The sequence below is a fragment of the Lactuca saligna genome, chromosome 9 (genome assembly GCF_052625555.1).
Source record: "Lactuca saligna cultivar CGN05327 chromosome 9, ASM5262555v1, whole genome shotgun sequence".
Classification (NCBI taxonomy): domain Eukaryota; kingdom Viridiplantae; phylum Streptophyta; class Magnoliopsida; order Asterales; family Asteraceae; genus Lactuca; species Lactuca saligna.
In genome coordinates, this window is record NC_136425.1 from 118,631,971 (window position 1) to 118,704,059 (window position 72,089).

The window sequence follows — 72,089 nt, forward strand, 5'->3', positions numbered from 1 at the left end:
TAACACACATAGTCCATTTATTTGGAAAAAGTTAGTTTTATTATTACGACCACTAAATCGGGTGCGATCAAAAGCCCCGTATAACGGCAGTATCGGGTAGAATTCTACTGAGCTCCAACTCCCACCCATATATAAATGGGAGTAAACTCCATTTGGATACATTTTACCCTCTCTCTCTCTATACTCTCTCTAGACTCGTTTTCGACCCAAATCCACAACCAAACGCTTCCAAATCGTAAGTCCACTTACCCTAGCTTACTCTTAACATTATGATTCGTGTTTATAGCTTAGAATTGGACCATTTAAGCTGTTGAAAAGGAGTTTACGGCCTAAGCTCCTCCTTAGGCCGTAAACACCTAAAATGAGGCCAAAATGACCCCAAAATGTCCTTAAAGGCTTGGAAATAAATTAAGGGATTTGCCTAGGAGTGTTTAAACATTAAATCACATGATTTTAGGGGGGTAAAAGAGAGTTTACAGCCCAGGCATATGCCAAGGCCGTAAACACCTCTTAAACATGTCAAAAAGCCCCAAAAACACTCCCAAACCACCCTTGGACTTAATACATAAATTAGGGGCTTATCATTTCGGGTTTAAACCATTTAAACACATAAAAAAATGGAAGGACAAAAGGAGTTTATGGCCCAGGCATGTACCAGGGCCGTAAACCCCCTAAACATACCCAAATGATGGCTTTATTCCCCCCAAATGGCCTCACACTTCATTCTAAATTGCTAGCAAGGTATTAGGGGCTTGAAACTTCAATAAACTCAAGGAATGAGAGTTTACAGCTGTAAACTCCCTTAGGAGTTTTCCTTGGGCCGTAAACTCCATTAAGATGCCCTTAAAGACCTTAAACCCACTCATACTATATAGTTTTCGACCTAGAATAATTCCATGAACAAGTAAGAAGCCTTAAAACACACTAGATCCCCTCACCATGAGTTACGGCCGTAATCTCATGGTGGGTAGTCCCTGGGCCGTAAACTAAGTGATAAGAGTTTACTCTCGAAGAATAAAATCCATTCCTAAGCCATACACACCTTTAGACGCTACCCGGGACACCCCAAACACTTAACCATAGTGTTTTCCGCTCCTTTGAGTGCGTCTACTTGTTTAATTAGTATTAAATATACTAATTGTATGTGAACATATGTTATCATATGTTAAATAGGTCTCTAAGTGTGTCCAAGTCCTTACGTGACACCGAACACCCAACCGGCACCTCCGTCGGACCTACTTACACCAGGTGAGTTCATACCCCTGAATGAACCTTTTAAATGTTTTTACATGTTTTATAGGGGGGAATACAAGTTAAACATGCCAGTTATCATATCAATCACATGTGATTGATAACCCGCATGCACGACATTTTACCACACTGTACACTGTTTACCGAGTACGATACTATAATGGTTTTCAGAAAGGTTTTCAATTTTTTCAAAACTCTTACTTATACTTTTTTATCTAAAATTCATTTTAAATGGGTTTATAAAGGTTCCAAGGATTTATAAAGTTTTTCAAACTTAATTTACCAAAGAATACCAAATGTGATTTTCCCTGAGTATGAAGGTTTTTCCAAGGTTTTCATCGAAGCTCCCTTTAACGACGTATACTTGTACTTGTTTATTACTGCTGCTCTGCTTTGCTTATTTAAAACTCCTACTTGATAACACTTTCACTTCTTGATACGCTTATACTTGTTATTGCCTCTATTTCGCTTATACTTGTAGTCACTTATACTTGTTAGACGTTCTACTTCATCAGTTGTCGATTTCACTTCGTGATACACTTATACTTGGTGCACTTATACTTCATGAATCGATTATTCCACGCTATTCGCTCACACTGTATGATTCAATTATTCCACACTATTCGCTCACACTTTACGATTCAGTTATTCCACACTATTCGCTCACACTGTATGATTCCGTATTTCCACACTATTCGCTCACATTGTACGTTATACATCACGATTCGGTTATTCCACACTCAATCGTAGTTAGATGTATGTCTGTACTTGTATAGGTGCATATAAATAATGATTGAAGGACTTAGGAAGGTTTGTCCGCCCTATTTCCTTTTCTTCGTTGAGATGTGGTCTGGTGGGATCGGATGGCCGTCTGAAGTTCGTTTGATTCATTAGTTGTATGTTATGTATACGAGCATAGACATATAGGTTTACTCTAGTCAGTTCTGTTAAGAGTCTCTACCTCTAGTTTAGCAGTTACATTAGAAACACACTACCCACTATTTGGAAGTCTCTACCCACTATTTGGGATGCATCTTCAGGACACCGCCTTCTCCGTCGTCTAGTTGGTAACCATAGTCTCCTGCAGGGAGAGCGGACATTGTGTGTATAGATCTATACGGGATTGACACCCCCGCACCCTGAATGCTAGCTACACTCCATGGCCCACCAAGCCAAGGGGTGACAAATGTCATATTTTATAGACGCTTGTAGGGCGTCAGGTACTCTAGTGTCAGTTAGTATGGTTACGAGTATCCCAGGTTGCCTTATAATTCATGGCCTTAAGGTAACGGTATTTCACCAGCAGTTTACACTGTATGCTGGTAACTCATTCTCAGAGTCACACTGTTTTGACCGTACAAGATGTGTCTTTCATTTGATACTATCTGCGGTCTGTACTCTCTGTTTTGACCTTGCAAGATGTATCTTTCATTTGATACTGTCTGCGTTCTGTATTCACTGTTTTCGACCTTACCAGTTGTACCTTTCATTTGGTACCTTCTGGGGTTTGTGTCTCCATTTCTTAGACTGAACTAGGCGTGTCGTTCGTTCGATACTCTCCTGGATTCTATGATTCCTTTGCCTTAGTCAGCAGTCCTCATTGTTGAGGCATATGTTATTTCCCTGACTTCTCTTGCTTCCTTTAATAATCAAATTCAGTATTTTGAGAATGATAGCGATTAAGGGAAAACTACTTGTTACCACATAACCTCTATCCAGTCCTGGTAGAAGGCTGCTTTTATTGAAGAAAATATAGGATTTTCTGGAAAAGAACTCTAATACACTGTATACTTTTTAACTACTACATTATAAAGTTATTTGAATAAAATGTCACTAATTACTTATGAACTCACCAGCATTTGTAAAAAATGCTGATACACGCTTTTCAAATAACTTGTATTCTCAAGTACGCATTAGACAGGTACATCCCCGGAGCAGTTGATGAAGATAGCTTAGTACCATGTTGTGTTTATTACATTTGCTTGTATTACTCTGATATATTGTGATGTAAACAATGTAAAACTATTACTATTAATGCAATGTTTTGTTGTACTTTGGTTACTATAATGCATGTGTTGTGATACTTGACATGACGTTTCTGCCGTTCCGGTTTTGGGGTGTGACATATCCGGTGATAGGTGCTTGAGCTGAAGAACCGATAACATAAACAGTGGCAGGAGTAGTGGCAGCGTGGACTGCCACTATTTCTTGTTTCTTCGAGAACTCGTGTGAAGGCTGACATTTCTCCCCTGGCTCCCAAAACTTTCTTTTCTCACCACTTCTTTCTGTCAGTTCAGGAGTGGTGGCTGCTTCCTCTACATCCTCACTATGGTCGATCAAGATTTGCGTTAGGCATTTGGTGTTGTCGTATGTATCCGGCTTCGTAGCTAAAACATTCCCTTTGGTTGGCTGGGTCAGCCCCCAGATGAACCTCTCTACCTTTTTGCTTACCGGGGTAACCATTCCTGGACAAAGAAGTTGCCAAGTCATCAAACCTTGAAGTGTAAGTGGCGATATCGGAACCTTTCATCTTCAGGTTCCAGAGTTCATGCTCCAGCTTCTGAATTTCACTCCGAGGGCAATACTCTGCATGCAGAAGTTCCTTCATAACTTCCCAACCCATAACATTGGCTACAGGTAGAGTTAGGGATTTGACTCGGCCGTTCCACCAAGTCAGAGCTTTATTAGTGATAGTGCAGGCGGCAAAATTTCACCTTGTTGGATTCTGAACAAGCACAAATTTCGAAAATAGATTCGATCTTCTCTAACCACTGAGTTAGAGCAATGACACCTCCTGTGCCATTGAAGAATGTGGGTTTTGCGTTCATAAAGTCTTTATAGGAACACTCGTTTCGGTGTCCCTGGCTACCTTCCTGGTTTTGAGGCTGGGGACCACCTCCTGAACTACCAGGGTTCATTTGCGACATGGCTGCTATCAATGCGACAGTAAAAACTGCTTGAAGTGTTGCCAGATCGATTTGAGGAGAAAGTGGTGGTGGAGGGTTGATGTTGTTATTCTTTGAAGTGGGTCTCCTTCTTGGAGGCATCTTGATCTATAAAGATTAGGAAAGATAGGATGGTAAGTCCTCTGGATTGAATCAAGAGATATGAAACAAGGGATATCTCTTTACGACAAACATAGAATTCTATTTAAGCGATAAAGCAGGAAAGAGTTATCAAAGTAGATAAATTATCGCTAAAGCAATGGTTGAAGAGCAACACTGGGATAAGGATCTTTATAACGGATTCGGCTCGAGAAATACTCCCATAGTATTTCTTGTCTCGCTGCAACGACGACTCATTGTTTGGGTATTGGGTAAGTTTTAGGCATGCCGCACACCACAGTCACTCTCAAGCACATGTTGGCCGTGTCTTGAATGAATATAGTTGGCCAGGCTATATTGATCCTAGACACGACTACATAACTGCCTAGGTTTAACCGCAATGTACAACACCCATTTACTTATGTTCTGTTCTACTTGTAGTTACGGATTTCGACGCTTGGGTATACATTGTATGCTTTTGAAAATACTTGTATTTTGAGGTATACTTTTAGTTCAGAGCACTTACGCCCCTTAGTGTTTATAGTCTTATACCATGTAAGGCTTGGTATACTAGTTCACTATAAACAAGGGCTCTGATACCAATCTGTCACACCCCAAAAACCTAAGGCGGAAACATTTCCGGGGCAGACTCCACGTTGAGTATCAAATCCAATGTACATAGTAAGCAAAGTAAACAACCATTACATTACATATTCGAATTTACATTTGTTCAAAAGTAAAGTGTTACAAGTGTTATACATATATCATATGAACAAAAGTAAAGACGAGTCATCTGTACGCTCCGTCTTCTCCAAAAGGATCGTTGGGTACCTGTCTAATATGGACCTGAGAATACAAGCAGTTTGAAAATCAGCATAAAGCTAGTGAGTTCATAAGATGTTACTTTTCTAAAAATGTACAAGATCACTTTGGTTTTCCGAAAAAGTTTGTTATCCAAGAAAATCCCATATTTTCTTATTTGTAGAGTTTGATTAACTGTTTTATTACACGAATCTGGTTATGTACAATTGCTATCCCAGGAAAATCCTATATTTTCCTAAAAGTAAGTTTAGTTATTGAATCCCAATGTAATGTTCGATTATCTATCGTACTTGTCATATTAGCTAGGTATTCTGATATCCTAATTGTGTTACGCTTGAATGTAACTAGATGCGTGCCTTCGTATTCGTATTCTTATTCTTAATCATATTCATACTCGTATTTTATATTTGTATTCGTATTCATATTTGTGTTCCTATTCGTATTCGTATTCGTATTCGTATTTGCATTTATATTCCTAGTCCTATTCCTATTCCTAATCCTAATCATATTCGTATTCATATTCGCATTCGTATTACTAGTCCTATTCCTAATCCTATTCGTATTCGTATTCGTATTTGTATTCGCATTCGTATTCGCATACGTATTCGTATTCGTATTCGTACTCCTACTCCTAATCCTAATACTATTCGTATTCGTATTCCTATTTGCATTTGTATTTGCATTTGTATTCGTATTAGTTCTAATTGATGATTGGTATGAATTAGTCGTAGATTATGAAATATAATTTAGATTGTAACACTTATTAAGAAATCTATGATTATTTTGGAAGCTAACTTCGTAATTCGAACTATTTGGTTAACACAGTTTTTGATATTAATAACATACAGAATATAGCCATTCGAACGGAAAACAATAAGTTTGAGTACAAGGTTTCCTTGTACTTTTGCTTGTATTCCCCCCTGAAAACATTTGAAAAACATTTGAAAAAGGGTAGGGGTATGAACTCACTAGTCGAGAAGCGTGTCGGATTGGATGCTAAGTATCGGTTCGGGGCTTGATAACGCGTGAGGTTACTATGTAATATGAAATGATATACAAATGTATCTAATTAGACTTTAAATCACTAATTAGATATGATTATACACTCCAAGACGCGAAAACACTTCAAATCAAGTGTTTGGAGTGACCCGGGTGACATCTAGGGACGTATAAGGCTCGGATATGGAGTTTACTCCTCAAGAGTAAACCCATAAGAGGGTTTACGGTTCTAATGACTCATTCCCCATGAGTTTACGGCCGTAAACTCATGGGTGGTGTGTTCTTGGATGCCACAAAGTCTTACAATGCACACGGGAAAGTTCTAGGGTTGATTCCATGGCTTAGGAAGTGATCGGGACTTGAAATGGCCTTGGGATTGGAGTTTACCATCTATGAAGGTGTTCTTGGGAATTTTACTACCATAAACACATGAGTTTACAACCGTAAACTCATGTTTGTCCAAGATCCATGGGTGTTGGTGTTTGTAGGTTAATCACATGTGATTCTAATCCAGCTTACAAGTCATTCTAGGTGATAAGGGAACTTAAACACCCATTTGAAGAGTTTATGGTCTAAGAAGATGAGTTTACAGTCTAAGAATGTTCTTGGACCATAAATTCTAGATTGTCCCATTTATGAATGTTTTGGTGCATTTCTAGAAGGGTTATAAGGTTATAAGCACTCACGGAAGTTCATTGAAGGTGTTTAGGGGCAAACTAACATCCTAAAATGTGTTTAAGGTCTAAGAATGAGGGTTTACGTTCCAAGCATGTTCTTGGACCATAAACTCATGTTTGGTCCCTTCTTGTATGATTTGGTGCTTCAAATGATGGAGTAGAGGGTCCTAGACACGTTTGGAAGCTTGTGGTGGTGTTTAAGGGAAATTTTTAACACCTTAAATGGAGTTTATGGTTCATGCATAGGGGTTTACGGTCCAAGAAGGTTCTTGGGCCGTAAACTCATGTTCATACATCAATTGTCAAGATTTTGGGGTCCTTGGTTCATGCATGCAAGTTTCTAAGTCGAATCTAAGCCCTAGAAGTGTCTTGGAAGGGTTTTATGGCACAAAAACCCCATTTTCATGAGTTCACGGCCTAGGGATGTTCTAGGACCATAAACTCATGCTAATGGTCCTAATCCTCATAAAAATCTCAAATTTGTAGGCCAAAGATGCTAATTCATGAGTTAGGGAAGTTACCTTAGTGATTTGGAGCTTGTTTTGGATGATTTTGGCAAAGTTTCGAATTTTAGAGAGAGAGAGTAGTGAGAGAATGTTTTTAGAGAGAGAGTAAAAGCCTCAAAATGATGTCACTCAATCCCTTATATAGGGGTTGAGTTTGTGGCCCGGAGGAATTCTAGCCGATACTGCCGTTAGACGGTACTTTTGGTCGAACCCGATAAATTTGCCGTAATCACGATTTAGATGAAAATAATAATTTTCCAAACAAATATGGAAAATATTTTAATGATTATAACACATCCCAACATTTACGAAATCAAAATAAAAGTCGTGATAAAATTAATTTAACGTAAAGGTTAACGGAACGAATTTAATACGACGGATTTTTAATGACATATCGGGTTACGACGACGGAATGAACTTCGGGTTGTCACACCTTAGTTGTACCAGAGTTTGCCACTCACCTTCATCCGAAAAAGAAAGAGACCGCATGAAAGCAGTTTTTCCTAAATGGTGATACCACCAGGTTTGAAACTTCAATCTTTTAGCAGCTTGTGGGGCAAGGCCTGAAGGTGATATTAATACCACTCCGGGTCCTGCAGCCCCCAAAGTGCTAGATCCATCAAAGTAGAGAGTCCACCTTTGCAAAGGCGAGGACTTTTGCATCGAGCTCCATTGGTTCAAAAACATTCATGGCATGATCTACCAAGAAGTCTGCAAATGGAGGTCCTTTGACCGCCTTCATAGGAAAGTACTGAAAAGTGAACTCGGATAGCCCTAGGATCCACTTCCCAATTCTTCCCTTCAACACGGGTCTGGTCAGCATATACTTAATCAGGTCCGTTCGAGCAATTACCAACACTGTTGTGGAAAGGAAGTAGTGTCAGAGCTTTGTTGCTGCAAAGTAGAGCGATAAGCACATCTTCTCGATCGGCGAATAATTCTTCTTAGGGTCTTGCTAAGATAATACACGACCTGCTCCTACCCTGAATCAGATCGAATTAGGGCATAAGGGATGATTGTAGATACACCATCATCATAATCAATTCTTATAAACCAAGAACCATCAAGCAATTTCATGCTTGTGTTCCTAATTGGGTAAACCGACTCATTCGCCTTTACCACTCCTCTCTATTTGTAGGAAGGTACTTCCGACCCTCCTCAAGAATACCTGCAATGATTGGGTCAAGATTTTTAGGTTGTGATGTAGGAATAACCATTTTCTCTATAGCCCCACCTGTGTATAAGGGTCAGCAAGGTCTGAATCTCATTTGTTCCTTTCTTCGGTCAAGGAGCAATTTCAAACATTTCCATTTTGATATTGGATTTCCGTTTTCAATACGTCTTAGAGCAAGCAAAGTCTAACCTTATCTACTTATAAATGGAGAGGGAAAGTGTCACACCCCGAAACCCGAAGGCGGAAACATTTCCGGGGTTGACTCCATGTTGAGTATCAAATCCAATGCACATAGTAAGTAAAGTAAACAACCATTACATTACATATATAATGGTTTACATTTGTTTGAAAGTAAAGTTGTATAGGAGTGATACATAGTATATATGAACAAAAGTAAGACGAATCTTCAACGCACTCCGTCTTTGCCAAAAGGAATCATCGGGCACCTGTCTAATGTGGACCTGAGAATACAAGCAGTTTGAAAATCAGCATAACGCTGGTGAATTCATAAGCGGTTTTGTTTTCTGAAAATGTACAAGTTCCTTTTTTGTTTCTGAAAAAGTTACACACCAAGAAAATCCTATATTTTCTTAAAAGTTGGTTATGAAATCCAAAGTGTAATGTAAAATATGTATACTGAAAACATGTTTACCCTTGTGAATTGTAAAGTTTAGTTATCTGAATTTGTTACACGAATCTAGTTGTGTACAAATAATATCCCAGGAAAATCCAATATTTTCCTGAATGTTGGCTACCAAATGTGAAAGATGTATACCGAAAACCTGGTTGTCCTTATGAAATGTATTAGTTTTAAAATGTATATAAAACTAACATATATACAAAGTAAACATAGTTACTTTATTCATTACTACTATTTAGTAAATCTCTGTTATCCAAATTGCAAGTTCCATAACCATACGATAGACTAGATATGGCAATAAGTAGTCCACACCACCTTATGACTTTCGTCACCCTTGAACCTTTCGGTTTGGCTGTAGCTAGCAGCCAGGTGTGGGGTAGTCAGCCCCGTAAAGATCTATACACTCAAGTCACGTTCTCCCTCCAGGAGATTCTGATTACGGGGGCGATTCTCCACTCACGTATCTCTATGGAGTGTTACCGAGGACTTGTCTCCAATTTATAGGAATAGCAAATTTACTAGTAATAATATAGAAAGGTACTGATGCAAACGATGATCCTCCACCCGCGTATCTCTGTGGAGTGTTACCGAGGACAAAACATTGTACTATGTTTCATGCTTCAAGTTCAAAGGTTATGCTTTTAACTGATATAATGTGGAAAACCATTTGTGAAAATACCAATACAACGTTTTATAATGTTTTCACAAATAATACGATAGTGTGTTCTGTGAGTTCAAAATGTAATCTGTTATGATTATCAGTGTTAAAAGCATATAAATTATGAAACGCAACACATGTAAAAAAACAAGTTTAGAGTACAAGTATTCCATATGATGAATTTGAAGTGTATGTTCTTCATACTTGGGAGTTTTGAATGTATGCTGCCCCCATATGAAGGTGTGCGGCCATAAACCTTCAAGGGATGATGAATATGATGAACATAATGAGTTTTATGCTTGGGATTCAAGTGTTTACCAGTAGATCACGATTATGAAGCCTTCCAAGTGTTCTTGGTTGATGATTTAGAGAGAGAAAGTAGAGAGAGGAAAGAGAAACATCTAAATGAATGAATGAAGAGGTATCCATCCATATATGGAATTGGGTGTGAGGTTGAGAGTGTTTGCGGTTGGGTGTGTGGCCGTACACACAGGTGTGTGGCCGCGCACACCTTATTTGGTGAGTTTGGCCCGATTTTGTGATACTAAACACTCTCCAACCCATCGTAAGACTCATATCTAGATTAAACTAAGTCTAGAGCACCCATATGGAACCATAAGAGTTAATAAAAGACAATGAACTGAGTTTTAGTGCTGAAACACAAATTAGTTACATGGGTTAGAAGTTTCGGGTTGTCACATTATCCCCCCGTTAGAGGGAATTTCGTCCCAAAATTCAGAATTAAGATACAAATCATGGATTTGGAAAGAGATGCGGATACTTCTGTCTCATTGGGTCTTCACGCTCCCAAGTGGATTTCGGTCCTCGCTTGGCATTCCGCAAACTTTCACTATCGGGATGCGACTTTGTTTCGTGCGTTTGATCTCTCGATCCATGATTTCGATTGGTTATTCTACAAAGTTCAGGTTCTCATTGATCTCGATTTCATCAAGAGGGATCACAAAGGTATCGTCGGATAAACACTTCTTAAGATTAGAGATGTAAAAGACGGGATGAATGTTGCTGAGTTCATGGGGTAATCAGAGTTTATAGGCTACCAGACCGATCCTGGCGAGGATCTCGAAGGGTCCAATGTACCTCGGATTAAGTTTCCCACGTTTCCCAAAGTGTATCATGCCTTTCCAGGGCGAGACCTTCAACAAGACACGGTCTCTAACCTGGAACTCCAGAGATTTCCATCGGTTATCAGCGTAACTCTTCTGTCGGTCTCGTGAAGTTTTCAGTCGTTCTCGGATCTGGATGATTTTCTCGGTGGTTTCACGGATGATTTCAGGACCAGTGAGAGCACTGTCGGGAAATCGACTCTTGGCCAACTGCGTGTCCCCTACCTCGGCCAAACACATAGGGGATCTGCACTTCCGACCGTAGAGGGTCTCGAACATAGTAGCCTTGATGCTGGTGTGGTAACTGTTGTTGTACGAGAACTCGATCAAAGGTAAATGTGTGTCCCGTAACCTTCCGAAATCAATGACACATGCCCTAAGCATGTCTTCCAAGGTTTGGATAGTCCTCTCACTCTGTCCGTCGGTCTGAGGGTGATACGCCGTACTCATGTCTAGTTTGGTTCCAAGAGACTTTTGAAGAGACTGCCAAAATCTGGAGGTAAACCTGCTATCTCGATCAGAGATAACGGACGCGGGTACACCGTGCAGTCGAACTACCTCTTGGATGTAGATCCACGCAAGTCTTTCAATCTTGAACGATTCTTTAATCGGGTTGAAGTGAGTGGACTTGGTCAAACGATCGACAATTACCCAAATGGTATCATACCCACTTGGACATTTGGGTAAATTGGTGATGAAATCCATGGTAATCATCTCCCATTTCCACTCGGGAATCTCGGGTTGCTGGAGCAGACCCGAGGGTTTCTGGAGCAGACCCGAGGGTTTCTGGTACTCGACTTTCACTTTGGTGTAAGTCAAGCACTTGCCCACAAATGTATCGATCGCGGATTTCATGTTTGGCCACCAGTATTGTTTCTTGAGATCTAGGTACATCTTGTCCGAGCCTAGGTGAACAGAGTATCTGGTCTTGTGTGCTTCCTCCATGACAATCTCCCTGAATCCTACGAACTTTGGAATCCAGATTCGGTCCATGAAACAGTAGACTCCGTCACCTCTGATCTCAAATTTCTTATCCATTCCCCTTAAGGCTTCGCTTGATTTGTTCTCGGGTTTAAGGGCTTCTATATGGGCATCTCAGATTTGCATGGATAAATGGGAATGGATAGTCATCGTGAGTGTCTTCACTTTACGGCTTGGACTTTCCTTTCGGCTAAGGGCATCTGCTACCACATTGGCCTTGCCGGGATGGTAGTGAATCTCGCACTCATAATCGCTGAGTAACTCTACCCATCGTCGTTGCCTCATGTTTAGGTCTTTCTGATTGAGGATGTGCTGTAGGTTCTTATGGTCAGTGAAGATCGTACACTTGGTTCCATAGAGATAATGTCTCCAAATCTTCAATGCAAAGACTACGGCTCCTAACTCCAAGTCATGTGTGGTGTAGTTGACCTCGTGTGCCTTCACCTGTCTTGAGGCGTAAGCAATTAGTTTTCCTCTTTGCATAAGTACACAGCCTAAGCCCTGATTAGACGAATCACAATAAACAACGAAGTCCTCCGTTCCTTCGGGTAGGGACAGGACCGGTGCGCTACACAAGGCTCGCTTTAACGTTTGGAATGTGTTTTCTTGCTTTTCACTCCAACAAAAGGGTACACCTTTCCGTGTCATAGTGGTTAGAGGTTTGGCAATTCTGGAAAAATTCTGGATAAATCTCCGATAATAGCTGGCGAGACCCAATAATTAACGGATTTATGTGGGTGTCTTCGGTGCTGACCAATTCTCTATCGCTTTAATCTTGGAGGGATCCACATGAATACCCTCCTCGCTTACCACGTGACCGAGGAAAGTTACCTTCCAAATCCAGAATTCACACTTGGAAAATTTTGCGTACAGCTTCTCGGATCTAAGGGTTTCCAACACTAACCTTATTGCTTGTGGTCTTCTTCACTTCTGGAGTAGATAAGTACGTTATCAATGAACACAATGACGAACTTATCTAGAAAAGGGCGACGCACCCGGTTCATCAGGTCCATGAATACTGTCGATGCATTGGTTAGACCAAAGGGCATCACTACGAACTCGTAGTGTCTATATCGAGTCCTGAAAGCTATTTTAGAAACATCATTCTCATGAACTCGTAGTGATGGTACGCTGACCTAAGGTATATCTTTGAGAAATAGCTGGCTCCTTGAAGTTGGTCGAAGAGGTCGTCTATTCGCGAAAAGGGATATCGGTTTTTGACGGTCAACTTTTCCAACTCATGGTAGTCGATACACATTCGGAAGGATCCATCTTTCTTCTTCACAAAGAAAACCGGAGCGCCCCAGGGTGAGGAACTCGGTCTGATGAACCCTTTGCTAAGTAACTCGTTGAGTTGGCTAGATAACTCCTGCATTTCTGCTGGAGCTAAACGATATGGAGACTTGGCTATGGGGGTAGCTCCAAGAATTAGGTCAATGCGAAATTCGACTTGACGTTCGGGAGGAATTCCTGGGAGCTCTTCTGGAAAGACATCAGGAAAGTTGCAGACTTTGGGAATGCTCGTGAGGTCTATAACTTCCTGTTTCTTGTTAATGACATGGACTAGGAATGCTTGGCACTCCTTTCGCAAGAGTTTCTGAGCTTTGATGCAGGAAATGATACGAAGGTTGGAGTTGAGTTTATCACCATAGATCATGAGAGTTTGGCCCGTAGGAAGATCGAGACGGATTGCTTTTTCATTGCAAAGGATATCAACATGATTGGGACTCAACCAATCCATGCCAATGATAACATCAAAGCTATTTATGGAGACTGGCATAAGATCAATGGGAAAGGAATGATCGTTCAGGGTAAGAGTACAACCTATGAATATATTGCGAGTGCTTTCTTTCTTACCGTTAGCCATCTCGACGGTAAACGTTTCGGTTAATGGTTGGGGATTAGGTTTTAGATTATGCTTGAACGAATGACTAACAAAGCTTTTTTCGGCACCTGAATCGAAAAGAATACTAGCATAAGCGTTGTCGAGAAGGAACGTACCCGAAACAATAGTAGGATCGGCGACTGCCTCCTCCCGTCCCATGGCTAGGACTCTCATGGTATTATCAGTTGTCGCCTTTTTGGGGCAGTTTCTTTTGAAATGTCCAACTTCTCCACAATTGTAGCAGGCTTGACCAACACCTGCTCCAGAAGATTGATTTGTTGATTGGGCTGGTGCCTTGCAGGATCGGATCGTGTGCCCCTTTCTACTATAGTTGGTGCATATAAGTTCATAGCAGGGGCTGGGGTTATGGTGGTATTTACACTTTTCACATTGGGGAAGGCTACCAACATACCTATTAGTAGGTGATTGAGCTGTGGATCCCACGACAAAAGCAACATCAACAGGGGTAGTAGCAGCATGGACTGCTACTGTCTGCTGTTTCTTTGAGGACCTTGAGAAGATTGGCCCTTCTTATTCTTCCAAAACTTCCTTTTCTCACCACTACTCTTGGTCAGTTCAGGGGTTGCGATTGTCTCCTCAATATCATCAATGTGGTCGATCAAGGTCTGGGCTAAACTCTTGGCGCTGTCATACGTATCTGACCGTGCAGCTAAGACATTTCCTTTTATTGGTTGGGTTAGCCCCCAAATAAACCTCTCTGTTTTCTTACTCTTCGGGGTAACCATTCCCGAACAGATCAGTGCCAGGTCATCAAACCTCGAGGTGTATGCTGCAATATCAGAACCTTTCATCTTTAGGTTCCAGAGCTCGTGTTCCAACTTCTGAATTTCACCCCGAGGGCAGTATTCTGCTAGAAGTAGTTCTTTCATGGCTTCCCAACCCATAGCATTGGCTACAGGTAGGGTCAGGGATTTGACTCGGCCGTTCCACCAAGTCAGGGCTTTATCAATATGGGTACAGGCTGTGAACTTTACTTTATCAGACTCCGAACAAGCACATATTTCAAAGATGGAGTCGATTTTCTCGAACCATCGAGTGAGGGAAATGACACCTCCAGTGCCATCAAAGGAAGTGGGTTTTGCGCTCATGAAATCTTTATAAGAACCCCCTTTTCGGTGTCCTTGACTATTTTCTAGGTTTTGGGGCAGGAAACCACCTCCTGAACTACCAGGGTTCATTTGTAACACGACGGCTATCACTGCAGCGGTAATGGTTGTTTGAAGCGTTAAGAGGTCAATTTGAGGAGAAGGTGGTGGCGGAGGGTTGTTGGTCTTTGAGCTGGGTCTCTTTCTTGGAGGCATCTTGATCTAATAAGATCAGGAAAAAGAGGATGGTAAGTCCTCTAAATTGAATCAAGAGATATGACAGATATATATTCCGAATAAACAATAAAGCAGGAAAGAGTTATCATAGCAGACAATTCATCGCTAGAGGAATATTCAAGGAACAACGTGTGAATGAGGATTTCTACAAAGGATTGGCTCGAAGTTTGTGGTATTAGGGTAAGTTTTAGGCATGTCGCATACCGTAGTCACTCCCAAGCACATGTTGACCGTGTCTCGAATGAATATAGTTGGCCAGGCTATATTGATCCTAGACACGACTACATAACTGCCCAGGTTTAACCGCAGCGTAAAACACCCATTTAATTATGTTTTGTTCTACTTTTGAAAATACTTATACTTTGAAGTATACTTTTAGTTCAGAGCACTTAGGCCCCTTAGTGTTTATAGTTCTATACCATGTAAGGTTTGGTATACTTTATTCACTATAAACAAGGGCTCTGATACCAATCTGTCACACCCCGAAAACCGAAGGCGGAAACATTTCCGGGGTTGACTCCACGTTGAGTATCAAATCCAATGCACATAGTAAGTAAAGTAAACAACCATTACATTACATATATAATGGTTTACATTTGTTTAAAAGTAAAGTTGTACAGGAGTGATACATAGTATATATGAACAAAAGTAAGACGAATCTTCAACGCACTCCATCTTTGCCAAAAGGAATCATCGGGTACCTATCTAATGTGGACCTAAGAATACAAGCAGTTTGAAAATCAGCATAACGCTGGTGAGTTCATAAGCGGTTTTGTTTTCTGAAAATGTACAAGTTCCTTTTTCTTTCTGAAAAAGTTACACACCAAGAAAATCCCAAATTTTTCTTAAAAGTTGGTAATCAAATCCAAAGTGTAATGTAAAATATGTATACTAAAAAACATGTTTACCCTTGTGAATTGTAAAGTTTAGTTATCTGAATTTGTTACATGAATCTAGTTGTGTACAAATAATATCCCATGAAAATCCCATATTTTCCTAAATGTTGGTTACCAAATGTGAAAGATGTATACCGAAAACTTGGTTGTCCTTATGAAATGTATTAGTTTTAACACGTATATAAAACTAATATATATATACAAAGTAAACACAGTTACTTTATTCATTATTATTACTTAGTAAATTTCTGTTATCCAAATTGCGAGTTCCATAACCATACGATAGACTAGATATGGCAATAAGTAGTGCACACCACCTTATGACTTTCGTCACCCTTGAACCTTTTGGTTTGGCTGTAGCTAGCAGCTAGGTGTGGGGTAGTCAGCCCCGTATAGATCTATACACTCAAGTCACGTTCTCCCTCCAGGAGATTCTAATTACGGGGGCGGTCCTCCACTCGCGTATCTCTGTGGAGTGTTACCGAGGACTTGTCTACAATTTATAGGAATAACAAATTTACTAGTAATAATATAGAAAGGTACTGATGCAAACGATGATCCTTCACTCGCATATCTCTGTGGAGTGTTACCGAGGACAAAACATTGTACTATGTTTCATGTTTCAAGTTCAAAGGTTATGCTTTTAACTGATATAATGTGGAAAACCATTTGTGAAAATACCAATACAACATTTTATAATGTTTTTCACAAATAATACGATAGTGTGTTCTGCGAGTTCAAACTGTTATCTGTTATGATTATCAGTGTTAAAAGCATATGAATTATGAAACGCAACACATGTAAAAAAACAAGTTTAGAGTACAAGTATTCCTTGTACTTTGCTTGTATCCCCCCTGAAAACAGTGAAAAACATTGAAAAGAGTAAGGGTATGAACTCACCGCTTAATCTAGGGTTCGAGTGTCAACGGATGCCTTGAATGCCTATGGCCCCTATTATTCATGTGATAACACATAAATGAGTTAGAACTAAGGTGTTTCATGACTAAACATGATGGGAAAAACATCCTTAGGACTTGGAATTACTAAGAATAAGTGTTCTATGATCCAAACTTAATGATTTATGTAAATTTAGGGCCAAATATGGGCATTAGAATGAGTGTATGGTCTTGAAAATGAGTGTGCAGTTGGGGAGTGCGGCTAGGAGTGCGTGTGAGGCAGCACACAAGAGTATGCAGCCGTACAGAGGGTGTGTGCGGCCGTACACAGGAGTGTGCGGCCATACACTCCTCATTTGAGTCGATACGATGATTTTGAAGTGTATGCTCTTCATACTTGGGAGTTTTGAACGTATGTTGCCCCCATATGAAGGTGTGCGGCCGTACACCTTTAAGGGATGATGAATATGATGAACATAATGAGTTTTAAGCTTGGGATTCAAGTGCTTACCACTATACTTAGCTTGAAGATGGAGTAGATCACGATTATGAAGCCTTCCAAGTGTTCTTGGTTGATGATTTAGAGAGAGAAAGTAGAGAGAGGAAAGAGAAACATCTAAATGAATGAATGAAGAGGTATCCATCCATATATTGAATTAGGTGTGAGGTTGAGAGTGTTTGCAGTTGGGTGTGTGGCCGTACACACAGGTGTGTGGCTGCACACACCTTATTTGGTGAGTTTGGCCCGATTTTGTGATACTAAACACTCTCCAACCCATCGTAAGACTCATATCTAGATTAAACTAAGTCTAGAGCACCCATATGGAACCACAAGATTTAATAAAAGACAATGAACTCAACTTTTAGTGTTGAAACACATATCAGTTACATGGGTTAGAAGTTTCGGGTTGTCACAAAAAGTAGCAACTTGATTTGGACCATAGGGGGCTTCGTTGCGAACTATGGATAGGCTAGCTTTGCATTTCATCCCCTGAGAATACCATGCTCTTTTTCTTCTCTCACCCGATATAGAGAACTATCGTCTCGCTTTCTCTATTTATTGCAAAAAAAAAAGACAATGGGGGCATAAAGGCCTGACCCCTGAACATCAAAACAAGCTAGGGAGCTCTAAAAAAGAACATGCCTTAGCTATGAACATGCTTTTTAGAATCCAAAGGAAGAGACCCTAAGCTATTAAATAAAATGGAGTCTGAATGAGTATGACCATAAGCAACCAAACTATCTGCAACTTTGTTGTCCCCCTAAAGACATGAGACAATTTTGATAAAGAAAAATGTCCTTTCCCAGCAATACAACTGACTATCATGATCCTAAGAAAGCCACACTGTGATTTTGTTTTCGCACCATTAAACCACGAAGCCAAAAGATGGTGAAGAGAGGAGCTTTATAAATGAAATCCACATTGAGACTAGGAGAGAAGTGAGACCCTATTATCCTAGGAATATCACTGTGAGAGTGATGATCCACTCTATCTATGCAAGGAAAGGAACATCAAACACATTTGGAGGCAAAATTCATTCCAAACTTGGGAAAACTGCTATCAACAGCAATGAAATTCTTAATTAGTCTTAGTTTCCACTAAAAAACACCCATTTTCAAGGGCAACCATTTGTTCCAAAGATTTTGATAAAGAGATCTCTAGCTAGTCTCTTCTTTTGAGAGGACAACTCAATCAACTCGGCGGATCCCCTCTTGTCAAAATACTGAAAGCGAGAGTGAAGCATGTATTTTGTTAACATTCTAACTATATTACCATAGTTAAGAGAGTCAAGATGATCTTCCTTTTTTTTTGCCCTAAGCCCGTGTCATCCGTGGAGCCTTTTCATATCATAGCTAGGCCTCCTCTTTTTTAACGACTTAGGAGGGAAATTCTCTTCTCACAATAAGGAGTCAGTGGATGACATCCCAATCTATGAGTAAGATTGGAGTAATAAGAGAGTCAAATAAGTCCAGGGAAGCTTTTCAAGTAGGATTCGAACCTACACCAGACTAGTCAGTTACCAACCGGCCACTCTACCACTGAGCTTGAAATAAAAGAGGGGTTTTCCGGTGATTAAGGTAAGGTCTTGGGTCGAAAAGTAGGTATAAAGATTTGCATATTTGAACAAAAAATGTAACTAAGCTCTTATAAAAAACAACTATTCCAAAGAACCGATTTCAATAATCTGAATAAAGCCATTATCGTCCACATATATGAAGGCCCCAATACAAGTAACTGGGTCACCCCCTTGGACTAAACACAACCTTTCCAACAAGACCTATTCCATTCAAGAACTCCTCCCATTTGGGTACATGAAATTCCTTCCATTTTACAATCCCAAGCGGAATACTAATTTCATAATCATAACGAGCATGTGGCATTTTTATAAATTGTTCTTTGAAAGCTTGGTAAAATTCATCTAGAAAACTGAATAAGACAGGAGCTCTATAATCAATAGTTGGTATTCCTTCCTTAGACGAACAATCTTTCCAAGTATTTTCTATAATGGGCGAGTGAAGAAAGGATGATACCTGAAAATCTTTTGATCTTTCACCATAGATTCCAGTTTAGACAAAAGCCGCGAACGAGAAAGGATACGCGTTTGCAATCAAAGTGGATAATTGTTCTTGATGGTTAGGTTACCTTGTTGAGCGCCCGATAATCAATGCCCAAGCCTCCCTTTCTGGAATAAAACAAGGGCTCCCCAACCTTTCCCCCAACAAGATAGGGAAAAGGAGCCTTGGAGGCTGGAATATAAATAGGAAAAATGACTTCCTTCAATTCTTTCCTGATTTCAACCAAGCCCCTTAACAAATAGATGCTAGTTGGGGGGGGGGGGGGGCGGGGGGCATCTGCTAAACCCAACCCCACTCTAAGTAAGTTAAGGGGTTTGGCTCCATGCTCCAACTTGATCTTGTGGTAGATTGGCCCTCCTAAGGGGCACTTGGCAACTCACTCGTGGGGCATGAAATCCCCAAATTCCTAAAGTACTTGTTGCACTTTTTGGTAAATAAGTCGTCTTGGTATTGTATCCGCTCTTCTCTTAGCTTGAACATGAATTATGTTCTATTTGTCTTCTTTATTTATCCCCCACCCGAACCATTCTAAGACCACCAAGCCCTCCCGAATGAGTTCTACTATAGAAGCTTTCAATGTAGACCCGGGGACAAATCTTTCACTCACCGAGATGTGAAACCATGTGAGTAGATCGTCCTGAAGACGGATGCAACGGGAAGAAGCGGCATTTGGAAGTGTTGTTGACTTAACATTTAGGTTTCGGCATAACAAAGCTTGTACTGTCTTTTCGCACTTAGGTGCACTAGATGCCATTGGTAATGATTCTACTACGATGCCACAAATTCGCAAGTTGATCCTAAGTAATCATTGTTGTTCATTGGACTCCGGAGGAACTACTTTGTTAGGATTGAGGAATTGTTGTGATTCTTCCTGAATAGCATCTTCTCCAAAAATTGCTGTTGTACCTGTCTATCTTTGACCTGAAGATACAAGTTATTTTGAAAAGAATATCAGCATAAAGCTGGTGAGTTCATAAGAGTTTTAGTGTGAGTACTTGTATAAAAAGCATTAGAGTCATTATTATGAAAACTGAAGTTTGAAATCATAAATAGTAGTGAAACCTAGAAAATCCCATATTCTCCAGAACATTAAGTAATGTAATATAGTGAGTTATTCTTAGAGTATGTAATAGTGGTGCAGCATCCTTTAGTATTAGATACTTATTTACTTCGGGATATTACTTCATCTTTCTTTTAGTATTTTAGTGCGGTTATAGTGTCTTTCTAGTATATTCCCAATAGTGTGAGTAATAGCGAACTCCCATGACCCTCCCAGTCATGCATAGTGTAGTAGAGTAAAAGCATCCCTGGGCCTGAGCGGCTCGGACTGAAGTTATCAGTCGGGATGTAATAGCGTCTGCCCCGTATAGATCTATACATATAGTGTCGTCTTCCTGTCGGAAAACTTCGGGCATAGTGAATAGCGTATAGAGTATCCCGTAGTGGATTAGTGAGTTATCTCATGATTAGTGCATTCTCTTGTATTATAGTGTAGTAATCTTTCGTATAACTTGTATTGTATTCTCTTATTAGTGTATTGCTTCATAATATAGAGAATTATAGTAGTGTAGAGTAATAGTGGAAACTAGGGATAGAGTCCTTAACTATACCCATTATAGTTAATTTAGTGTATGTGGTTCTAGTCAAGTAGTGATTCAGGTAATTAATGAATTAAGAAGTACTCATAATCTGTACTAATATATGAGATATATAATTAAGAAATCAATGACAGTCGGATGGATAACTACTACCCTAAGTCCACAATCAAACAAGAAACAGGAAATAAGGCGAGCTATCGGTCCTAAGTCTTTCAAGTCTTACTTATATAAATATATTAGTATGATTACATTCTCATAAAGAGTTTTATTTAACAAAAGTATTGTACGAAAGGAACATTTAAAACTTGTTTGTTAATCCAAGATAGTTTTGAAAACAATTGACTTATTTATAAAGCATAGTGATAAATCACATGTGATTTGAACTACAGATTGGGAATCACATGTGATTAACTCTGAAATCCGAAAAATAGTTTTGTATAACTTTTCATAAACATGTATATTCAACTTGTATCTCCCCCCTAAAACATATAAAACATTTGAAAGGTTCATTAAGGGGTATGAACTCACCTGAAATCACGGAAATCGGGTGAATCGGGTAAATCGGGTAAAAGTGTCGATTGAGCGTTTGGTACCCAATAACCTCTTGAGCACCTCCTAGGACCCTAATGTCCTATGAAATATGTATTTTACAAGAAGTTAATCATCTTATGCCTTTCATTATAGTATTTGGACATTCTAGCATCGTTTTCGGGGTTTTAAGGCCTAGAAGGGGTTCCCGGGAGTGGTACAAAGTCATGAATGATTTACGGGAGGGTTCACGAGCTCACTCTTTTGGAGTTTATGGCCCAAAAGCCATCCTTTGGGAGTTTACGGCCGTAAACCCCCTAGGTTTGGCCGTAAACTCTTGTGGCACTCCAAAGTGTATGCTTAAGGTCTTATTTCACTTCCTTGATTTAGTGGTGTGTGTCTTGGACCATTTTAAGGGATTAAACATCATAATTTGTGACATTTTTGGGGAGTTTACGGCCAAGACTTGTTCTTGGGCTGTAAACTCTTGTAAACCCTTCAAGATGTATGTTTTATTGGTACAACAAAGTCTCATACACCTTAGATAAATTCTAGAAGGCCATATAGTGAGTTTGGGACAATTTGGCATATATTTTTGGGGAGTTTACGGCCCAAGAACATCCTTGGCCGTAAACTCTTCATTTTGTGCTCAAATGTGAAGTTTAATGGTACAACACACTTCCAAAGGCCTTAGCTAAAATCCTTACATGCATTTGAGGGGTTTTGGGACTTGTTTGACACAAAAATATGGGTGTTTACGGCCCAAGCTTAGCCTTGGCCATAAACTCCTCTTTTTGCCATCAAATGATGTTGTTTGATGCATTTAAGCCTTCCTTGTTGTCAAGTCTAAATTGCCAAACACCCTAGATAAGTTTTTGGGACATTAAACAAGTGTTTTGGGGGTGTTTGAGGTGTTTACGGCCTAAGCACATGCTTGGGCCGTAAACTCCTTTTTGCATGTCTAATCCATGTGTTTTAGTGTCCAAACCCTTCTAGATACATGCCTTAATTAGTATACTAGCTTAACATGAGGAAAAACTTGACCTTTGGCATGATTTTGGGGGTTTACGGCCTAAGGAGCTTCTTAGGCCGTAAACTCCTTTATGGTCCTTGATTCTCATGATTTTGGACTCTAAAAGCAGTAAAGTATGATTAGATTAAGTTAGGGGATGAATCCTTACGTTTGGAAGTCGGAAATTCGCGGATTTGGAGTCGATTTCGGGTCTAGAGAGAGAAAGTAGTGAGAGAGAGGTGTAATTGTGGTAAAAGAGTCCAATTGAAGTGTTCAAGTGTTTTTATATGTCTCGGGTATTGTACCCGATACACGGCTACTCGATGCTAAAGTTTAACGGGGTTAAAACTTTTTACCCGGGTGAAGTGGTTGAAATGGTAATACAACTCTATTAGGTTAAACTAGATTAACACGTATGAGTTATATTACTTATAATGATATTAGGACATGCATAAAATTAGATATTCGGATATTAACGATTCCAAATATTACATAAAATAACGTACGTTAACGTATTCCGTTAGTGAAAATGGGATTTGTAACGGGAATAGATTTAGGGTTGTCACATCAGGAGCATCAAAATGAAGGTGATAAGAGTAAAAAGCGGAAGGGTCAGAGTTCCCAAGGACCCTCCAAGAGGCGCGAAACTGTGGCAGTTCAAGCTGTCACTACTCCTATCGTTGTGTCTACAGTTCAAGCTGCTACTACTCCTGTTACTGTGCCTATAGCTCAAGCACCTACCACTAGGTATGCGGGTAATCTCCCTTGGTGCAACAAGTGCAAATATCACCATTATACCTCTAGCCCATGCTTCGATAGGATCTGCAAAAGATGTGGCAAAAAGGGCCACTCCGCTCAAAACTGCAAAACACCAGTTCATCTAATCAATCAAGCTTCCGGATCGAGTACCGGACAAGCTTGCTATGGTTGTGGAGAAATCGGGCATTTCAAGCGAAACTGCCCAAAGGCAGCAACCACCAACAATATTAACAACGCCAAGATGGTTTTAGCTATGAAGCAAGAGGAAGCAGCCGCTGATCCTACCGCCGTGGGTATATTTCTTCTCGACAATTCTTATGTTCGCATTCTTTTCGAATCTAGTGTCAAGAAAGTTTTATTAGTCATTCATTCAAATATCTTCGTATAGTCCTCGTCTAATAACCGAAACATTTTCCGTCAATATGGTTACCAGTGAGAATGAGTGCACTAGCAACTTATCCTCAAGCTACATCCTTACATTGAGTAATCATTCTTTCCTCATTGCCCTGATGTCAGTTTCAATAAAGAGCTTTGATGTTATCTTTGGCATGTATCAGTTGAGTCCTGATCATATTGATATACTTTGTTATGAAAAAGTTATTCGTCTCAACTTTTCCCTCTGACCGGACCCTCATGAGATATGGTATCAAGCTTGGCCCAAATCTTCGCAGCATTTTCTGTATCAAAGCTCGAAAACTCCTGCAAAAAGGAGTGTTAGGTATTCCTAGTCCATGCAATCAGCGAGAAACAAAAAGTTAAAGATCTCTAGAGCATCCCCGAAAACTGTAGTATTCCTGATATCTTCCCGAAGAGCTCCCGATAATCTCTTCCGAATGCCAAGTCAAGTCTCATGTTAATCTAATCCCTGGAACTACCCTCATAGCCAAACTTCCCTATCGCTTTACTCCAGCAGAAATGCAAGAGTTCTCCAATCAGCTTAATGAGTTAACCGTCAAAACCGATATCCTCTTTCCCGAATAGATGACTTCTTGGATAACTTCAGGGAGCCAGCTACTCCTCGAAGATATACCTTAGGTCAAGACACCATCATCTACAAGTTCAGGAGAGTGATGCTTCAAGGCAGCATTCAAGATTCGATATGATCACTAGGAGTTCGTATTGATACCGTTCGGTCAAACCATTCTCCCTTGGTCATGTAGTTAGCAATGAAGACATACACGTGGATCCTCATAAGGTTGAAGCAATAGATAATTGGTCGGCACCGAAGACACCCATAGAAAACCGGTCAATTCTTGGGTTTTGCCAACTGTTATTACAGACCTATTCAGAAAATTCTTCCGGAATCACTAAACTCATAACCACACCGACACGGAAAGGTGTACCCTTTTGTTGGAGTTTTAGTGCAGATTCCTTTGTGTTAAGCCAAGGTAGGAGACGCGCAACTAACCTAGAGTCGATTCCCCGGTAGTACCCATACTGGTTCTAAAATAATTTGCGAACCCGTTGAGAAGATCATCTAGACCCGAGAACAATTTAAAACTTCACTAGATTGATAGAAGAGTTATACCAATGTCCAATGAAAACCTTGAGAAATTCCAAGTTGGAGATCGTGTCCTACTAATGGTCTCGCCCTGGAAACACATGGCACACTATGGAGAGCAAAGAAAGTTTAACTCGTGGTACAATAGACCCTTCGAGATCCTCATTAGGATCCACCCTGTAGCCTTCGAACTCCGAGTACCTTCAGAACTTAGAAACGTCAATCCTGTCTCCAACGTTCCGAATCTCTAGAAGTACATGCCCGATGAAACCCTAGTGATTTCTGTGACAACCTGAAATTTCCATTCTAATCAAACCATTTCAATCCAATAGAAGTAGAGCAGTTACAGTGAAAATTCAGACTTAGAATATAAGTTTGGCAGTTTCAGGGTTTTACACCTAAAGAGATATTAGGAGAGTGGTTGCACTAGGATTTTGTGCAACACTGTAATTCCATTATCCTAGATCATTAGAATCCATTCCGAGAATAGAAATATTTTCTGCCAAAAATCTCAGGACTATAAATAGAATTCTGAACCAAATTGGTTCATTAGTTGAATTCCATTTAGAGAAAAGCCAATTTCTCTCTCACGGATCTTCGGGTTTTCATCCCAAATTGTGAGTCTACTTCCCTAGATGTGTTTTAATACTTGTTATATGCTTAATAACATTATTTACATGTCCAAAACACAAGATCCGGGAGCTTACGGTCCAAGAACATTCTTGGGGTGTAATCTCCAAAACAAGGCCTAAAGGCCATCTAGTCCCAATTCCTTGTTAGGCAACTAGTTAAGGACTTTATGAATGAACATTAGAGGCTAGAAATCAATCAAAACCATATAGTTTTAGGAGTTTACGGCCAAGGATATGCTCTTCGGCCGTAAACCCCATTTTCAAGGGCTAAAAGTGCCCTAATCATGTAACAGCCCGGAATCTCAGGTATTGTTAAAATTATGTTTTTGGGATGTTCTAAGAGGGGACTCGGCGAGTTGGAGCCAGACTCGCCGAGTATGATCGCAGACCTGGTCGCGGGTTTGCGACTGGACTCGACGAGTCCAGATATGGACTCGGCGAGTCTGCGCTGTTTAGCGAAAACCCTAGCCGTTCAGATTTGGGACGTATAAAAGGGACTTATTGGTCGTCATTGTTCATTTTAGCCTTCTGAGAGGAACCCGAAATCGATTGTGTGCATCTAGAGCAAGGTTAAAGGCCATTGGTGATTTTGAAGGAGTTGTTGTGCAAGGAAGAGAAGGGCTTGGCTAAAGGAACAGCAAGGGAGTCACGTTCTGAGGATTGGGGACACAGAGAGTACATCATCCAGGTAAGAATTCGAGTATGCTCTGCTATGGTGATGTGTTTAGAGGATTAGGGTTTATGGAACCCTTTTTGTGGATAGATTGAACGTTACCCTAGTCCCCCAAACGATTGTAACCCCGTGTTGGGACCTTTGGAGGTCCAGAATGTCCCATGCCTGTGCATTTCGGGAAGTGATGAAGGTTTTGGATTGAAATCCTTATGCCTTAGGTCAATATGTAAATTATAAGTCTTGGGGTGTAGCATGAGCACCGAAATGAGGACCTTACGTGATGGACCAGTCTAGGAAGGCCAGACCTATGAATGGTCGGAGTAGTTCTGACCTTAGGAAGCAGTTTGAGCGGCTGCATGGCATGGACTCGCCGAGTCCGATGAACAGACTCGGCGAGTAGCTTGAAGAATAACTGGGACTCGTCGAGCTGTTCTTCAGACTCGGCGAGTGGAGTCGGGGTGGCCCCGTGATTCATCTAGGAGTAACTCGTCAGGTCAAGGAGGATACTCGATGAGTAGAAAGGGAATCTTAGAGGATTGGAGGACGACTAGACTCGCCGAGTCGCCAGGGTACTCGCCGAGTCTGGTCGAGTTGACCGTGGACTGTTGACCAGAGTTGACCTATGTGTGATTTCTTAGGGTCAGTTAACTTGGAATATAAAAGTGTTAATAAGAGATATATGATGTTATAGGGAGTTTGTAGCTCGGCGGATCGAGTACGAGTGGTTTCAGGAGTTGCTAGCTTTCAGTATCCACGAGGTGAGTCTTCTCACTATACTGTACCCGGAAGGGTTTGACTGTGTGACCGGAAGGTCGGATATGATATGTGATATACGTGCTATATGTGGTAAGTTAATTGTTATGCGTGCTATGTATGTTATATGGGCCAGAAGGCAATATGTTATGGGCCGGAAGGCAATATGTTATTGGCCGGAAGGCGATTATGTTATGGGCCGGAAGGCGTTATGTTGTGGACCGGAAGGTCAGGGCCTGGAAAGGCGTATATTCGTAAGTTGTATATTGGGGAACTCACTAAGCATTTATGCTTACAGTTGTTATGTATGTGTTTCAGGTACTAGCGAGGACCGTGGGAAGGCGCCGGCGTGATGTGTACACACTGATTGGTGTTTTGAGATCTTGGGAATTCTATGAATTTTATTTTGACATAACACTTGGAATAATTATGCTTGGTTTGAATGAAAATACTTTATTTTTGAAATGAAAAAAAAAAAAATTGGTTTGAACATTTGCGTTGTTACAATTGGTATCAGAGCCTTGGTTTGAGGGATTCGGGTGCACCTTCGGGCGTAACTGAACTCAAACCGAGGATTTGAGAAAAACTTTTAAAAATAAAGGCATAAACTTTTATAAATGATTTTGTGGTAAATAAGAAAGAAGCCGTGTGTACGATCAGTCAACGCCCGAACGGTAAAGATCCCCAAAATACCTTACAATGTTATGTTATGTTATGAGATGAGTTATGATATGAATTGTTATGCATGCTAGAAGACTAGGTACTCATGATAGGACTAGAGTGGCCTGATTTGTGATGCCTTAGTCTAGGGAGTTTGTCGATATGAGATGTTTGATAGCGTGCAGGTAGATAGTGCATATCAAAAGTAGAGTACTCACTAACCGGGGTTTGGGGAGGAAGATTTGGGACAAATGCTGATACGGTGTGGTCGGTAGTATTGGGCCCGTACTACCAAGGACACCGGGTCAGTGGGAGACCCAAGTAAGAATCCCTGAATATCGGAGACTGAGTAGGGTTGCGTTATCGAGTGCGATTGTACTTGATGGAGTCTATGATAGTTTTATGTTGTATTTCAGAGACATCATGGTTAGACCAAGCCACGGGGCGAGTTCGAGCGGTGTGAGTGACGAGGAGATTCGTCAGATGATTCAGGAGGAAGTAGCTGCGGCGATCCGGGCTGAGATCCCGGAGATGTTTGGGTCCATTAAGACCACCCTGATGGAGACGTTTGAGGAGCGGTACGCCGCACTGACTGAAGCTGCAACCGCTGCCGCTACCGTAGCTATGGCCGCTGCCAGGCCACAGGGGGGTGACTCGTTGCTATTCCGGGAATTCAGCAACACGAAACCACCTGAGTTCGATGGGACGCAAGATCCGATTGCTGCGATGAGGTGGATCGCTGATATTGAGGGGTGCTTCTACACTTGTTCATGCCCGGAGCACCTGAGGGTACGGTTCGCTTTGAACCAGCTCCGTCTGGGAGCGAAGGATTGGTGGAAGTTCGTGACGGCGAACTTCACTTTGGCAGAGATTGCAACAGTGACATGGGAGAGGTTTACCGCTATGTTCAGGGACGAGTACGTTCCCCCAGTGGAGAGGGAACGATTGGTTCAGGAGTTCTTAACCCTCAAGCAGGGTACTGATTCGGTTGCGGTGATCACGCGGAAGTTTCATGAGAGGCCGATGTTCTGCCCCGAGCTGGTGTCCACAGAGCAGTCTCGGATGAGCCGGTACTTTGGTGTTTTGAAGAGGGATATCCGGGAGTTTGTGTCGAACTCCACCTATCATACTTTTGCTGAGCTTCAGGCGAATGCCAGGAAGCGCGAGATCGAGTTGGAGACCCAGGCCAGGGAGGAGGCCGAGTCTCAGCAGGTGGACCGGCGACCGGCTCAGTCTCAGCTGGCAGCCAAGCGGACCAAGTCCGCCGATTCGAGGACGGGAGGTCCGAAGGGCCGCACTTGCGGAAAGTGCGGCAAGGGTCACGATGGGGCGTGTCGAGCTGGTGTTTGCTACAAGTGTGGCAAGGAGGGACACATCACTCGGGATTGCCCCAAGGGGTTTATGGTTTGCTTTCATTGCAACCAGACAGGCCATCGGAAGGCCGAGTGCCCTCAGCTTCGTCAGGGATCTGCACCTACTGCCAGGACTACTGAGACTCGACCAGCAAAGGTTGAGGCCCCGAGGGCTTGCGGGAGAGCCTTTCAGCTGACTGCGGAGGAGGTCCGCGTTGCGCTCGATGTTGTGGCAGGTATGCTGTAATTCACGTATTTGTTTTAAAGTCGAGGTGTTATGCTTATGTAATAATATGTGTAGGTACTTTCCTTGTGAACTCTGTGACTGCTCTAGTGTTATTTGACTCGGGTGCGAGTAGGTCCTTTGTATCCTTAGCTTTTAGTCAGCATATCAGCGTTAGTCGTGAGTCGTTGAGTCGGCCTCTGAGAGTTTCTATAGCGGCCGAGAGAGTGATTTGTGCCATGGAGGTTCTCCGGGGATGCGTGCTAGAGATTTTCAGGGTTGAGTTCCCAATTGACATGATTCCTATTGCGATGGGTGATGTCTGTGTCATCGTGGGCATGGACTGGTTGAGCCGATTCGGCGCTGTCATCGACTGTGAGCGTCAGCTGGTGACTATACGAGACCCTAGTGGGGGAGTTCTTTCGGTGTACGGCGAGGGTACCTGTTCGGGATCAGCTTTTTGTTCGGCCGCTAGGGCGAGGCAGTGTCTACAGCAGGGCTGTAAGGGTTTTGTGGCGTATGTGATGGATACGTGGGAGGCTTCCGAGAGACCGAGGTCAGTGGAGGAGGTCCCAGTGGTGCGTGAGTTTCCAGATGTTTTCCCCGAGGAGCTACCGGGAGTACCTCCTGTGAGGCAAGTAGAGTTTGGTATCGATCTGGTTCCGGGGGCCGCGCCTATTGCTAAGGTGCCTTATCGTCTTGCACCTCCAGAGATGCAAGAGTTGTCCTCGCAGCTCCAGGAGTTGCTGGGGAAGGGATTCATTCGGCCGAGCAGCTCGCCGTGGGGAGCACCTATTCTGTTCGTCAAGAAGAAGGATGGTTCGCACCAGATGTGCATTGATTACCGGGAGTTGAACAAGTTGACGGTCAAGAACCGTTACCTGTTACCGAGGATCGATGATTTATTCGATCAGTTGCAAGGAGCATCTTGGTTTTCCAAGATCGATCTGAGGTCAGGGTACCATCAGGTGAGAGTGCAGGATGAGGACGCCCAGAAGACAACGTTTAGGATGCGATATGGGCATTATGAGTTTGTGGTGATGCCTTTCGGGCTCACCAATGCCTCGGTTGTGTTCATGGATCTCATGAACAGGGTATGCAGGCCGATGTTGGATCGGTCAGTGATTGTATTTATCGACGACATCCTAGTGTTTTCGAGATCTAGAGAGCAGCATGAGGAGCATTTGAGGGAGGTCCTGGAGGTATTGAGGTCAGAGAAGCTTTATGAAAAGTTCTCCAAATGTGACTTCTGGTTACGGGAGGTCCAATTTCTAGGACATATTGTTAATCAGGAAGGGATATTGGTCGATCCGGCCAAGGTTGAGGCTGTGATGAGTTGGGAGGTGCCGAAGTCACCCTTTGAGATCAGGAGTTTCCTTGGGTTGGCAGGGTACTATCGGAGATTTATCAAGGATTTCTTCAAGATCGCAGTGCCGCTCACCAGATTGACCCAGAAGGGTGTTGCATTCTCATGGGGACCCGAGCAGCAGACTTCCTTTGAGACACTTCGCCAGAGACTGTGCGAAGCCCCGGTATTAGCTCTCCCGGAAGGGATGGAAGATTTTGTTGTATATTGCGACGCATCGATTTCGGGACTGGGTGCAGTGTTGATGCAGAGAGGTCATGTGATAGCTTATGCGTCGAGGCAGCTGAAGCCTCATGAGGCGAGATATCCCACGCATGATTTAGAGTTGGGGGCAGTAGTGTTCGCTCTCAAGATTTGGCGTCACTACCTGTATGGGGTTCGATGTACGATATACACGGACCATAAGAGCTTGAAGTATTTGATGGGTCAGCCCAACCTAAATATGCGTCAGAGGAGGTGGTTGGATGTGGTCAAGGATTATGATTGTGAGATCCTGTACCACCCGGGCAAGGCTAATGTGGTAGCCGATGCATTGAGCCGCAGGGCGGAGAGCACCCCATTGCGAGATGTATGTTTGAGACTGACTGTGATGACTCCAGTATTGGATGCTATTCGTGGGGCACAGGCCGAGGCTGTGAGACCAGAGATGCAGAAGAAAGAGCGGGTCGTTGGGTTAATTTCAGAGTTCGTTAAGGATGGACGGGGACTTCTGACGTTTCAGGGTCGGATTTGGGTACCGTTTGTGGGCGGTACGCGTATTACTTTGATGGAAGAGGCTCATAGATCGAAATTCTCAATCCATCCCGGTGCTACGAAGATGTATTTGGATTTGAGGAAGGAGTATTGGTGGCCCTGTATGAAGAGGGACGTCGCATGGTTCGTTGAGAGGTGCTTGACCTGCCGTAGGGTTAAGGCCGAGCACCAGAGACCGCATGGAAAGTTACAGCCATTGGAGATTCCTGAGTGGAAGTGGGAACAGATCACTATGGATTTCATCACCAAATTGCCGAGAACTGCCAGGGGAGTTGATGCAATTTGGGTGATTGTGGATAGGTTGACGAAGAGTGCACACTTCCTTGCCATCAGCGAGAGTTCATCAGCGGAGAAGTTGGCGGAGATATATGTGAGAGAAGTAGTATCTCGGCATGGAGTGCCGAACTCGATTGTTTCAGACCATGATGTGCGCTTCACTTCCAAGTTCTGGAAGAAATTCCATGAGGAGCTGGGTACTAAATTGCATTTTAGTACCGCATACCATCCCCAGACAGACGGTCAGAGCGAGCGGACGAGTCAGACGCTAGAGGACATGCTTCGAGCATGTGTGTTAGATTTCGGGGGTAGCTGGGATGCGTATTTACCCTTGGCAGAGTTTTCCTACAACAATAGCCATCATTCGAGCATTGGTATGCCACCTTTTTGAGCTGTTGTATGGTAGGAGGTGTCGGACCCCCATTTGCTGGGGAGAGGTGGGACAGAGAGTAATGGGCAGTACAGAGATCGTGCTTCAGACGACAGAGCAGATTCAGCAGGTTAGGCAGAGGTTATCGACCGCCCAGAGCCGACAGAAGAGTTATGCGGACAGACGCCGATCCGAACTTGAATTTCAAGCCGGCGACTTCGTTCTCCTGAAGGTCTCTCCTTGGAAAGGAGTGATTCGGTTCAGGAAGAGGGGCAAGTTGGGACCCTGGTATATTGGGCCATTTCGTGTAATTGCAAGGATAGGCCGGGTAGCCTATCGTTTGGAGTTGCCAGCAGAGTTGGGGCAAATCCACGACACTTTTCATGTGTCACAATTGAGGAAGTGCATAGCCGATGAGTCGGCAGTGGTTCCATTAGAGGATATTCAGGTGGATGCGAGCCTGAATTATGCTGAGAGACCAGTGGCCATCAGGGATCGGAAGACCAAGGTTCTGAGGAACAAGGAAGTACCTCTGGTGTTGGTTCAGTGGCAACACCGGAAGGGATCGGAAATGACTTGGGAGACAGAACGTGAGATGCGGGAGCAGCATCCGGAACTATTTTCAGAGTGAGACTTCGAGGGCGAAGTCTAATCCTAGTGGGGGAGAATTGTAACAGCCCGGAATCTCAGGTATTGTTAAAATTATGTTTTTGGGGTGTTCTAAGAGGGGACTCGGCGAGTTGGAGCCAGACTCGCCGAGTAGGATCGCAGACCTGGTCGCGGGTTCGCGACTGGACACGACGAGTCCAGATATGGACTCGGCGAGTCTGCGCTGTTTAGCGAAAACCCTAGCCGTTCAGATTTGGGACGTATAAAAGGGACTTATTGGCCGTCATTGTTCGTTTTAGCCTTCTGAGAGGAACCCGAAATCGATTGTGTGCATCTAGAGCAAGGTTAAAGGCCATTGGTGATTTTGAAGGAGTTGTTGTGCAAGGAAGAGAAGGGCTTGGCTAAAGGAACAGCAAGGGAGTCACGTTCTGAGGATTGGGGACACAGAGAGTACATCATCCAGGTAAGAATTCGAGTATGCTCTGCTATGGTGATGTGTTTAGAGGATTAGGGTTTATGGAACCCTTTTTGTGGATAGATTGAATGTTACCCTAGTCCCCCAAACGATTGTAACCTCGTGTTGGGACCTTTGGAGGTCTAGAATGTCCCATGCCTATGCATTTCGGGAAGTGATGAAGGTTTTGGATTGAAATCCTTATGCCTTAGGTCAATATGTAAATTATAAGTCTTGGGGTGTAGCATGAGCACCGAAATGAGGACCTGACGTGATGGACCAGTCTAGGAAGGCCAGACCTATGAATGGTCGGAGCAGTTCTGACCTTAGGAAGCAGTTTGAGCAGCTGCATGGCATGGACTCGCCGAGTCCGATGAACAGACTCGGCGAGTAGCTTGAAGAATAACTGGGACTCGTCGAGCTGTTCTTCAGACTCGGCGAGTGGAGTCGGGGTGGCCCCGCGATTCTTCCAGGAGTAACTCGTCGAGTCAAGGAGGATACTCGACAAGTAGAAAGGGAATCTTAAAGGATTGGAGGACGACTAGACTCGCCGAGTCGCCAGGGTACTCGCCGAGTCCGGTCGAGTTGACCGTGGACCGTTGACCAGAGTTGACCTATGTGTGATTTCTTAGGGTCAGTTAACTTGGAATATAAAAGTGTTAATAAGAGATATATGATGTTATAGGGAGTTTGTAGCTCGGCGGATCGAGTACGAGTGGTTTCAGGAGTTGCTAGCTTTCAGTATCCACGAGGTGAGTCTTCTCACTATACTGTACCCGGAAGGGTTTGACTGTGTGACCGGAAGGTCGGATATGATATGTGATATACGTGCTATATGTGGTAAGTTAATTGTTATGCGTGCTATGTATGTTATATGGGCCGGAAGGCAATATGTTATGGGCCGGAAGGCAATATGTTATGGGCCGGAAGGCGATTATGTTATGGGCTGGAAGGCGTTATGTTGTGGACCGGAAGGTCAGGGCCTGAAAAGGCGTATATTCGTAAGTTGTATATTGGGGAACTCACTAAGCATTTATGCTTACAGTTGTTATCTATGTGTTTCAGGTACTAGCGAGGACCGTGGGAAGGCGCCGGCGTGATGTGTACACACTGATTGATGTTTTGAGATCTTGGGAATTCTATGAATTTTATTTTGACATAACACTTGGAATAATTATGCTTGGATTGAATGAAAATACTTTATTTTTGAAATGAAAAAAAAATTGGTTTGAACATTTGCGTTGTTACAAATCACCCCCAAAGGCTTGGACTCTATTTTTGGCAAATACCTTAATGTGTTTAAGACCTAGGAAACATAAGAAAAGCACAAGTATTGAGGAGTTTACGGCCAAGAGTGGTTCTTGGGCCGTAAACTCCCATAAAGGGGTCAAAGGATACCCTAAACACTTCTTTAGGCCATGAGACAATTTGGGCATGTACCTAGATGAGTTATGGACTAACTAAAACATTTAGAACCCCATGTGTGAGGGATTTTACGGCCCAAAAGGTTCCATGGCCGTAAACTCCAAGAAATGGTACCAAATGGTGCCATAAACTCTTCCAAAGCCAAGTGCAAAAGCCTAGAATTGTTCCTAGTTATTATAGAGACTTGAAAGCACCATAATCACCCTCCCAAGGGAGTTTACGGCCGTAAAATCCAAGGGAAAAGGGTCTTTGGGCCGTAAAATCCCCAAAGGAGTCAATATGGTGCCCAAACACTTGTATAAGCCTTGGATAAATTCCCACTAGAGTTGTAGTAATTGTAAGCATCATTTCAAGACTTGGTTGAGAGTTTACGGCCAGGAGCTTACTCCCCTGGGCCGTAAACTCCAATGAAAATGGTCATTAGACCTTAAACTCACATTAGGGGCATTGCACTCCTTTGTTGCAACCCTTTAGCCTCCTAGCACTTGACCAAAAGTGTTTTCCTCGAGCTTAAATGTTATTACTTGTATAATTAGTGTAATAATCACTAATTATTTATATACATATGTTTTCATATGTAATTAGGGTCATTGTGTGTGTTTAAGTCTCCACTTGACACCAAGCACTTGTCCGATCCTTCCTTCCGATAACTGTCTGTTCAATTCCAGTCACTTACTGCAGGTGAGTTCATACCCCTTAACTGTCACACCCCCGAACCAGACGGCGGAAACGTCCGAGGGCTATCGTGACTCAATTGAATACCATCACATTGCATATACATGAAACATAACATTATACATCACCAACATTTGGAATGATACAACTGGTAGCGTTTACATCCATTACATTGTTCCCAAAACATGACATTCTCAAAAATAACTGTTTGCTACTAAATTAAACCACAGCAAAACGTCATAGAGTACAATTCATCCTCCACTTTATCTGTTACCTGAGAATACAAGTATTTTGAAAAACGTCAACATATGAAATGTTGGTGAGTTCATAAGTAATGTTTGAAATCCAATGTTTATAATGTTTTGAGAAACACCAGAAAATCCGATATTTTCTGAAAATAGTGAAGTCAAAAATGTGTGAAGATCCATAGGTATGCTTGTTTGTTTCTATACTTGTAAACTTTGTTCATCTAAAATTTGTGTGTATTCCGAATCCGTATGTATTGAAATACCCTAGGAAAACCCGATGTTTTCCTAATTCGTACATTGAAACAATTGCAACGTGTGAAGTTGTCGGTACCAGGCGACGTTGGATTATTGTTGAGCATGATTATTTGCTACAAACACACGTTACACAAACGACTAGTCTATAGCGATACTAACGATCCCGAAGGCGTCGTCCGTACTAATCACGTTCTCCAACCGCCCTGACTACGTGTAGTCCCACACCCGAAGAGAACGAGGACACGAAGGCCTCAATAACTCCATTAGCCGGTTGGGGATAAAAGGTACGAGGGGTCCCAGACCCGCCTCGCATGAAAAGGTAGACTTTACTAGCAATACCAAAGGACCCTTGGGGACCAGTAGTATACAAGCCATTGAAAGTCCTTTTACGTTATGTCGGATCGGTGAAACCCAACACTTCGTAAGAGAGAGGTCTTCGGGCCTTAAGATCAGGTCATTGGGCTAGCTAGGCTCAACGAACAAGATTTTACACTTTTGGGGCCCAAAGGTGGTGCGTAGACGTCTGTGCACACTCGCATGTATAGTGACTTCCCAATCGTTATCGTAATGTCGTAATGTCATAGTGTTGTCGTGTTAGTAATTTCGGATTTTTATTGGTTCGAGACCGAACCAATTCATTTGACAACGACTTTTGGTATTGTAATGTATTGTATTTCGTCGATAATTGTGGTATCATCATTGGATCAATTTGCATGTATTGAACTAGTCTTGAGAATTTTCTGTTTTCAGCCCTCATTATTTGTAAAAATTTACTTTTTCAACCTTTTATTTAAAAACTTTCCGGTTTGGTCCTTAAATCAATTTTCTTGACATTTTAATACTAAAAAAAATTATTGAAATAAGTATTTTCCAGCATATTTTTTATAGAAAACAGCTTAAGTCCCCGAATTTCAGTTTTTCTCGGCTATAACCCTTCTTTTTCGAAAGTTTGACAATTTTGGCCCAATTTGAAATTTTTTTTGCAACTTTAGTCCTTTTTAAATTTAAAAAGCATTTTAAACCTTTGAAAAGGACTTGGAACACTTATAGTCCACTGTTTTACAGGAAAATGCAGTTTTGACCCTCCAAAACAGAAAATCTCGCATAATGGGCCTCATTGGGCCTAAAATGTCATTTTTAGCCCATTAAGCTTGAGGTTTATGTTTTTAATCCTCTAAATAAGTATATTTCCAGAAATTTCTTGATTGAAACTGTTTTGACATAGTTCAACCATCAAAGTTCGTGATTTGTCAATTTAGGCCCTTAAAGTTTGTATTTTTCGCATTTTAGGTCCAAAAATGGTGTTTTTAGCTCAAAGAAATTGTTACTAAACCATATAACCACTTTTCTAGAAATACTTTGTATGTAGAAGCATAATTGATGCTAGAGTCTTTTAACTAGAGGTATATCTCGGTTTTGAGGGGTTTTATGACTATATCCAACATTATAACACACAAAAATCACACATATAAGCATGGAATCATACCAAGCATACAAAATACATATAGATCTACACTTTCACTTGTATTCCCCCCCAAAAACTCATGAAAACCGAAAATAGGGGGTATGAAGCTCACCTTGTTTGAAGCTTTCGGTTTTTGAAGAGAATATGGAAGAAAGTTTGGTGATTTTCGGCCTTAGCACCCCTTGATGAAGATCTCGACCTTGAGGTGTTTCTAAGGTACAAGATCATGATTTCTCATGAGTTAAGAAGAGATATTTGATAGCTCAAGGAAACTAGATCATAGAATTAAGTATAACCTTACCTTGGATGGTGATTTTTGTGAAAAAAATCCCTTGGAATACACTTGAATCTTGAAAATTTTTAGAGAGGGAGGAAGGAGTGTTCTTGAGAGAGTTGAGAGATTTTTGGTGAATGTGTGTGTGTTGCTCGGCCGAGAGTGAGAGAGAGGAAGAAGAAATAGACCTTGAGGTGATGTATACATGGAAGTATGAGATGTTGCATGGAGAACCAAGAGGTAATAATGAGGTGGCATGATGAAGTCAACTCTTCATCTTGGGCTTGGGCTTTTGGGCCGAGATTTTTGGAAGGAAAAGGAAGAAAATTGGGCCTTTGCCCCTAAAACCACTATTAGGGTTAATCTTAAGTATTTATTGGCCTTATAAAATAAAATTGTGATTTTTATGTTTTAATAAGCTAGATTAGGTTAATCATGGATCAAAGCTTTCAATTTATTTCATTCTAGGCCCAATATGGCCCATAATATTGAAATAAATGAATGTGGGTCCAATTAGAGCCCAATTAGGGTTCTAAGCCCATGATAGTCCTATTGGAAGCTTATTGGTCCATTTGGATCCAATAAGGGAGTTCTAGTCCAAAGTGGACCTAAATAAGAACTTCTAGGGTTTCCAGTTGTTTGTTGACCATTTGAATGATTGTATGGTGTATTTGATTGAAATTTTGTTGTTACAATCATGGGTGTTACACATGTTCTTAAGCTTTTGATTCACTTTAGCTTGAGTGTATAGTTTACAAGACACAAAATTTCCAGTTGTGACATCATCCCCCCGTTAGAGGGAATTTCATCCCGAAATTCTGTTGGAAAGCTAGATTTGAGAATGCTAGAATAGGTGAGGGTACTTTTGCTTCATTTGATCTTCGCGTTCCCAAGTGAATTCTGGCCCACGCTTTGCGTTCCACCGTACCTTCACGATTGGGATGCGGCTCTGTTTAGTACGCTTCACCTCCCTGTCCATGATTTCGATTGGTTCTTCGACGAACAGGAGATTCTCATTGATTTCGATTTCGTCAACAGGAATGACAAGGGTTTCGTCTGATAGGCACTTCTTTGGGTTAGAAACATGAAACACGGGGTGTACACCGTTTAGCTCTGCGGGTAGTTGCAGTCTGTATGCTACTGGACCAATTCGGGCGACGATTTCGAAAGGTCCAATGTATCGCGGATTTAGTTTTCCCCGCTTCCCAAAACGAATGACTCCTTTCCAGGGCGAGACTTTTAACAGTACTTGATCACCGAACTGAAATTCCAAGGGCTTTCGGCGTTTATCAGCGTAGCTCTTTTGTCGGTCACGCGATGCTTGCAACCGACCTTTGATTTGAGCTATCTTTTCCGTGGTTTCATGGATGATCTTCGGTCCCGTTAGTGCTGCGTCCGTTGTGTGTGTTTTTGCTAGCTGGGTGTCACCTACTTTAACCCAACATAACGGTGATCTACATTTACGTCCGTAAAGTGCTTCGAAAGGAGCCACCTTGATGCTCGAATGGTAACTATTATTGTATGAGAATTCGATTAAGGGTAGGTGGGTATCCCAAGACTTTCCAAAGTCTATCACGCATGTGCGGAGCATATCTTCGAGCGTTTGGATGGTTCGCTTGCTTTGACCATCCGTTTGTGGATGATAAGCGGTGCTCATATCGAGGTTTGTTCCCATCGCCTTATGGAGTGATTGCCAAAATCGGGACGTGAACCTACTGTCCCTAGCCGAGATGATAGATGTTGGTATTCCGTAAAGTCTCACGATCTCTCGAATGTATAAACGCGTCAATCTCTCCATCTTGTACGATTCCTTAATTGGCAGGAAATGGGCAGATTTCGTCAGTCGGTCAATTATTACCCATATGGTATCTAATCCATCCGACGTTTTGGGTAGCTTGGTCACGAAATCCATAGAAATCCCTTCCCATTTCCACTCAGGAATTGCCGGTTGCTGTAACAATCCTGAGGGTTTTTGGTATTTCACCTTTACTTTGGCGCACGTAAGGCACTTAGTGACATAAGTCGCGATTTCCGCCTTCATGTTAGGCCACCAATAGTGTTGTTTAATGTCCAAATACATCTTATCGGAACCGGGATGAATGGAGTATCGCGTCTTGTGGGCTTCCTTCATGACAACATCCCTGAACCCTCCAAGTTTAGGGACCCAAATACGGTTCATGAAATAGTATGCTCCATTCTCCTTTGCTTCCAGGTTCTTTTCCATTCCGTGCAATGCTTTGCTTGCTCTATTTTCCGCTTTCATAGCCTCCGGCTGGACTGATGCAATTTGAGTGGCCAGATGAGATTGAATGGTTATCGAGTGTGTTTTCGTACGGCGATTAGTGTACTCTTTTCGACTTAATGCATCAGCTACCACGTTGGCCTTACCTGGATGGTACTTGATCTCGTATTCGTAGTCGATTAGTAATTCCACCCATCTTCGCTGTCTCATGTTCAGCTCCTTCTGATTCAAGATGTGTTGGAGGCTCTTGTGGTCCGTGAAGATGGTGCACTTTGTACCGTACAGGTAGTGCCTCCAAAATTTTAGAGCAAAGACCACGGCTCCCAGTTCCAGGTCATGGGTTGTGTAATTTACCTCGTGCATCTTTAGTTGGCGGGACGCATATGCTATCACTCTTCCACGTTGCATGAGAACACAACCTAAGCCCTGATTCGACGCGTCACAGTAGACCACAAAATCTTCCGTTCCTTCAGGCAAAGATAATACAGGAGCGCTACAGAGAGCTTGCTTCAAGGTTCGAAACGCAATCTCTTGTCGGTCTGTCCACTTGAATGGCACGCCCTTTTGCGTAAGCAAGGTAAGCGGCTTGGCGATCCTGGAGAAGTTTTGGATGAATCTCCTATAGTAGCCTGCTAGGCCTAAGAACTGACGAATTTCTGTGGGCGTAGTCGGGGTTGCCCATCCTTCCACAGCTTTGACCTTAGAGGGGTCCACATGAATTCCGTCTTGGCTAACCACGTGGCCTAGGAAATTCACACTCCGAAGCCAGAACTCACACTTGGAGAGTTTGGCGTAAAGCTTTTCCGATCGCAGGGTGTCCAGAATTTGTCGTAGATGTTGGCCATGCTCCTCTTTGCTTCGAGAATAGACGAGGATGTCATCGATAAATACAATGACGAAGTTGTCAAGGAACGGTCGACAGATTCGATTCATTAGGTCCATAAATGCGGCAGGTGCATTTGTTAGACCGAAGGGCATTACGACGAATTCATAATGTCCATAGCGGGTTCGGAAAGCGGTTTTGGGAATATCCTCTTCTCGGACCTTGAGTTGGTGGTATCCAGACTGTAGATCTATTTTGGAGAAATAACTAGCTCCTTGGAGCTGGTCGAATAGATCATCGATTCGTGGGAGTGGGTAGCGGTTTTTAACAGTGAGTTTATTCAACTCTCTATAATCGATGCACATTCTGAAGGATCCGTCCTTCTTTTTGACAAAGAGCACTGGAGCTCCCTACAGCGAGTAGCTAGGTCGGATAAATCCCTTGTCCAAAAGTTCGCTGAGTTAGCTGGATAATTCCTGCATCTCGGCAGGAGCCAGCCGGTAGGGTGATTTAGCGAGAGGAGTTGCTCCTGGAATAAGGTCGATTCGAAACTCAACCTGTCTCTCTGGGGGTACTCCCGGGAGATCTTCAGGAAACACGTCCGGAAATTCACATGCTACGGGAATGTCTCGGACGTTAATCTCCTCCTTGGTTTTATCCACCACGTGAGCTAGGAACGCCAAATTGTTCCTTCTTAGATACTTCTGTGCTTTGATGCACGAAACGAGGCGAAGGTTCATGCTAGATTTGTCTCCGTAAATTACCAGGGTTTCGTGATTTGGGAGGCAAAGATGAACGGCCTTCTCATGGCACATAATTTCGGCATGGTGGGGGCTTAACCAGTCCATGCCGATGATCACATCGAAACTCCTAATTGACACTGGCATTAGATCTATTCGAAAGACGTGTTGATTAAGAGTTAGGGTACATCCGGTGTAGATTTCCCCAGTGGATTCGGTTCTCCCATTGGCCATTTCCACCGTATAGGTTTCAATTAGCTTTTGGGGTAGTTATCTTAATAAATGCTTAAACTTATTGCTTATGAAGCTTCGTTCCGCTCCGGTGTCAAATAAGATCCATGCATAAGCGTGGTTTAAGGGAAACGTACCGGTAACAACAGAGGGGTCTTGAAGGGCCTCACCCTGACCCATGGTCAACATCCTTCCTGTTCCTCCATTTCTTAAATTGCTGTTGTTAGGACAGTCTCGGCGGATGTGTCCAGTCTTTCCACATCCGAAGCAGGTGTAGCTAGGCCCTGCGTTATTGCCGCTGGCATGGGTGTTGTTGTTGTTGCGAGGGTTGTTGCTGTTGGTTCCCTGATTTTGGTTATGGGGAAGGTAAGCCTTGCAGTACTTTGCGGTGTGACCCCTTCGGTTGCAACTGGTGCACTGAAAATCCTTGCATTCTCCATAGTGATGGAAACCGCACTTGTTGCATTTGGGAAGATTACCGGAATAAGGTCTGGAAGCATTTGAAGTGGCTGAGGTTGGAGCATGTGGCGCGGCTGGAACCGGTGCGGTAACAGCATTAACCACCACTGTTTGCTGCTTCTTGGAGGTGTCGGGGCCCTGGCGCCCCTTCCGCTTATTGTTCTTTCCCCTCTTGCCATCACTTTCCTTCGTCTTCTCAGTCTCCATTGGCTTCTTTCCCTTTTTGTTGTTATGGTCATACAATCTTTTTGCCAATCTTTTTGCACTGTCAAATGTTTCGGGATTTGCAGCTATCACATTCCCTTGAATTGGTGATGTGAGTCCCCAGATGAATCGCTCAATCTTCTTTCCTTCCGAGGCGATCATACCCGGGCACAGCAGAGATAGTTCGCTAAATCTTGATATGTAGGCATCGATATTCGCGTTCTGCACAGTGAGGTTCCATAGCTCTTGTTCCATCTTCTGTATTTCGCCTCGTGGGCAGTACTCTGCCATTAACATTTCTTTCATCTCTGTCCACGGCATAGAGTTGGCTACAGGGAGTGTCATGGATTCTACATGTCCGTTCCACCAGGTGAGTGCTTGATCCACAAAAGTGCAGGCTGCGAACTTCACCTTCATGTGCTCAGGGCAGTCGCATATCTCGAATACCGACTCCACCTTTTCGATCCATCGCTTAAGAGTGATCACCCCTCCAGTGCCATTAAAAGTTCATGGTTTGGCGTTTGTGAAGTCCTTGTAGGTACATGTCTTGGTGAGTCCTTGATTCATTCCATTGTTTGAACTTCCGGCTCCTTGCCCATTGACTCCTCCATTGTTCCCTTGTTGAATTTGCGCAATCGCTGCAGTGACTGCTGCAGATACAGCTGCCTGGAAAGCGGCTGAGTCAACTTCAGGTGGGGTTGGTCCTGGGTTTCCGCGAGCAGGTCGGGGAGGCATCTTTCTGTCACAATACGGAAAGATGTTGAGGGTATGTTGTTTCGATGAGGTCGTGATCCTACTGACTAGGTGCATGGTACGAACTTAAACACTACTACCATTGACCAATCAATAATAATTTCTCAACACATAGCAATTTGCAATATCGTAATAAAACACGTAAAAATTTATTAATATTATCCGCATTTGATACATGAAAATTTGCTCGTAGGAGCATACATGAGTGATACTAGTTTGACAGCATAACGACTCTATGAGTAGTGTAGTCACTTAAACATAGAGTCGGAGTACATAGCATATTTCCTAATGACCTACTATGATAAGTCTATCCCTAACCGCGATGAGCTGCGTCCTACTATAACGGTGAAATTATATGCCGAAGTGCTGAGCCAACAGCTGAGCCGTCTCAGTCATGTCTACAATGACCTCATCCCTCTCCAGCTCTGCTTGCACGGCACGTGCTTCCATGGCGAACAGTTGTTGCCGCAAGTCGGCAATCTCGACTTCTGGGGAGCGATTTTCCCTCGCGGGATTCACTGGTGGGACGTGGTGATCCTGTTGCGCCTCGCTAACAGGAGATGCGACGTGATCTATATCCGGGGCCTGATCCTCCCCCATGTCATCGTCGGTCTCCTCGAACTCGTAGTCGGTGTCCATGTATTCGTCAGGTTCAACGCCGTGGCCTCCCTCCTGATTCCCCTCTGGTTCGTCTTCGAGTATCCCGTGTGCTCCTAAGGCTTTGTGAAACTGAATGCCCTGATGCTCTCCTTCCATGAAGACTGGGAGAAAGTATACGAATAAGCTATCACTTTCCTATGATTCCACCGCTATTGCACAAGCTAAACAGGCGTTCTCTTTTCGGTGGTAGGGGTATGGTTTTAGATTCCCTAGAAATCCCGATCTCATCAGGACGTGTGTTAGTTTTACGTTGGAGAGAATGTAGTTGATCAGGCTGCATTCACTCCTTGGTATCACTAAGAACAGTTCCCGAATTAACCGAGACACTAGTATTATTTTTGTTTGGTTCGGCGTTATGTTCCTATTCCTAGTGCAAGCAAGGGTGTTTTATTCACTTGTTTTGTTCAGAGTTATGTTAGTCCCTCTTTTTGGTTTATAGTTGCATATCCATGTGTGGCTAGATATGCTAGTTCACTATAAACAAGGCTCTGATACCAACCTGTCACACCCCCGAACCAGACGGCGGAAACGTCCGAGGGCTATCGTGACTCAATTGAATACCATCACATTGCATATACATGAAACATGACATTATACATCACCAACATTTGGAATGATACAACTGGTAGTGTTTACATCCATTACATTGTTCCCAAAACATGGCATTCTCAAAAATAACTGTTTGCTACTAAATTAAACCACAGCAAAACGTCATAGAGTACAATTCATCCTCCACTTTATCTGTTACCTGAGAATACAAGTATTTTGAAAAACGTCAACATATGAAATGTTGGTGAGTTCATAAGTAATGTTTGAAATCCAATGTTTGTAATGTTTTGAGAAACACCAGAAAATCCGATATTTTCTGAAAATAGTGAAGTCAAAAATGTGTGAAGATCCATAGGTATGCTTGTTTGTTTCTATACTTGTAAAATTTGTTCATCTAAAATTTGTGTGTATTCCGAATCCGTATGTATTGAAATACCCTAGGAAAACCCAATGTTTTCCTAATTCGTACATTGAAACAATTGCAACGTGTGAAGTTGTCGGTACCAGGCGACGTTGGATTATTGTTGAGCATGATTATTTGCTACAAACACACGTTACACAAACGACTAGTCTATAGCGATACTAACGATCCCGAAGGCGTCGTCCGTACTAATCACGTTCTCCAACCGCCCTGACTACGTGTAGTCCCACACCCGAAGAGAACGAGGACACGAAGGCCTCAATAACTCCATTAGCCGGTTGGGGATAAAAGGTACGAGGGGTCCCAGACCCGCCTCGCATGAAAAGGTAGACTTTACTAGCAATACCAAAGGACCCTTGGGGACCAGTAGTATACAAGCCATTAAAAGTCCTTTTACGTTATGTCGGATCGGTGAAACCCAACACTTCGTAAGAGAGAGGTCTTCGGGCCTTAAGATCAGGTCATTGGGCTAGCTAGGCTCAACGAACAAGATTTTACACTTTTGGGGCCCAAAGGTGGTGCGTAGACGTCTGTGCACACTCGCATGTATAGTGACTTCCCAATCGTTATCGTAATGTCGTAATGTCATAGTGTTGTCGTGTTAGTAATTTCGGATTTTTATTGGTTCGAGACCGAACCAATTCATTTGACAACGACTTTTGGTATTGTAATGTATTGTATTTCGTCGATAATTGTGGTATCATCATTGGATCAATTTGCATGTATTGAACTAGTCTTGAGAATTTTCTGTTTTCAGCCCCTCATTATTTGTAAAAATTTACTTTTTCAACCTTTTATTTAAAAACTTTCCGGTTTGGTCCTTAAATCAATTTTCTTGACATTTTAATACTAAAAAAAATTATTGAAATAAGTATTTTCCAGCATATTTTTCATAGAAAACAGCTTAAGTCCCTGAATTTCAGTTTTTCTCGGCTATAACCCTTCTTTTTCGAAAGTTTGACAATTTTGGCCCAATTTAAATTTTTTTTGCAACTTTAGTCCTTTTTAAATTTAAAAAGCATTTTAAACCTTTGAAAAGGACTTGGAACACTTATAGTCCACTGTTTTACAGGAAAATGCAGTTTTGACCCTCCAAAACAGAAAATCTCGCATAATGGGCCTCATTGGGCCTAAAATGTCATTTTTAGCCCATTAAGCTTGAGGTTTATGTTTTTAATCCTCTAAATAAGTATATTTCCAGAAATTTCTTGATTGAAACTGTTTTGACATAGTTCAACCATCAAAGTTCGTGATTTGTCAATTTAGGCCCTTAAAGTTTGTATTTTTCGCATTTTAGGTCCAAAAATGGTGTTTTTAGCTCAAAGAAATTGTTACTAAACCATATAACCACTTTTCTAGAAATACTTTGTATGTAGAAGCATAATTGATGCTAGAGTCTTTTAACTAGAGGTATATCTCGGTTTTGAGGGGTTTTATGACTATATCCAACATTATAACACACAAAAATCACACATATAAGCATGGAATCATACCAAGCATACAAAATACATATAGATCTACACTTTCACTTGTATTCCCCCCCCAAAAACTCATGAAAACCGAAAATAGGGGGTATGAAGCTCACCTTGTTTGAAGCTTTCGGTTTTTGAAGAGAATATGGAAGAAAGTTTGGTGATTTTCGGCCTTAGCACCCCTTGATGAAGATCTCGGCCTTGAGGTGTTTCTAAGGTACAAGATCATGATTTCTCATGAGTTAAGAAGAGATATTTGATAGCTCAAGGAAACTAGATCATAGAATTAAGTATAACCTTACCTTGGATGGTGATTTTTGTGAAAAAAATCCCTTGGAATACACTTGAATCTCGAAAACATTTAGAGAGGGAGGAAGGAGTGTTCTTGAGAGAGTTGAGAGATTTTTGGTGAATGTGTGTGTGTGTTGCTCGGCCGAGAGTGAGAGAGAGGAAGAAGAAATAGACCTTGAGGTGATGTATACATGGAAGTATGAGATGTTGCATGGAGAACCAAGAGATAATAATGAGGTGGCATGATGAAGTCAACTCTTCATCTTGGGCTTGGGCTTTTGGGCCGAGATTTTTGGAAGGAAAAGGAAGAAAATTGGGCCTTTGCCCCTAAGACCACTATTAGGGTTAATCTTAAGTATTTATTGGCCTTATAAAATAAAATTGTGATTTTTATGTTTTAATAAGCTAGATTAGGTTAATCATGGATCAAAGCTTTCAATTTATTTCATTCTAGGCCCAATATGGCCCATAATATTGAAATAAATGAATGTGGGTCCAATTAGAGCCCAATTAGGGTTCTAAGCCCATGATAGTCCTATTGGAAGCTTATTGGTCCATTTGGATCCAATAAGGGAGTTCTAGTCCAAAGTGGACCTAAATAAGAACTTCTAGGGTTTCCAGTTGTTTGTTGACCATTTGAATGATTGTATGGTGTATTTGATTGAAATTTTGTTGTTACAATCATGGGTGTTACACATGTTCTTAAGCTTTTGATTCACTTTAGCTTGAGTGTATAGTTTACAAGACACAAAATTTCCAGTTGTGACATTAACTAATGTTTTAAACTCTTTTTAAATGTTTTATGGGGGGGGGGGGATACAAGTAGAATCATGCTACTTATTATGTCAATCACATGTGATTAGTAAGTAGGATTATATTACTTATTACATCAATCACATGTGATTAATATACAACATTCAAATGATTTGGCTACTCATTAGCCGTTTTACCAAACAGTTTCCTTCAAATGACTTATTATAAACATTTTATATGTTTTAAACTCCTTTTTACACTGTACAGCTTACTCCGTACATTACCTTTCAAACTTATTTACAACGGTGTTTCAAACAAATGTTTCCTTATACTTAAACTGTTTTATTAAACTTATGCCTTCAAATTGTTTTATAGATTGACATCAAGTCGATCTTTTCTTAAAATAATACTTATATTTCAAATATCTTACAAAACTTATTTATGCTTTTATATTGGGGTTTTTGAGCAATTTAACCCTTCCAAATCAACATTGGGACTTAGATACGACCTTGAGGCTTACAAACCTGGACATGGAACATCTTAAACTTGGATTTTGAGGGATTAACATGAGTTTACGGCCAAGACATGTGCTTGGGCTGTAAACTCCTAAATCATGGGGAGTAAACTCTTTTAAACATGTTAGAATGCCTTGTAACTTCACCAATAGCCTTGGAATAAATCCAAGAACCATCTAAAAATAGTTTGGGGACCTTAAACACATTAAACACTCTCCATTTGAGAGTTTACGGCTATAACACATGCTTCTGGGCCGTAAACTTCTAATTGTGTGTTAAATGGTGCCCTAAAGTCATACCAAACCTTGGAAAATTAACTAGAATCACATGTGATTATCCTAAGCACCTCAAATTAATTTTGGTTTGAGCTTGGGGGAGTTGACGGCCGTAAACTCCATGTTTACAACCGTGAACTCCCATAAATTGTGTATAAGTCCATACAAATTAATCCAAGGCATTTGATAAATCCATTCTAGCAATCCCCGTGTCCATTCAAGCCATTAAACACTCAAAACCACCTAAACATGAGTTCACGACCGTGAACTCATGTATGTAGGGGTATATGGCCGAAAACTTCATTAGGGAGTTTACCCTTGAGGAGTAAACTCAAATTCCAAGTCCCTTGCATCATTACACGTCCGAAGATGTCACCCGGGTCACTCCAAACACTCATTTTGAGGTGTTTTAGTTCATTGGAGTGTGCTATCCTATCTAATTAGTGGTTTAAATTCTAATTATATACCTTTGGATACCATTTCGTATTACATAGGAACCTCGCGTGTTAACAAGCCCCGAACCAACGTTTAGTGTCCGAAACAGTTGCGCCTTCTCGTCTGGTGAGTTCACAGCTCTACCCCTTTTCACTGTTTTCACTGTTTTCAGGGGGAACACAAGCAAAGTACAAGGGATTACTTGTACTCAAAACATGTTTTCATGTGTGTGTTTCACATTTTATATGCTTTTAACATTGATTGCTACAACTGATAACCGTTTGAACATGCAGATCACGTAAACATATATTTGTGAAATGGATTTTAAACTGTTATGTTATATATATATATATATATATATATATATATATATATATATATATATATATATATTTTACAAATGGTTTTCCATATTTTATTAGTTAAAAGCATGACATTAGAACATTTGAACATAAAACCGGTACTGTTTTGTCCTCGGTAACACTCCACAGAAATACGCGAATGGAGGACTATCATATTATTACTAGTAAATTTGTTAATCCTGTATGATTGGAGACACATCCTCGGCGAACACTCCACAGAGATACGCGAGTGGAGGACTGCACCCGTAACCAGATTCTCTGGGATTTAGAGAGCGTGACTTGAGTGTATAGATCTATACGGTCTGACTACCCCACACCTGGCTGCTAGCTACAGCCGAACTGAAATGGTTCAAGGGTGATGAAAGTCATAAGGTGATGTGGAATACTTATTGTCATATCTAGTCTATTGTATGGTTATGGAACTCGCAATTAGGATAACAGAGATTTACTCAATAGTAATAATGAATAACGTAATACATCTTTTACATTGATAACCAAAATTCAAGAAAGTATGGGACTTTCCTCGGGAAACATTGAACATAACTGCATTTTACAGATACATCTTTTATAGTGATAACCAACATTCAGGAAAGTATGGGACTTTCCTAGGCAAAACATTGAACATAACCACATTTTACAGATACATCTTTTACAGTGATAACCAACATTCAGGAAAGTATGGGACTTTCCTGCGGAAACGTTTACATAACCAGAAAAAGGTTAACAAACCGGATAACTTTACATCTTTCACAATTGGTAACACAATCAGGAAAGTATGGGACTTTCCTGGGAATACATTGGTACATAACCAGGACAGTATGTCAAACCGGATAACCTAACTGTACATTTACACAAGAGAAAACATGTTTTCAGTGTACAACTTTACTTTACATGTTGACAAACAATAACCAACCTTTTTAAGAAAATATGGGATTTTCTTGGTGTGCGTAACATTTCAGAAACAGAAAGGAAACCTGAACATTTCACAAACAAAAACCGCTTATGAACTCACCAGCGTTATGCTGATTTTCAAACCGCTTGTGTTCTCAGGTCAGCGTTAGAACAGGTACCCGAAGATCCTTTTTGTCCGAAGACGGAGTAATTAGAAGAACTGTTTCATTTTGTTCATATATATACTATGTATCACAACTGTACAACTTTACTTTTGAAACAATTGTAAAACTTTTCTTTAAGTAATGTAATGGTTGTTTTACTTTACTTACTATGTGCATTGGATTTGATACTCAACGTGGAGTCAACCCCGGAAATGTTTCCGCCTTCAGTTTTCGGGGTGTGACAGATTGGTATTAGAGCCCTTGTTTATAGTGAATGAAGTATACCAAACCTTACATGGTATAAAACTATAAACACTAAAGGGCCTAAGTGCTCTGAATTAAAAGTATCTTCAAACTACAAGTATTTTCAAAAGTATACAAGTATACCGAACCGTCGTGATCCGTAACTACAAGTAGAACAGAACATAAGTAATTGCGTGTTGTGTAAACCTGGGCAGTTACGTAATCGTGTCCAGGATCAATATAGTCTGGCCAACTATATTCATTCGAGACACGACCAACATGTGCTTGGGAGTGACTGTGGTGTGCGGCATGCCTAAAACTTACCCTAATATCCCAAACATCGAACCAGTGTCATAAGCAAATCATGAAATACTATCGGAGTATTTCTCGAGCCAATCCCCTGTAGAAATCCTCATTCAAGTGGTGTTCTGTGATCATTCTTAGCGATAAATTATCTGTTTTGATAACTCTTTCCTGATTTATTGCTTATTCGGAACATATAACTGCCATATCTATCGATTCAATGTAGAGGACTTACCATCCTCTCTATTTCTTGATCTTATTAGATCAAGATGCCTCCCAGAAAGAGACCCAGCTCAAAGAACAACAACAATCCTTCTTCGCCACCACCTCCTCCTCAAGTTGATCTTGCATCGCTTCAGACAGTTTTGACTGCTACAATGGTGGCAGCCATGTCACAAGTGAACCATGGTAGCTCAGGAGGTGGTCCTCAACTCCAAAACCAAGAAAATAATCAGGGACACCGAAAGGAGGGTTCCTATAAGGATTTCATGAATGCGAAACCAACATCCTTCAATGGCACTGGAGGTGTCATTTCCTTATCCCGATGGTTCGAGAAAATCGAATCCATCTTCGAAATCTGTGCCTGTGCGGAATCTTATAAGGTCAAGTTCGCAGCCTGTACCTTCGTTGATAAAGCCTTGACTTGGTGGAATGGCCAAGTCAAATCTCTGACCCTACCCGTAGCCAATGCCATGGGCTGGGAAGCCATGAAAGAACTTCTAATAGCCGAGTACTGTCCCCGTGGTGAAATGCAGAATCTAGAGCATGAGCTCTGGAACCTGAAGATGAAAGGTTCTGACATTGCATCATATACTTCCCAATTCGATGATCTTGCGCTTCTTTGCCCGGGATTAGTCACTCCTAAAAGCAAAAAGATCGAAAGGTTCATTTGGGGGCTAACCCAACCGATAAAGGGTCATGTCTTGGCTGCTCGTCCGGATACCTATGATACTGCCAAGACTTTAGCCCAAACCCTGATTGATCATAGCGATAATGTTGAGGAAACCACTACCACTCCTGAGCCGACTCAAAGGAGTGGTGAGAAGAGAAAGTTCTGGAAGAAGAAGAAGGGTCAATCTTCCCAAGGATCTTCCAAGAAACAGCAGACTGTAGCAATCCATGCTGCTATTACCCCTGTTGCTACTGCTTCTGTTGTGGGATCCACAACTCCAACTCCTACCAGCAGATATGCTGGTAATCTTCCTCTGTGTGACAAGTGCAAATACCATCACAACCCCGGCCCCTATCGAGAACTATCCTGTACCAATTGTGGTAAGAAGGGGCACACGGTCCGATTTTGCAAAGCTCCGGCCCAATCGGCCAACCAATCATATGGAGCAGGCGTTAGTCAAGCTTGCTACAACTATGGAGAGGTTGGGCATTTTAAAAGGAACTGCCCCAAGAAGTCAACAACTGATAACACCGGAAGGGTTCTAACCATGGGATGGGAGGAAGCAGTCGTCGATCCCACTGTTGTTTCGGGTACGTTCCTTCTCGACAACTCTTATGCTAGTGTTCTTTTCGATTCGGGTGTGGAAAGGAGTTTTGTTAGTCATGCATTCAAACATGATCTGAAACATAATCCCCAGCCACTAACTGAAATTTTTACCGTCGAGATGGCTAACGGTGAGAAAGAAAGCGCTAGCGATCTATTCATAGGTTGTACCCTTACCCTGAATGACCACTCATTTCCTATAGATCTCATGCCAGTTTCCATTAAGAGCATTGATGTTATCATTGGCATGGATTGGTTGAGTCCCAATCATGCTTATATCCTTTGTTACGAAAAAGCCATCCGTCTCAACCTTCCTTCGGGACAGACTCTCATAATCTATGGCGATAAACCCAGTTCTAATCTTCATATCATTTCCTGCATCAAAGCTCAAAAGCTCCTACGAAAGGAGTGCATTGCATTCTTAGCCCATGTGATCAACGAGAAACAGGAAGTTAAAGACCTCGCGAGCATCCCCGAAGTCTGTAACTTTCCTGATGTATTTCCCGAAGAGCTTCCAGGAATTCCTACTGAGCATCAGGTCGAGTTCCGTATTGACCTAATTCCTGGAGCTACTCCCGTAGCGAACTCTCCGTATCGCTTAGTTCCAGCAGAAATGCAGGAGTTATCCAGTCAACTCAATGAGTTGCTCAGTAAAGGATTCATTAGACTGAGTTCCTCACCCTGGGGAGCTCCGGTATTGTTTGTCAAGAAGAAAGATGGATCCTTTCGGATGTGTATCGACTACCGTGAGCTGAACAAGTTAACCATAAAGAACCGATATCCCCTTCCGCAAATAGATAACCTCTTCGATCAACTCCAGGGAGCCAGCTATTTCTCAACGATAGACCTTCGGTCAGGGTACCATCAATTACGAGTTCAGGAGAGAGATGTGTCCAAAACAGCTTTCAGAATTCGATATGGACACTACGAGTTCGTAGTGATGCCCTTTGGTCTAACCAATGCACCGGTAGTGTTCATGGATCTGATGAACCGGGTGTACCATCCCTTCTTAGACAAGTTCATCATCGTGTTCATTGACGACATCCTTGTCTACTCCCGAAGAGAAGAAGACCACAAGCAACACTTGAGGTTAGTGTTGAAAACCTTTAGATCCGAGAAGTTGTACGCGAAATTCTCCAAGTGTGAATTCTGGATACGGAAGGTAACTTTCCACGGTCACGTGGTAAGCGAGGAGGGTATTCACGTGGATCCTTCCAAGATTAAAGCGATAGAGAATTGGTCAGCACCGAAGACACCCACAGAAATCCGTCAATTCTTGGGTCTCGCCGGCTATTATCAAAGATTCATCCAGAATTTTTCCAAAATCGCCAAACCCCTAAGCACTCTAACACAGAAAGGTGTACCCTTTTGTTGGAGTGATATACAAGAAACTGCATTTCAGACGTTGAAGACAGCCTTGTGCAGCGCGCCTGTTCTATCCCTACCCGAAGGGACAGAGGACTTCGTTGTCTACTGCGATGCGTCTAATCAAGGCTTAGGCTATGTGCTTATGCAAAGAGGAAAAGTGATTGCTTATGCCTTAAGACAGCTGAAAGCACACGAGGTCAACTATACCACACATGACTTGGAACTAGGAGCCGTAGTCTTTGCATTAAAGATTTGGAGACATTATCTCTTTGGAACTAAGTGCATGATCTTCACTTATCACAAGAGCCTGTAGCACATCTTTGATTAGAAAGACTTGAACATGAGGCAATGGCGATGGGTAGAACTACTCAGTGATTATGAGTGTGAAATCCGTTACCATCCCAACAAGGCCAATGTGGTAGCAGATGCCCTTAGCCGAAAGGAGCGTGCAGGCCACAAAGTGAAGAACCAGACGATGACTATCCATTCCAACTTACCTATGCAAATCCGAGAAGCCTAGTTAGAAGCCCTCTAACCCAAGAACGTATCGATCGAAGCTTTGAGGGGAATGGATAAGAAACTTGAGATCAGAGGTGACGGAGTCTATTGTTTCATGGATCGGATCATGATTCCAAAGTCCGGAGGATTCAGGGAAATTGTCATGAGGAGGCACACAAAACCAAATACTCTGTTCACCCGGGTTCTGACAAGATGTACCTGGATCTCAAGAAACAATACTGGTGGCCAAACATGAAAGTTGAGATAGCTACATTCGTGGGCAAGTGTCTAACTTGCGCCAAGGTTAAAGTTGAGCACCAGAAACCCTCGGGACTGCTCCAACATCCCGAGATTCCCGAATGGAAATGGGAGATGATTGTAGCAACCCGAAGTTGTTCATCGCCAAAACTCGTTTTACCCGAAAAATTCGCCATTATCAAATTCGTTCCGTTTTCACTTTGGGTTAAATTATTTAAACTTATATGTTTATTATAATTTAATGAGTGTCTAAACCACTCAGCAACTCATGTAATTAACCCAAAATAATTATTTCATAAGTTTTAGAAACGTCCCCGCTGGGTGACGGTAGCTTAATCGGGTGCGACCAAAAGCTTCGTTTAAGGCCGGTATCGGGTAGAATTCCACCATGTCCAAGCTTTAGGACCTATATAAACGTGTTTAAGCACCCATTTGAAGCTTTTTATTTCTCTCTCTAACCTCTCTCTAACCTCTCTCCTAAATCCAAGTTTAAGGGTCCAAAACTCAAATTTAAGGCCTCAAATCTCTAAGGTACTTTCCCCAGCTTGTATTGTAACCTTCTTAGCCTTCAAATTCGAGTTCAAAGCATGGATTAAGACCACATTCATGAGCTTACAGCCATGGAACCTTCATGGGCTGTAAACTCATATAACATGGGTTTTTAAGCCCTAAAACCCCTCCTAAGCAATTTTGGACTTTAGATATGGCTTAATGACTTCATGGAAAGGACTTATAACATTTAAAACATTAATTTTGAGTCATTTGAAGGAGTTTACGGCCAAGGCATAAGCTTGGGCCGTAAACTCATGTAAATGGGGTTTTCATGCCCTTAAACCCTTCCAAATCACAAACAAGGATTAGATATGACTTGTAGAATATTGGTTTTAGCATTTGGACACTTTAAACATGATTTTTGGAAGACAAACAAGAGTTTATGGCCAAGGCATGTGCTTGGGCCGTAAACTCCTCAAAAAGGGGGATTTAGTGCCTTGAAACTCAACCAATGACCTTGTGGTAAATCCTAGAATCATCTAAAAATGTTATGGAGACCTTAAACACATCAAACACATTACATATAGGAGTTTACGGCCTAAGCACATAGCCTTTGGCCGTAAACTCATAAAGACATGCCAAAATGTCCTTAAACCACCCCTAAAACCTTGGAATGAATTTTAGAAGTCCTTACAAACAAGTTTTTGGCATTAAAACACATGGAATCACTCTCTAAGAGAGTTTACGGCCATGAGAGGGGTCTCATTGGCCGTAAACTCCAAAAACCTCTTCAAAACTTCATACAAATGCATGTAAGGTCTTGAAACAATTTTAGCAATCACATGTGATTTGTTCTAGCACCATTTAACACCACTTTCATGAGTATTAAGGAGTTTACAGCCAGGAGCCTATGCTAGGCTGTAAACTCCCATAAATGTGTCACTTTGATGTTAAAAATCCATTCCAAGACTTTGAACCAAACCTAGAAAAATTCCCCTAAGTGTTTGAAGTCATTTTTGCCCATAATTGACCCCACCATGAGTTTATGGCCGTAAACTCATGGGGAATGGGTCTTGTGGCCGTAAACTCCCTAAGGAGTGTTCCTTTGATGTCCCAATTCAATATCCTAACTATATGTGTCCCTAAATGTCACCCGGGTCCCTCCAAACACTTGTATCGGGGTGTTCTCGCGACTAGAAGCAAGTGTCCCTATCAAATAATCAATCGAAGTCCTAATTAGATACAAATGTGTATCTTTACATTATACTTAGGAACCTCTTGTGTTTGCAAGCCCCGGACCAACTCTTAGCATCCAAATCATCACATATCTCGTCCGGTGAGTTCATACCCCTACGCCCTTTTCACTGTTTTCAATGTTTTCAGGAGGGGAATACAAGCAAACTATAACTATTTTCAAATCATAATATTGATATGTTTCAAACAATATCTGACAAACTTATAAACTCTTTTACTCCTTATGTATTATGCTGAGCATAAGGAATGATTTATCAATTACAACTAAATGGATTTTAGTTAAGGAAATAACAAAACTAATCAAATTATTATGAGAATAATTTGGGGTTCTTTACTATTCGTTTTATCATGTACTGATATCTATATAAGGTTATTAGATAAACTATGTCTGATTCAGTTTATCTCCATATCATTTGAATGTATTTTCAGATAATTTCATTGTATGTATCTATATTCGTTGTATTACGTTTCATAATCTTCTGTATGTCGATATCGTATGGGAACCCTGTGAATAGTTTAGTACTAGTTTGTGAGATAGTCACTACCCTTTATGGATGATCAGTAAATCCTCCCCGGAAGTGTAACCAGAGTCTCTTGGAGAGAGAGCGTGGAATTTGTGAATAGATCTATTCGGGACTGACAATCCCACACCTTAACTGCTAGCTATAGTTAGGCGGGCACGCCTGGGGTGACAAATTTCTGGATATCGTTTCGACGTCTGACAAACGTCAAGGAGGTCTCGTTGTCGTATTAGCATGGTTACCCGACTCACAACATGTATTAATATAAGTTTATTCACAGTTTGGGTTTTAGAATCTATATCTCTTTCGGGATAGTGATCCCATGGTGTTATCAAACTATTTTGTATCTAGTCCGGGATAGTGATCCCATGGTTTTCAAATATAACTCTTAGCATATCAAACTATCTTGTATTTAGTTCGGGACGTTAGTCCCAAGGTTATCAAACAACTTCCTATCTACAATTTGTATATATATTATGATATTTCATATCTAATTCGGGATGTTTGCCCCATGATTTTTACCTGTATCTTATGCGGGATAGTAATCCCATGGTTTTTAATCTATATCTATTACGAGATAGTAATCCCATGAATTCAATCTATATCAAGTATGGGATGATAATCCCATGGTCAAAATCCATATAATGTCCGAGATAGTGATCCCATGGTTTTCAATCTTTATTTCCATATATATCAAATTATCTCGTGTCTAGTCCGGGATGGTAGTCCCATGATCTTAATCTGTATTTTCACACATGTCAAACTATCTTATATCTCTTACGGGATAGTGATCCCAAGATTTTCAACATAAAGTTTTGTGTATTAAACTATACTTTGTGATATACAACTGATCTTACAATTAGGAAAATATGGGATTTTCCTGGGGTAAAATACAACACGTAATCTAATTGGTAACAAATGATAACTAAACTTGATACGTGTATGGGCTTGATTTAGTGAGTGGGGTAATTTTTAGGTAAATTAAGAGAGAATAACAACCACAAATGATATGTGAATGGCAAGAAATGGATAGATTAGTAACAACTCAAGACCTATTAAGTTGTATACCGGTGAAAACAATCCAAGACCTATTGGATTGAGTTCGTATCAAGTCAAGAACGCATCCTAACAAGATAATTTGTGAATTATAACAATAATTCCAATTGAACAAAGGTTTTTTTCTTAAAAATTCGTCTATTCACTTTCCCATGCATAAACTTGGCTTTATATGAAGCCTTTATTACAAACATGGTGGTTACAAGCCAACCAACCAATTATTCATTAAAACTAGTAAATAGAAATTAAGGTAACTCTTGAAAGAACACAAAAAAAAAACGTCCATGAGACTTGTGAATGAAAAAAAAAACGGCTATGCTTGCTTAAGGAGCCATAAGAAGCATTAAGGAGTCATCATAAGCATTAAAGTGTAACCCTAATCCACCAAAGAGTGTCAAAAACGGCTAGGAGGCTTTATGAAGCAAATAGTAACGTTTTTAGCACTTATGAAGCCTTAAAAATGTTGCCCTAGTCTTCATGCAACCTTAATTGAATTTGTGGGTTACCATGCACAACCCAACCATTGAGCCCAAACCACCTTCTAGCCCACTAGTAATCACTAATCCATCACATTTTGGGCTTTCATGATCCATGCATGGATCATCCCTTCCCCCTTTGAAAGGAATTGACCTCAATTCATCAAGTCCATCATCATCAAGATAAGGTGAAAGATCTCCCACATTAAAGGTAGCATGCATTCCATGGTCTCCTCCCAAATCCACCTTGTAACCATTATCATTTTCATAATTTGTCACTTCCACACATGTATACCGGTGAAAACAATCCAAGACCTATTGGATTGAGTTCGTATCAAGTCAAGAACGCATCCTAACAAGATAATTTGTGAATTATAACAATAATTCCAATTGAACAAAGGTTTTTTTCTTAAAAATTCGTCTATTCACTTTCCCATGCATAAACTTGGCTTTATATGAAGCCTTTGTTACAAACATGGTGGTTACAAGCCAACCAACCAATTATTCATTAAAACTAGTAAATAGAAATTAAGGTAACTCTTGAAAGAACACAAAAAAAACGTCCATGAGACTTGTGAATGAAAAAAAAACGGCTATGCTTGCTTAAGGAGCCATAAGAAGCATTAAGGAGTCATCATAAGCATTAAAGTGTAACCCTAATCCACCAAAGAGTGTCAAAAACGGCTAGGAGGCTTTATGAAGCAAATAGTAACGTTTTTAGCACTTATGAAGCCTTAAAAATGTTGCCCTAGTCTTCATGCAACCTTAATTGAATTTGTGGGTTACCATGCACAACCCAACCATTGAGCCCAAACCACCTTCTAGCCCACTAGTAATCACTAATCCATCACATTTTGGGCTTTCATGATCCATGCATGGATCATCCCTTCCCCCTTTGAAAGGAATTGACCTCAATTCATCAAGTCCATCATCATCAAGATAAGGTGAAAGATCTCCCACATTAAAGGTAGCATGCATTCCATGGTCTCCTCCCAAATCCACCTTGTAACCATTATCATTTTCATAATTTGTCACTTCCACACATGTATACCGGTGAAAACAATCCAAGACCTATTGGATTGAGTTCGTATCAAGTCAAGAACGCATCCTAACAAGATAATTTGTGAATTATAACAATAATTCCAATTGAACAAAGGTTTTTTTCTTAAAAATTCGTCTATTCACTTTCCCATGCATAAACTTGGCTTTATATGAAGCCTTTATTACAAACATGGTGGTTACAAGCCAAGCAACCAATTATTCATTAAAACTAGTAAATAGAAATTAAGGTAACTCTTGAAAGAACACAAAAAAAAACGTCCATGAGACTTGTGAATGAAAAAAAAAACGGCTATGCTTGCTTAAGGAGCCATAAGAAGCATTAAGGAGTCATCATAAGCATTAAAGTGTAACCCTAATCCACCAAAGAGTGTCAAAAACGGCTAGGAGGCTTTATGAAGCAAATAGTAACGTTTTTAGCACTTATGAAGCCTTAAAAATGTTGCCCTAGTCTTCATGCAACCTTAATTGAATTTGTGGGTTACCATGCACAACCCAACCATTGAGCCCAAACCACCTTCTAGCCCACTAGTAATCACTAATCCATCACATTTTGGGCTTTCATGATCCATGCATGGATCATCCCTTCCCCCTTTGAAAGGAATTGACCTCAATTCATCAAGTCCATCATCATTAAGATAAGGTGAAAGATCTCCCACATTAAAGGTAGCATGCATTCCATGGTCTCCTCCCAAATCCACCTTGTAACCATTATCATTTTCATAATTTGTCACTTCCACACATGTATACCGGTGAAAACAATCCAAGACCTATTGGATTGAGTTCGTATCAAGTCAAGAACGCATCCTAACAAGATAATTTGTGAATTATAACAATAATTCCAATTGAACAAAGGTTTTTTTCTTAAAAATTCGTCTATTCACTTTCCCATGCATAAACTTGGCTTTATATGAAGCCTTTATTACAAACATGGTGGTTACAAGCCAACCAACCAATTATTCATTAAAACTAGTAAATAGAAATTAAGGTAACTCTTGAAAGAACACAAAAAAAAACGTCCATGAGACTTGTGAATGAAAAAAAAACGGCTATGCTTGCTTAAGGAGCCATAAGAAGCATTAAGGAGTCATCATAAGCATTAAAGTGTAACCCTAATCCACCAAAGAGTGTCAAAAACGGCTAGGAGGCTTTATGAAGCAAATAGTAACGTTTTTAGCACTTATGAAGCCTTAAAAATGTTGCCCTAGTCTTCATGCAACCTTAATTGAATTTGTGGGTTACCATGCACAACCCAACCATTGAGCCCAAACCACCTTCTAGCCCACTAGTAATCACTAATCCATCACATTTTGGGCTTTCATGATCCATGCATGGATCATCCCTTCCCCCTTTGAAAGGAATTGACCTCAATTCATCAAGTCCATCATCATCAAGATAAGGTGAAAGATCTCCCACATTAAAGGTAGCATGCATTCCATGGTCTCCTCCCAAATCCACCTTGTAACCATTATCATTTTCATAATTTGTCACTTCCACACATGTATACCGGTGAAAACAATCCAAGACCTATTGGATTGAGTTCGTATCAAGTCAAGAACGCATCCTAACAAGATAATTTGTGAATTATAACAATAATTCCAATTGAACAAAGGTTTTTTTCTTAAAAATTGGTCTATTCACTTTCCCATGCATAAACTTGGCTTTATATGAAGCCTTTATTACAAACATGGTGGTTACAAGCCAACCAACCAATTATTCATTAAAACTAGTAAATAGAAATTAAGGTAACTCTTGAAAGAACACAAAAAAAAACGTCCATGAGACTTGTGAATGAAAAAAAACGGCTATGCTTGCTTAAGGAGCCATAAGAAGCATTAAGGAGTCATCATAAGCATTAAAGTGTAACCCTAATCCACCAAAGAGTGTCAAAAACGGCTAGGAGGCTTTATGAAGCAAATAGTAACGTTTTTAGCACTTATGAAGCCTTAAAAATGTTGCCCTAGTCTTCATGCAACCTTAATTGAATTTGTGGGTTACCATGCACAACCCAACCATTGAGCCCAAACCACCTTCTAGCCCACTAGTAATCACTAATCCATCACATTTTGGGCTTTCATGATCCATGCATGGATCATCCCTTCCCCCTTTGAAAGGAATTGACCTCAATTCATCAAGTCCATCATCATCAAGATAAGGTGAAAGATCTCCCACATTAAAGGTAGCATGCATTCCATGGTCTCCTCCCAAATCCACCTTGTAACCATTATCATTTTCATAATTTGTCACTTCCACACATGTATACCGGTGAAAACAATCCAAGACCTATTGGATTGAGTTCGTATCAAGTCAAGAACGCATCCTAACAAGATAATTTGTGAATTATAACAATAATTCCAATTGAACAAAGGTTTTTTTCTTAAAAATTCGTCTATTCACTTTCCCATGCATAAACTTGGCTTTATATGAAGCCTTTATTACAAACATGGTGGTTACAAGCCAACCAACCAATTATTCATTAAAACTAGTAAATAGAAATTAAGGTAACTCTTGAAAGAACACAAAAAAAAACGTCCATGAGACTTGTGAATGAAAAAAAAACGGCTATGCTTGCTTAAGGAGCCATAAGAAGCATTAAGGAGTCATCATAAGCATTAAAGTGTAACCCTAATCCACCAAAGAGTGTCAAAAACGGCTAGGAGGCTTTATGAAGCAAATAGTAACGTTTTTAGCACTTATGAAGCCTTAAAAATGTTGCCCTAGTCTTCATGCAACCTTAATTGAATTTGTGGGTTACCATGCACAACCCAACCATTGAGCCCAAACCACCTTCTAGCCCACTAGTAATCACTAATCCATCACATTTTGGGCTTTCATGATCCATGCATGGATCATCCCTTCCCCCTTTGAAAGGAATTGACCTCAATTCATCAAGTCCATCATCATCAAGATAAGGTGAAAGATCTCCCACATTAAAGGTAGCATGCATTCCATGGTCTCCTCCCAAATCCACCTTGTAACCATTATCATTTTCATAATTTGTCACTTCCACACATGTATACCGGTGAAAACAATCCAAGACCTATTGGATTGAGTTCGTATCAAGTCAAGAACGCATCCTAACAAGATAATTTGTGAATTATAACAATAATTCCAATTGAACAAAGGTTTTTTTCTTAAAAATTCGTCTATTCACTTTCCCATGCATAAACTTGGCTTTATATGAAGCCTTTATTACAAACATGGTGGTTACAAGCCAACCAACCAATTATTCATTAAAACTAGTAAATAGAAATTAAGGTAACTCTTGAAAGAACACAAAAAAAAACGTCCATGAGACTTGTGAATGAAAAAAAAACGGCTATGCTTGCTTAAGGAGCCATAAGAAGCATTAAGGAGTCATCATAAGCATTAAAGTGTAACCCTAATCCACCAAAGAGTGTCAAAAACGGCTAGGAGGCTTTATGAAGCAAATAGTAACGTTTTTAGCACTTATGAAGCCTTAAAAATGTTGCCCTAGTCTTCATGCAACCTTAATTGAATTTGTGGGTTACCATGCACAACCCAACCATTGAGCCCAAACCACCTTCTAGCCCACTAGTAATCACTAATCCATCACATTTTGGGCTTTCATGATCCATGCATGGATCATCCCTTCCCCCTTTGAAAGGAATTGACCTCAATTCATCAAGTCCATCATCATCAAGATAAGGTGAAAGATCTCCCACATTAAAGGTAGCATGCATTCCATGGTCTCCTCCCAAATCCATCTTGTAACCATTATCATTTTCATAATTTGTCACTTCCACACATGTATCAAAACTAATTTCACATAAGAAAATATGGGATTTTCTTGGATAACAAACCTTTTCGGAAACTGAAGGAAACCGATACAATTTCATAAAACAAAACCGCTTATGAACTCACCAGCTTTATGCTGATTTTCAAACCGCTTGTATTCTCAGGTCAAAGTTAGACAGGTACCTGGTGATCACTTTTTGGTGAAGACGGAGTGCGTGGAAGACTCGCCTCAACTTTTGTTAATATGATGCATATGTATATCTTGTATAACTTTACTTTTGAAACAAATGTAAACTTTCATATATATGTAATGTAACGGTTGTTTACTGTGATTACTATGTACATTGGATTTGATACACAACGTGGAGTCCACCCGGAAATGTTTCTGCCTTTGATTTTCGGGGTGTGACAGATTGGTATCAGATCCCTTGTTTATAGTGAACGGAGTATACCAAACCTTAAATGGTATATAACTATAAACACTAAAGGGCCTCAGTGCTCCGAATTAAAAGTATCTTCAAAACTATAAGTATTTTCAAAAGTATACAAGTATACCGAACCGTCGAAATCCGTAACTACAAGTAGAACAAAACATAAGTAAATGGGTGTTGTACACTGCGGTTAAACCTGGGCAGTTATGTAATTGTGTCTCGGATCAATATAGCCTGACCAACTATATTCATTCGAGACACGACCAACATGTGTTTGGGAGTGACTGTAGTACGCAGCATGCCTAAAACTTACCTAATATCCCCAAACAACGAATCGTCGCTGTAGCGAACCATGAAATACTATGGGAGTATTTCTCGAGCCAATTCTTCGTAGAAAATCCTCGTATACGCGATGTTACTTGATCATTCCGCTAGCGATAAAATGTTCTGTCTTGATAACCCTTTCCTGCTTTATCGCTTAGTATGATGCTATATCTGTCTTGATGAGATATCCCTTGTTCCATATCTCTTGATTCAATTCAGAGGACTTATAATCCTCTCTTTCCTGATCTTTTTAGATCAAGATGCCTCTGAGAAAGAGACCCAACTCGAAGAACAATGACAATCCTCCTCCGCCACCACCTTCTCCTCAATTTGATCTTGCATCACTTCAGACAATTCTGACTGCTGCAATGGTGGCAGCCATGTCACAAATAAATCCCGGTGGCTCCGGAGGTGGTCCCCAACCCCAAAATCCAGAAGACAGCCAGGAACACCGAACAGGGGGTTACTATAAAGACTTCATGAACGCGAAGCCCACAACTTTCGATGGCACTGGAGGTGTCATTTCCCTAACTCAATGGTTCGAGAAAATCGAATCAATCTTCGAAATATGTGCCTGTTCGGAGTCTGACAAAGTAAAGTTCGCCGCCTGCACCTTCCTTGATAAAGCCCTGACTTGGTGGAACGGCCGAGTCAAATCCTTAACTCTACTTGTAGCAAATGACATGGGTTGGGAAGCTATGAAGGAGCTTCTGCTTGCAGAGTATTCCCCTCGGGGCGAAATTCAGAAGCTAGAACACGAACTCTGTAACCTTAAGATGAAGGGTTCCAACATAGCTGCTTATACCTCAAGGTTCGATGACCTAGCATTACTCTGTCCAGGAATGGTTACCCCGGAGAGTAAAAAGATCGAGAGATTTATCTGGGGATTGACCCAGCCAACCAAAGGGAATTTCTTGGTTGCGAAGCCAGACACCTACGACAATGCTAAATGTCTTGCGAAAATCTTGATCGATCACGAAGACAACTCTGATGAGGAAGCTACTACCCCTGAGCCAGTCACCAGTGGAGACGGAAGCAAAAAGAAATCTTGGAACAAACAGAAGGCCCCGTGTACGAAAGGGTCTTCTAAGAAACAGCAAACAGTAGCAGTCCATGCTGCTACTACCCCAGTTGTTGTCTCAGTTGTTGGATCCACAGCCCAAACTCCCACCAGTGGATACACTGGTACCCTTCCTTGGTGTGGTAAGTGCAACTACCATCACCGCATTCCTGGTCCATGCTGCGAAAGGATCTGTGACAACTGTGGCAAGAAGGGCCATCTTGCTCGAACCTGTAGAAAACCAGCCAAATCAACGAACCAACCATCCGGACCGGGAATCAGTCCATCCTGCTACAATTGTGGCAAAGCAGGGCACTTCAAAAGGAATTGCCCCAAAGCAGCTACAACCACTGATCCCTCTGTTGCAGCAGGTATACTTCTCTTTGATAATTCTTACGCCTACAACTCTTTTCGATTCCAGTACAAAGAGGGAAATCTGTTATCTATCTATTCGAACATTTTCTAAACTCAATCCTTCGTATGTGATCGAAATGTGTATCATCGAGACGACTAACCAATGAGATAGAGAACACTAACTTTGTACCTATAGATTAAATCCTTGGTCCGGAGGACTATTCTGTTCCATTCGATTTAAAAGGGGGACCACTTTTCACAAAAATGCTTTGATGCTACGTTTAACATGGAATGATTGAGCCTCATTCATGTTGTTATCTTGGTTTCGAGAGGGTCGCCTGTCTATATCTTTTCCTCGACCTGGCTCTCATGATCTTCGGCATCAAACCTTCGTATTGTTTCATGCTATAAAACTCAAAAGTTTTCCTGATACGAATTACCACACATCCCTCGTTTCTGTGATCATTGAGAAACGGGAAGTTAGTAGCTCTTTCTACTAAATGTCTGTCCCAAAGAGTTTCCGGGAATTTCACTCGAACGTCTAAAGTTTAGTCCCACTTCAGACTTTTCGAGATCTTCGTAGAGATTGATTCTGCAATCTTCAGGGTTCGGATGCTCTTAGAGTTTGTTAACATCTATCCAGTACATCATGTCTCGAATCCTTAGAAGCTTCTACCTAACAAAACTCTAGTGATTCCTTGAGGAAACCGAAGTCATCCAGGGTTGGAACTTCCATGAGAATACCGATTGATAACATAGATTGAGAGAGAGTCAAGGTACGAAACAAGGACACGTCCCAATAGTGAGAATTCACTACAACGCCCAGTAGAGACCCGATTCCACTTGAGAAAGTGAAGATCCGAAGTAACAAATCCATTCGTGTCTCATTTCAAATTCATGATCTACATCTTATTCTTTGAATTTCAGGATGAAATTCCCTCTAACGGGGGGATAATGTAACAACCCGAAGTTGTTCATCGCCAAAACCCGTTTTACCCGAAAAATTCGCCATTATCAAATTCGTTCCGTTTTCACTTTGGGTTAAATTATTTAAAATTATATGTTTATTATAATTTAATGAGTGTCTAAACCACTCAGGAACTCATGTAATTAACCCAAAATAATTATTTCATAAGTTTTAGAAACGTCCCCGCCGGGTGACGGTAACTTAATCGGGTGCGACCAAAAGCTTCGTTTAAGGCCGGTATCGGGTAGAATTCCACCATGTCCAAGTTTTAGGACCTATATAAACATGTTTAAGCACCCATTTGAAGCTTTTTCTTTCTCTCTCTACTCTCTCTCCTAAATCCAAGTTTAAGGGTCCAAAACTCAAATTTAAGCCCTCAAATCTCTAAGGTACTTTCCCTAGCTTGTATTGTAACCTTCTTAGCCTTCAAATTCGAGTTCAAAGCATGGATTAAGACCACATTCATGAGTTTACGGCCATGGAGCCTTCATGGGCCGTAAACTCATATAACATGGGTTTTTAAGCCCTAAAACCCCTCCTAAGCAATTTTGGACTTTAGATATGGCTTAATGACTTCATGGAAAGGACTTATAACATTTAAAACATTGATTTTGAGTCATTTGAAGGAGTTTACGGCCAAGGCATAAGCTTGGGCCGTAAACTCATGTAAATGGGTTTTCATGCCCTTAAACCCTTCCAAATCACAAACAAGGCTTAGATATGACTTGTAGAATATTGGTTTTAGCATTTGGACACTTTAAACATGATTTTTGGGGGACAAACAAGAGTTTACGGCCAAGGCATGTGCTTGGGCCGTAAACTCCTCTAAAAGGGGGATTTAGTGCCTTTAAACATGTCCAAATACCTTGAAACTCAACCAATGACCTTGTGGTAAATCCTAGTGTCACACCCCGAAAAGCAAAGGCGGAAAACATTTTCGGGGTTGACTACCACGTTGAGTATCAAATCCAATGCACATAGTAAGTAGAGTAAAGCAACCATACATTACATAATAAAGTTTTACAGTTGTTTCAAAAGTAAAGTATGTACAGTTGTGATACAATATATATATATATATATATATATATATATATATATATATATATATATATATATATATATATATATATATATATATAAACAAAAGAAACGGATCTTCATGTACACCGTCTTCAAGCAAAAAGGATCTTCGAGTATCTGTTCTAGCGCTGACCTGAGAACACAAGCGGTTTGAAAATCAGCATAAAGCTAGTGAGTTCATAAGCGGTTTTTGTTTGTGAAAATATTTCAAGTTTCCTTTCCGTTTTTGAAATGTTATATGTACCAAGAAAATCCCATATTTTCTTAATAGTTGGTTATTGTTTCACAAATGTAAAGTATAGTAAGTTTGTATACTGAAAACATGTTTATTCACATGAAAATATATAGTTGGTTATCTGACTTGTTAAACTATTCTGTTTACTTATCATGTGTTACCAGGAAAGTCCAATACTTTCCTTATTGTATGTTACCAATTGTAAAAGATGTATTGTTATCCAATTGTTACTCTTTCTAGTTATGTAAGTGTTACCCAGGAAAGCCCCATGCTTTCCTGCATTTTGGTTTCTAATGTAAACGATGTTAAAGATGTAAAAGATGTAATCATGTTTAGGTTCCATGTTTTCCCCAGGAAAGTCCCGTACTTTCCTGATTGATAGTTACTGTACGTGAAAGATGTAAAAGATGTATAAAGTGGTTCATTATTACTATAAGTAAATCTCTGTTATCCTAATTGCGAGTTCCATAACCATACAATAGACTGAAAACCTGTGGCAATAAGTAGTCCATATACTTATGACTTTCATCACCCTTGAACCATTTCGGTTCGGCTGTAGCTAGCAGCCAGGTGTGGGGTAGTCAGCCCCGTATAGATCTATACACTCAAGTCACGCTCTCTAAATACCAGAGATTCTGGTTATGGGTGTAATCCTCCACTCGCGTATCTCGGTGGAGTGTTCTCCGAGGACGTGTCTCCAATCATACAGGATTAACAAATTTACTAGTATTAATATGATAGTCCTCCACTCGCGTCTGAGTGTGGAGTGTTACCGAGGACAAAACAGTGTACAAGTATTATGTTCAAATGTTTAATGTCATGCTTTTAACCGATAAAATGTGGAAAACCATTTGTGAAATATATGTAAAACATAATAGTTTAAAGACCTATTTCACAAATATATGTTACGTGATATGCATGTTCAAATGATTATCAGTTGTGGTAATCGGTTATAAAAGCATATGAAATATGAAACACACATTTGAAAATATGTTTTGAGTACAAGAATTCCCTTGTACTTTGCTTGTGTTCCCCCCCTGAAAATAGTGAAAACAGTGAAAAAGGGTAGGGGTATGAACTCACCGGACTCGGAAATGTGTCGGTTTCGAATACTAGACGTTGGTTCGGGGTTTGATTACTCGTGATGTCCCTATGTAAAATGAAATAATGTCCATATATACATAATTAGGGATACATTTACTAATCATATGGAACATTACACTCCAATGAGGTTAAACACCTCAAAACGAGCGTTTGGAGTGACCCGGGTGACATCATCGGACGTGTAATGGCACTAGGGACTTGGGACTTGAGTTTACTCCCCAAGAGTAAACATTTTAAGGAGTTTACAACTATTGAACACACACATACATGAGTTTACGGCCGTAAACTCATGTGGGTGTGATTTTGGATGTTTAATGGCTTAAATGGACATGGGGATTGTTGGAATGGATTTCTAAAATGCCTTGGAATGGATTGTATGAAATTATAACACTCAAAAGGGAGTTTACGGCCATCCCATAAGAGTTTACGGCCGTAAACTCACCTATGGCCAAGGAAAAATTGATTTTGGGCTACAAGTGACAATCACATGTGATTCTAAAAATTTATACAAGCCATTTGAGTGTATTTGATGCATCATTAACATGGTTTTATGAGTTTATGGCCAAGGGTATGTTCCTAGGCCATAAACTCCTATAAATGATACTTTTGATATGTTTCAAACCCTTAAACTATTTTTAGATGCATCTAGATTTTACCACAAGGCCATTGGTTGAGTTTGAAGGCATTTGGACATGTTTTAAGGCTCTAAATCCCCAATTAAGAGGAGTTTACGGCCCAAGAATATGTCTTGGCCGTAAACTCTCTTTTGTCCCCCAAAAATCATGTTTAAGGTGTTTAGATGCTAAAACCAATGTCCCACAAGTCATATCTAAGTCCCAACTATGATTTGGAAGGGTTAATTGGCTCAAAAACCCCTTGAATATGAGTTTACGGCCCAAGAATGTGTCTTGGCCGTAAACTCACTTTTATCCCTTAAAATCCATGTTTTAATTGATATAAGTCCCTTCCATTAAGTCATTAAGCCATTACTAATGTCTAACATTGCTTAGGAGGGGTTTTAGGGCTTAAAAACCCTTGATATATGAGTTTACGGCCCATGAAGGTTCCATGGCCGTAAACTCATGAATGTAGTCTTAAATCATGCTTTGAACTCGAATTTGAAGGCTAAGAAGGTTACATTACAAGCTAGGGAAAGTACCTTAGAGATTTGAAGCCTTAAATTTGAGTTTTGATCCCTTAAACTTGGATGAGGAGAGAGGTTGGAAGTGTTTAATGATAAATTGGCCAAAGGATTCAAATGGAGTCTTAAACACGTTTATATAGTGTTTAAGTTTTGGACACGATGGAATTCTACCCGATACCGGCGTTAAACGAGGCTTTTGGTCGTACCCGATTAAGTTACCGTAACCCGATACGGTAATTTCTATAATTATTCCGATCACTAAAGTTGGATGTTAAAATGATTTCTAATTGTATTAAGACACCCATTAAGTCATTTTAAATGTGTACTAATTAATGACTTAATTATACGGTAGATCGGAAATCGAATTTGAAATGACGATTGGTTGCGCGAATTGTACTACGAAAGAGTTACAATAAATGATACGGAAATTTCGGGTTGTTACACCTAGAATCATCTAAAAATGGTATGGAGACCTTAAACAAATCAAACACATTACATATAGGAGTTTACGGCCTAAGCACATAGCCTTTGGCCGTAAACTCATAAAGACATGCCAAAATGTCCTTAAACCACCCCTAAAGCCTTGGAATGAATTTTAGAAGTCCTTACAAACAAATTTTTGGCATTAAAACACATGGAATTACTCTCTAAGAGAGTTTACGGTCATGAGAGGGGTCTCATTGGCCGTAAACTCCAAAAACCTCTTCAAAACTTCATACAAATGCATGTAAGGTCTTGAAACAATTTTAGCAATCACATGTGATTTGTTCTAGCACCATTTAACACCACTTTCATGAGTATTAAGGAGTTTACGGCCAGGAGCCTATGCTAGGCCGTAAACTCCCATAAATGTGTCACTTTGATGTTAAAAATCCATTCCAAGACTTTGAACCAAACCTAGAAAAATTCCCCTAAGAGTTTGAAGTCATTTTTGCCCATAATTGACCCCACCATGAGTTTACGACCGTAAAATCATGGGGAATGGGTCTTGTGGCCGTAAACTCCCTAAGGAGTGTTCCTTTGATGTCCCAATTCAATATCCTAACTATACGTGTCCCTAAATGTCACCCGGGTCCCTCCAAACACTTGTATCAGGGTGTTTTCGCGACTAGAAGCAATTGTCCCTATCAAATAATCAATCTAAGTCCTAATTAGATACAAATGTGTATCTTTACATTATACATAGGAACCTCTTGTGTTTGCAAGCCCCGGACCAACTCTTAGCATCCAAATCGTCACATATCTCGTCCGGTGAGTTCATACCCCTACGCCCTTTTCACTGTTTTCAATGTTTTTAGGGGGGAATACAAGCAAACTATAACTGTTTTCAAATCATAATATTGATATGTTTCAAACAATATCTAACAAACTTATAAACTCTTTTACTCCTTATGTATTATGCTAAGCATAAGGAATGATTTATCAAATACAACTAAATGGATTTTAGTTAAGGAAATAACAAAACTAATCAAATTATTATTGGAATAATTTGGGGTTCTTTACTATTCGTTTTATCATGTACTGATATCTATATAAGGTTATTAGATAAACTATGTCTGATTCAGTTTATCTCCGTATCATTTGAATGTCTTTCCAGATAATTTCATTGTATGTATCTATATTCACTGTATTACGTTTCATAATCTTCTGTATGTCGATATCGTATGGGAACCCTGTGAATAGTTTAGTACTAGTTTGTGAGATAGTCACTACCCTTTATGGATGATCAGTAAATCCTCCCCGGAAGTGTAACCAGAGTCTCCTGGAGGGAGAGCGCGGAATTTATGAATAGATCTGTTCGAGACTGACAATCCCACACCTTAACTGCTAGCTATAGTTAGGCGGGCACACCTGGGGTGACAAATTTCTGGATATCGTTTCGACGTCTGACAAACGTCAAGGAGGTCTCGTTGTCGTATTAGCATGGTTACCCGACTCACAACATGTATTAATATAAGTTTATTCACAGTTTGGGTTTTAGAATCTATATCTCTTTCGGGATAGTGATCCCATGGTGTTATCAAACTATTTTGTATCTAGTCCGGGATAGTGATCCCATGGTTTTCAAATATAACTCTTAGCATATCAAACTATCTTGTATTTAGTTCGGGACGTTAGTCCCAAGGTTATCAAACAACTTCCTATCTACAATTTGTATATATATTATGATATTTCATATCTAATTCGGGATGTTTGCCCCATGATTTTTACCTGTATCTTATGCGGGATAGTAATCCCATGTTACGGGATAGTAATCCCATGAATTCAATCTATATCAAGTATGGGATGATAATCCCATGGTCAAAATCCATATAATGTCCGGGATAGTGATCCCATGGTTTTCAATCTTTATTTCCATATATATCAAATTATCTCGTGTCTAGTCCGGGATGGTAGTCCCATGATCTTAATCTGTATTTTCACACGTGTCAAACTATCTTATATCTCTTACGGGATAGTGATCCCAAGATTTTCAACATAAAGTTTTGTGTATTAAACTATACTTTGTGATATACAACTGATCTTACAATTAGGAAAATATGGGATTTTCCTGGGGTAAAATACAACACGTAATCGAATTGGTAACAAATGATAACTAAACTAATTTCACATAAGAAAATATGGGATTTTCTTGGATAACAAACCTTTTCGGAAACTGAAGGAAACCGATACAATTTCATAAAACAAAACCGCTTATGAACTCACCAGCTTTATGCTGATTTTCAAACCGCTTGTATTCTCAGGTCAAAGTTAGACAGGTACCCGGTGATCACTTTTTGGTGAAGACGGAGTGCGTGGAAGACTCGCCTCAACTTTTGTTAATATGATGCATATGTATATCTTGTATAACTTTACTTTTGAAACAAATGTAAACTTTCATATATATGTAATGTAACGGTTGTTTACTGTGATTACTATGTACATTGGATTTGATACACAACGTGGAGTCCACCCGGAAATGTTTCCGCCTTTGATTTTCGGGGTGTGACAGATTGGTATCAGATCCCTTGTTTATAGTGAACGGAGTATACCA